Here is a 72,089-nt window from a genome sequence, read left to right as displayed (position 1 = left end):
CATGTTGGCTGGTGACAGTGGTGAGCCTCTTTGTCTGTCTGTATGTTTGCTGGGACTGTGTCGCTCCACATGTCGGCTAGGTGGGGAGGTGCTAGAGCTATTTGAGTGCAAGCTAGGTGGAGGAGCATGCAGCCTCTTTAGGGGGACTCTCATCGGACTTGAATCCAGATGAATCCTGGGCACTGGATAACAGAGGTTGTCAAAACCTTGAAGAAAGGGATGATTTGGTGGGGCTATGGGACCAGGCATATGAACCTCACTAAAAATAGGCTGGGGTATCATGTAATGTCCCTGGGGGCTGGAGCGTGTGTGTTTAAGAACAACATCTTCTCTATGCGATAGCCCCGTCTCTTTCGATACAGCCCCGCTCTGTACCTCCATATTTGCCTGAGGGTAGTAAAACATAGGGAGCTGTGGCAGCTGGCCATATTTGGATAGATGAGAATGGTCATGATAAACTTGGGAGGGGATCCCATGCTGTACAGAGGCCATATGCTCATATATGAGAGGATGGGAGGGATGCAGACTACGAGGGGTCTGTAAACTTTGGCTCTGCTCATTAAAAGGACCAAACAGTGTACGAGTTGGAGTGCAAGGGTAATTGCTATAGTTTGTCTCACTATAGACAGGCAAGGTCCTTGCCCTGCTGGGGCTTAAACCATGGTATTGCTCTTCGGTAATGTCTTTCAAAGCCAGTCTCTCCGCATTGTACTCAAGAGGAAGACCTTTCTTTTGCATTAATGTCTCTGGTGCCTTTGTCAGAATGGGAGATGGGAGGTGAGTATAGTGGGCACCAGTGCAGTCATAGAGCATGTTTGGCATTTTCTGTCGCCCATGCTCCAAACTATATCTCTGTCCTAACATATAAGCCATGTCATTACAGCAGGGGCTATGTCCATAATATGGTTTAGGAACAGTTAAATACGCAGAGTTTTCTGTTGGGGGTGATAGGCTCATGCCTCCAACTGTTTTATTTCTAACAACTAATGGTGGAGCTGCTGAGGGACTGCTTATTTCAGGACTTCTAGTGTAATATGCAAAACCATGTTTGCTTGGGGTGTGACGCACAGGGGAGGAAAGAGAAGGACCTTGTTCTGTAGAGATGTTGCTATTGTCTGGTCTGTAAACGATATGCTTTTGTTTCTCCATGCCAGGAAGATGGCTCATGGAACTTCTGCTTTCCAGTAAAGTGGTCTTTGGGTTGCTCCAAGCATAAGTAAAATCAGCTCCATCTTTTCCTCTGGGGTCACAACTATAGTAGGACCCACTATACTGCAGAGGCTTATTCTTGAGATAATCAGGCACATGTCCAGTCTTTGAGAGTCCTGTGGATGCTATGGTACTTTCAAATGATGGCATCTTGCTATGCGCTGCTGGGTCAATGAGACTGTGTCCACGTTGGCTGCTCATGCTGTGGTGACTAGGAAAAGATGATTCAACAGTTTTGCTCCAGACCTAAGAACACATGAGACATCTGTTAGTATTACTGCATTGCAAAGCACATTTACTATGTAACAAGTTGAAATGTCATTAATTGTCATAATTTGTCCTCCATAATAACTTTTAGAGAGCTGCAATATCTTACTTTGAAACAATAGATCCATATCTATTTTTTTTCTTTGTGTGACAACAGAAAATTTGGGTTGGGTTTGTTTGGGTTTACTCAGTACTTAGATTCACACTGCCTTGCGTGCGTGAATTTGTATTGACTATTTTGAAAGTCAGTCCCATTTTTCGTTGTATAACCCTGTCTTCTACTTTGAGCCATCCTAGGCTCGCAAAATGCTTCAAAAGCGAGTTTTAAATTGGTGTATTGTGCTCAAAATCAGACAATAATTTGCTACTTTATTGCCCGTGTGGCTTATATCTGCATGAAATAGAAATTCAATGTGGAATGCGAAATCTCTGCCAGGCGCCTTACCTAGCCTTACTTTAGCCCTGTTTTATACCTAGGCTATTTGAAAATAGTCGATCAACATGTCGCATCGCAATGCGTTGTGAGCTTGTATATCTGCTATTTTCAAACATTTTGTACTTTTACTTTTGGTACTTCAAGTACTTTTTGATGCCAATACTTTCATACTTGTAACAAGAGTATTTCTAGATTACAGTACTGATACTTTTACTTAAATGAATAATTTGAGTACTTTTTCCAACACTGCTTGCAAGACTACCAAACAGAAAGGTAGGGTTTTGCAGATATATACAGCAGAGTCCAGCACAAGTCCAATTTTGACAACCGGCACCCGCCCCGCCCGTAATCAGATCCGTGGACCAACTTGTTACCCGTCATTATATAAAAATCAAAACCGCCCGCTACCCGTGATTACATGCATTAATTCTGTTAGATAGCCTTTTAAACCACTCTGGCTATGATGAGAACATTGGCTAACGTGTAGTGCGTGCTGTGGTTGTCTGTGTGTGTTGTGTGTGTCCTGACTCCTGCTGGAAACAATGTTGTATGTATGCATGCCGCCGTTCTGTCCTGCTGTTCAATGTGTGTGACCCTGGGCGTACAATAAACTTTGAGCGCTTTGTGCCAAGATGTAGGTCAGATGTACTGTAGGCTACGCTTAAGAGCCCGGACAAAGCCAGATGTTGGAGCTTAGCTACTTCCAGGAGCACCGCTCAAAAAAACATAAAAGGTTGAAATATGGGAATACAAGGTTTCTGCCTGACAGCAACGATATTATGTGGCTTGCTGGAAGCTGTAGTCTGTTTAAAAGAAGTACTTCATCTGGAGGTGTCAGTGGGTATCATTTAGGTGTTATATAAGCTTTTAGAAATGAGAAAGTTCAGCCAGTGTTACATCGGATGAGTCTTTCATCATGGTATTCAATCATACAGTGTTTTGTTTAGCTCCAAGGTAAACCCTGAAAACCCCATAATACTGTGAGATATCCATTAGCCCATCTCTGCACCTACATTACCTTCAGCGGTCTTATCTGATTGTCTGCAAGGTGATAAATAAAATAAAAACATATTACATTTGCTAACCAAATAGACCCTAGCCTTCTTGTTCTGGGAGAGAACATTCAGCAAAAATAGCAGATTTACAAGCTCTAGGAAAAAGGATTTTTTTTTAATAATATAACATCAATATAAAAAAGTGTCTCTTCTCTATCTATCTCCTGACCATACAGTGTATATATATTAGAGCTGTCGACGCGTCGTTTTAAGCCCCCGGAATCGACGCCAATTGATTGAGTCGAGCCGTCGAAAATATATAGTTTTTTTATCACACCAGTTACTGTGGTGCGGTATGAGAGCGCTGGACTGTGACTGTCATGTACTTCTTATTGAGTTCATACTTCCTACTACTTGTAACTAGACTTAAAAATAAAATCAGTTCACGTGACTTGAAAGTTGCCTTGATCATATTACAGGGAGCTCTTATTTTGAAGTTAACCTCTTTGAGAGGAAATGCGTCGACGTGTTGTTATTCTACTTGCAGCTAGAGCTGGCCAAAGAAGCAGCAGCGCGACGCGCTTTCACTTTCACTGCCGTGGGTGTGTGGTGGTCTCAGGCTGAGGAATAGCGACAGGCGAACTGTTTTCTTTTTATTATCTCGCACCAGATCGGCAACATAGCTCTTTTGATACAGCAGCGCTGTGCTCTGAGAAAATACAACTTGTGGAAATAATAAACGACATGCTGTCAAAGAGATGCATTATTCTCGTCTCCGTCGTTCTAGCCTACTCTGCTCCACAATTCACAATTACGTACGGGTGGACGCAATCTTATTGTCATTAATGTCCACCGCTACCATGTCTCAATATGCACGGTAGAACAATGTTCATATTACTTTCTTTTCAAATCTTTTTTTATTAAAGCACAGTATCACATTGAGGCAGGTACATACATAAACAGTGATGACACCTCAAGTCCCATTCCCATCACAATAATCATTGGTACAAAATAGTACAAGATCTGAGGCCATCACGGTACGTATAAGTTCAGTATAAAAATAAGAAAAACCCTGCCAATAAAGGATAATAAAAGAAAACATTTTCTCCCTTTCATATTCCCAATTTAGTGCTAAGCCAATTCCCCCATTCCCATGCTCTTCGCTAGACCCATCCCTGCTAATCCCCACAGTAGTCATTGGGAGCATATTACTGTTTTATTGTATTATGTTGACGTGGTTTAGAGGCTTAAAGCACCACTTCTTTTTTTTTACATAAACGATTCGTCGACGCGTCGGATTAACCCCCGCGACTCGAGTCGACTTGATAAATCCTGAGTCGAGGACAGCCCTAATATATATATATATATATATAACGTCACAGGATGACACCTTGTCACCAAAGCATAATCAGTCCTCAGGCCAGTTAGTGAGACTGTCTGGCTTTCAGAAGTTGCCATAGGCAATCTAAAACTGGATTCATTTCTTACAGAACACATTCAAAATATCGGGTAACAGTTTGCCGTGACACATTGTTATGATGCTCAATTACATAGCTTTGGCAAAAACACTAAAAAGCAACCTAATTAAAAGCATCACTGTCTCCATTTGTTGAAGAGAGATACATTTTGCATAATGCTGAATTAGAGCTTCGGCTGACAAAGTAAGTACATTAACTAAAGAAATGAATAAAATAGCCTGTCATATGGTATTTTTCACTGTCCCATTTTAATTAAATAAATCCTAATCACAGCTTGTTTGATAATTTATTAAAAGAAATCTTATTTTTAAGTCCACTGACCGGAAGTTCAGCTTTATTTAGGCTCACTTGACGTTTTTAGGTCAACTGCGCACAAACTTTTTAACGTTTCCATATCTTGCAAGCAGTGGTGTAAAGTTAAGTACATTTACTCTAAGTACTGTACTTAGGTACAATTTTGAGGTATTTGCAATTACTTAAATAATTACATTGCAGGTATAAATTATAATACTTAAGTAAAAAATCAAACCAAGTTTGAAGTGAGCGGTGGTGCGTGTGTGTGTGTGTGGGGGGGGGGGGGGGGGGGGGGTGCATGGTGCATGCGTGAGAGACGCAACAGCGCCACTTGGTCACCAGCGGTATTGCAGCTCAGTGTGTGTGTGAGAGGGGAGTGTTTTTTGCAGGTCGTTTAGTCCGAGTGTATCAAAGGGTGCGTTCGGTAGTGAGTGCAGTAACCTCAGTAAAACTATGCCTAAACGTAACCCTAACCCCTAAACCTAACCTTAACCCTAACCTCAGTAAAACTATGCCTAAACCTAACCCCAACCTCAGTAACCGTGACGCGGGTGATTATCTAACACACCCGGTGCACATTTCCGAACGCAACCTTTGATACACTCGGACTGAACGACCTGCAAAAAATACTCTCTGTGTGAGAGAGACACTACAGCGCCACTTGGTCACCAGCGGTATTGCAGCTCATGATACGGAGGAACAAAGGAACATAAGGAGGGACATATATACAAATAGAGAACGGATAGCCCCACCCCCAGCTATTCATCTCAATGCAAGTGCTCAGTGGCATTTTGAAGCATGCGGAAGTAGCTGAATCCAGGTGCATTGTGGGGGAATTGGATCATCTGGATGATTCAATTTTTCAACGAACGTCTTACGTCACGACCGCCAACAACGTCAAACAACGTCCATTGAACCCCATAGCAGAACCTAGCAGACCCCAGCGACGTGCTTTTTTGCTCGTGCATGTATTTTTCACACCGCCTGCAGTTCCAGCTTTGGCCACCATGTCTAACCCTGGGTTCTGGGGGCTTGGGAGGGACACCAGTAAGACATATATAATACAAACAGTCCCTTTTATGCCCATATATGGAGATCCCTTTTATGCCCATATATGGAGATCCCTGCTCTAAGGATCTGACATCACTGTGATGTCACAGTGATGTGTCAGGGGAACCACAGTATCATGTGTTACAGACAGACAGAGATACGGTCATGGTGTGACGGTTCACATACTAAACTGCGACCTACAGTTGCAATAACGGACAAAGTCTCTCTGAGGAGCGGCTGACCACCACTCAAAAATGTTAGTAGGCTACTTTTTCCACAACTGCTTGCAAAATCACCAAACAAAAAGGTAGGCTGTTGCAGATATACTGTAGTTGCAGAGACATCGAGAAGAATACGGATTTGTCAAGCATTGATGTCAAGCACATCATGTCTGTCCAACATAACATTCTTCAAAATAATGTAAAAACAATGCAATAATACACTAAATAGTATCGATGCCTCCTCAAGCATTTAATGTTATTCACTCACAGAAAACCACCCTTTTATCTCTATGAAATCATCCATGCCACACTGTTTCGAGTTTTACTATCACACGATTTTAGTGACAAACCGCGGTCAATATATTAGTCAACTAATATGCATTTAAAAAAAGAAAAACAAAAGAAAAAAAATATGACGCCGTGCATGTGAGAAAATTAATAAAATATTGTTCTTACCTTTCTATCACGAACAGTGTATGAAATGTCTCCCAGGATTCCATGAAATGCAACATTAACGTTAGAAACGTTGACAACCGCAGTGGGATTTAGGGTGAAGATAAGCAGCCAGTTCTTGGAACGAGGTTCTGATGCATGCCGTGATGAACCAAACTTCTGTGTATCCGCCCTGCCGCTGCCAAATGTTTTCATTGGATTGCTCGAAGTCCACAGTGGGAGGGAGGAAGACAAGAGAGGGGTGGATCATTCATGGATGGTATTCTGATCAACAGGCGGAGTCAACGCTCAAATTTTGTAGACCATCTATACTATAATTTTGCGAATGTCTGTCTGTCTGTCTGTCTGTCTGTCTGTCTGTCTGTCTGTCTGTCTGTCTGTCCCAGCGTTTCTCCTCGGTGGCTGGAGCAATATGATCTGAAATCGCATCACCATCAGCATAACATAACTGTGAAGGCCATTTGTCACTTTCACAAATCGTATGCTGTATATTAGCATTTTTATGCTGTATCTACTATCTATTCTGCATCTAGGCACATCTATTCTGCATCTAGCTTGAGGCAAAATGTTTAACCAGCTCTGTGTGTGTGTGTGTGTGTGTGTGTGTGTGTGTGTGTGTGTGTGTGTGTGCAGGCAGGCGGGTGTGTGTGCAGGCGGGTGGGCGGGCGGGCTGGGGGGGGGGGGGGGAGGGGGGGGGGGACAGTATCTCTGTAGCCATTAAACGAAACGGGTTTCTTACATTGATGCTCCTACATCATGCAAGCACCAGTTAAAGTTACTTTCCATCCCTCATATACTGTGTGCACAGTGCACATCCCATAACCCACACACTGCACATCATTTTGGAGCTCATATCTTTGAACGGGTAAGGGCTAGTAATAATAATACATTAACTGCCCCCTCAAATTGCTTTCACCAATGCCCCACGTTTGAGTTTTTAATTAAAAAGACATCCAAATATAAGATATAGGCCCATTCCCACTGGGCCAGATAACAGATACAAAAATCTCTTTCTCCAGATATTTTTTCATTCAAAGTGGATGGTAGATAGAGATAAAAAAAAAAACTACCATATTAGACACAGATACTTTTATCTGTGGCAAATATTTTTTTTATCTGTATCTACCATCCACTTTGAACGGAAAAAAGAGATTTTTTTATCTGTTATCTGGCCCAGTGGGAATGGGCCTATATGTCTACATTCCAAATGAACAGTGGTGGAAAAAAAGTATGCCTAAATAATTTTTTACTATTACAATTTAGGCATTAAATCCATTAAATCCATATATATATATATATATATATATACATACATACATACATAGACCTATATATATATATATATATATATATATATATATATATAAATATATATATATATATTTATATATATATATATATATATATATATATATATATATATATATATATATATATATATATATATATATATATATATACTGCAAGTAAAAGTAAAAGTCCGGAATTCTACTTAAGTAAAAGTATTAAAGTGTTGGCGTAAAAATATACTTAGGCCTATAGCCTAGTACCAAAAGTAAAAGTAACCTAATGTTTAAAAATATTTCCCAAAAAGGTATAAAATAGGGCTAAAGTGGTTAATATAGCCTGTTTTGTATTACTAGCCCTTACCCGTTCAAAGATATGAGCTCCAAAATGATGTGCAGTGTGTGGGTTATGGGATGTGCACTGTGCACACAGTATATGAGGGATGGAAAGTAACTTTAACTGGTGCTTGCATGATGTAGGAGCATCAATGTAAGAAACCCGTTTCCTTTAATGGCTACAGAGATACTGTCCCCCCCCCCCCCCCCCCCCAGCCCGCCCGCCCACCCGCCTGCACACACACCCGCCCGCCTGCCTGCACACACACACACACACACACACACACTCCCCCCGTGTGTGTGTGTGTGTGTGTGTGTGTGTGTGTGTGTGTGTGTGTGTGTGTGTGTGTGTGGGGGTTTGTGTGTGATTGTGCATGGCCTGAACAACAGCGCCCCTCCCTTAACATGTGTGGTCACAAAAGGTACTGTAGGCTAAATAGATATAGATACACCATAAAAATGCAAATATACAGCATACGATTTGCGAAAGTGACAAACGGGCTTCACAGTTATGTCAGGTGTGTTCATATGCTTATGGTGATGCGATTTCAGATCAATTGCTCCAGCCACTGATGAGAAACGCGGTTTCAGACAGACAGACAGACACTCAGACAGACAGACATTCCGAAAATTATATGTTAGATAACTAATATCTGCAAAGTAACTAGTTTTCAAAAAGTTGAAATAAAAAGTAAAAGTAGGCTACAATATTTTGATCCAAGATAGATAGTGGAATAGAAGTAAAAGTATTATAAATTGGAAATACTCCAGTAAAGTAGGCCTACAAATACCTCAAAATTGTAGCCTATGTTGCATCTGACAGGGAAAAATGATGAAGGGATGTCCACACAACTTCTCAGATCTTGATGTTTTATTTTCAAAGTTCACAAGCATCTCTTTCCAAAAACAGCACAATCTTCTTCTTCAGTTGGAATCACAGCCGTTCTCCTGTCCTGGCGGACAGGGGGGTCTATCTCTGAGTCACGAGCGAGAAGACCACCGCACAATTGCGGGTGACTCCTTTTATATGATCATTAAAAGCAAGTACGTACAGAGAGAATTGAAGGGGCAGGTGCTTTATTGCTTAAATCTAAGAGGCATCATTAAAGTAATTCAAAAAGAGACAATGCTCACACGCCCTTTCCAATCTATCTCTGCACGTGCCTGGTCTTAACTAAGTGCCCCTTCATGAAATAGTGCCCAGCCAATGACACCACCATGACATGTCTTTGATGTATATGTGGCACAGTCAATGATGCTCTCTCAGCTGATTGCACATTGTTGTATGTCAAAGTACATATGACAATAACCTCCTTAAGTAAGTGCATGTTGCCAGATTTATGGTTAAATTCTAAGACAGCCTAGTAAGACAATCAATACATTGATTCACCAATCAATACATTAATTCACCAAATGCATTAAACCAGTAAAGTCACCCATTTGGTAATGGCTTTATGTCATTCTCTCTTCTGTGCGTTAGAGGAGACTTTGACCTTCAACAATTTAGGCCCACCAGCTGTAGAACATTGAGAACACAAAGGATCTATTTTATTCTTTTGTTACATTTTGGTACATCCTAGTATCACTAGATGCTACACCTACTCAAGTAATAAGTAAATGTATAGCCTTTTACACCATTGCAAATGAATGGAAACCTGTGGAAAGTGTGATCGTCTCTTGAGATGCCTAAAACAAACTCGACCCAAACTCGTTTCCCAACGGGTCTGTGGCCTTAAGCTAGATGCAGATTAGACTAAAATCAAATCTGTGCTTCTGGGGGTCCCTGGAACAAAAAGGTTTGCGATAGGGGTCCATCTGCGGAACAAAATATTTTGAGATGGGGGTCTACGGCCAAAAACACATTTTGGGGGTCCTTAACCACTGATAGGCACAATGTCTTCTAAATCATAACAATTTTCTGAAAAAAACTTATGTTGACATCAGTGTTTATTTTCAGTTTTTACTCCATGACCTTGTTAAAGATGAAGAATCTTCAGTAAAAGAGCCTATCTTACGTCACGATTCTGTCGTTCTTTCTATGGGGAATTGGAGTTTAGTTCGCTGTTGAGCTGAAGTTAAGAGCACACTTTAGTAGGAACAGCACAGTACGGTTAGTCGGTCACACCGCACTAATATTTCTACCTATAGCAGGGTTCCCCAATTAGTTTTCCCCAAGGGCCGAATTATGTCTAGGGTACCAAGCCGAGGGCCACAACATTGCAGGGGGCAACGGTGGTGTTCCCGCTACTCCAGCGACAGTTCAGATATCGTCGTTGTCGGGTGAAAATCTTGTATGTCCAAAACCGTTTGTTTTGCATTTATCATTTTTAAAAATGATTTAAACTAGTGAAAACAGCCGATCTACAAGCACACAACGCCTCGCATCACGAGCCGTTGTGTGCTTGTAGATCTGCTGTTTTCACTACTTTTGTGAGACGGCCTTGCATGATGAATCAGGGCTTTACTTTGCGAAAGAACGTACACATTTGGAGATAGGAGGTTTCCACCTGACAACGACGATATACTAGTGTTGTTGCTGCTCTTATACCACCATTATTACTGGGGTTGGTAGGGGCCTGACAGTAGCCCCCCGCGGGCCGCAAATGGCCCGCGGGACGCCTATTGGGGAACCCTGACCTTAGTATTAGTGCTCAGTCAGTGCAGTGGATTCTTCCAATATATTTCAATGGCAATGGAGCGGTTTGCTGCCAGTTGCGGATTTCTGCCAAAAAAAAAAAAATGGCAGAATCCACTCTAATAGGTAGGCCTACAATATTGTTCTGGTGTGACCGTGCCCTCAAAATCATTCTCCCGAGTCGACCCCAGTCCCCAGGTTTCTGATGAGGCACATTAACGGGGTGTGGAAGTTGTCACGGGTTTGTACATTGATCAAAGTACACTTTGACGACCTCAAAGCAAACAAAGTAAAAGCAACTACTTAACCATTCACTGGTATGCAAGATCTCTAGTCTGGATTTTACTCGCGTGTGACTGTGAGTGCCATAAAGCAATAAAGGTTCCAAGGAGTAGATTTAAGAAAGGATTGAGAAGTTGTTTGTTTGTTTTATTGATTGATTTATTGATTGGTCTGCTAGGTTGGTCTGGAGGCTTGAGGATTTGTTATTGCGACCAGTTTAGTAGCCTATGAGAAACGGCACACCGTCTGGACGTCTGTCTGTGTAGACCTACGCTTTTTAAGGTCAAAGCCTGGGTTTGCCGCTCTGATATCACGTGATGTCCACACTGACATAATCACTTTTATGCCCATAGGCCTATACGAGATCCCCGATGTCATCAATATTAAGCCCATATCTAACAGGACTTCGTATAATGGGAATGCCCATATATGGAGGCCACATCGACAGAATCCATATATGGCCCAGACAGATGGCCAAGACAGCCCATATCTTTGTGGCTGGTTCTACAGACAGGGATCTCCATATATGGGCATAAAGGGATTGTATGTATGATGTCAGATCTAATAGACATCATAGGACTTTCACATAACGAACTAGAAGCAGTGCTCTTCCGAGCACAGGTCTCCACCAGCCAGGTCAGGTGGCGCTAAATGTGAAAAGGGTGCCATGTCTTCTTTGGCCTTTAACGGTAATGTGACTGTAATGTGACGCTGCATGCATGATTTGAGGCATTATTATTGGTAAAAACACGAATCGGCCTGTTATAGTGCCACCATGAGGCTGATTTGAATTTTTTTAAGTGGCATTTATTCCTCCTGCCTATTGGGAATGTGCATGCACAATTTCACAAAAGTTGCACACTGCGTTCATGATTTCAGGCATTTTATTCAAAACGGACCAATCCTCCAAACTTCAGAAGACAGTTTTAGCCAATGTAGCATACTAGCATCTAGTGATACTATGATGTACCCAAAAATAAATAAAAACTTTTGTGTTTTCTTTTTTTTTTTTACTTTTTAATTTTAATTTTTGTATGTAATACTTGTGTGTTTTCAATGTTTTTCAGTTAATAGCCTGAGAAACAGGGCCTCAATGTCTCCTCTTCCAGAGGACAGGTTCACCTCTAACGCCCAGCAAGGATTGTTAGCCATTAATGGATTACCTCAAGCCATTACCAAAGTGATGACTTCATATAATGTACTGTTCTAATGTGTTTGGTGTATTAATGTATTGATTATCTCTCTAGCCTGTACTGAGAATCCAACCATAAATCTGGTACCAGGCGCTTAACTATATTACCTAACTAACTAGGTTTCTGTCACACTGTGCTTTGACAAACTACAATGTCTTTTAAGCGCATTGCACTAAAAGTGGGTGCCGTCATTTAATGTGGTACATGCATCAAGAATATGTCAAGATGTGGGCTTTTAACATGGTCCATGCATCAATGTTCTGACATGTTAGTTACAGTATAAAAGGGGTCTGTTTTAGCATCTCGCTGGTCTTGTGCTAACCGACTCCTGAAGACCCCTTCCGCCCGTCTTGCTAGGATGGGAGCTAAATTCCAATAATAGAAAATCACTCAATTAGGAGACTTGCTGTGATTTTCAACCTGAGAAGAAAACTGTGCTGTTGACTGAGAAGATACGCCCGTGAACTTTGAAAATAAACAAGACGATCTGTTGTAACTGAGAAGCCCTTTCATCCCTTTCATCATTTTTCTCGTCAGATGCAATAATAGTCATTTCGTTCAAAATGGACCAATCCTGCAAACTTTGGAAGGCACTGTTGGATGGAATATGAGCTATCGGACAGATACGTCTTGATCACATGACTAGAGATGTGTACTGATTTGCATGTTTGTTTGTTTTTTTTTATATATAAAAGCTCAAGCAATAATAGGAAAAATGTGTTTTACATAAGTCGGCCTCCTGGTGGCGCTATAAAAGGCAGATATGAAAGATGCAGGGCAAAGGTTTTTCCTTGGCCTCTAGGGAGTGCACATACAAAGTTGTACACTGATCAGTGGAGTTATTGGTAAAAACACAAATCGGCCTGTTATAGCGCCACCATGAGGCTGATTTGAACATTTTTAAGTGGCATTTATTCCTCTGCCTATTGGGTATGTGCATGCACAATTTCACCAAAATCGCACACTGCGTTCATGATTTCAGGCATTTTATTCAAAACGGACCAATCCTCCAAACTTTGGAAGACAGTTTTAGCCAATCAGGATGGAATATGGAAAATCGGACAGATCCATGTCGATCACATAACTGTAGAGATACTGTCTACCGATTTGTGTGATTTTAGGACAAAATCTGTAGGAATATTGGCAAAAGTTAGTTTTGCAAAAATCAGCCTCCTGGTGGCGCTAGAACAGGCCCATGTGAAAAATGTTTGGCAGCGACCGGGCCAACGGCGCCGGAGATTAGCTGGTAACGGACGCACGGATGGACGGACGGAGGCGAAAACATAGTCTCTCCCATGCCTTTCGGCTGGTGGAGACAATAACTGAGTAAGTATGTTTGGGGTCTCACAGCATATCTCCATACATGGATCTCCATATATGGGTACCTGGGGTCTGGTCTGATATACATCACTGGCTAGATGGCCAAGACATGGTGCGACCTTGAGGTCGCTAGTCGCCCTTAGGCGTTTTACTGGTGTTATAGACTATGTTATGTTTGTGTACCAGCAGCAGCGTTCAGGCAGTTGTGAATGGGAAAGAATTATCCATGCTGAACTGAAGACGGGCCACCTTCAGATATACTGTAGGACAGGTCTCACACTTACAATTGTCTGCAGATTAACATAAGATAAGACCTTTATAATTGATCCCGCGAGGGAAATTCAGTCACAAAGACAGAGTAGCCGACAGCAGATAGATAGACTACAACTGCATGATGGAAAGACAACAGTCAAAGCATTGCAACACAGTTGGCACAAATATATAGCCTACATAAAACATATACCGGTAGGCTAGAACTCGAAATACACCCTCAGCATGCATGCATAGTGCAAGACAAAGGGAATTTCAAGAGAAAGCACAGTAAGCATGATTAATCGTAGTATATTGGTATTTAACTATCCATATTAGGCTATAGAGCACACATGTCAGCCTGTAGCCCTGAATCAGGACAGGCTGACATGCTCTCTTTCTATTATATTATTATTATACCCTATTAGGCTATATTGGACACCATGCAGTGCCCCTGATTACTAAACAGAATTTCAGCTCTAGCCCTTTGTGAAGCCACTGGTAGGGTGGGGGGATAAATGGCCTAAAAAAATAAATGCAAAATGATTACGCCCATTACAGTGATGGTGCACTGGGTCATTTGGGAGATATTTTTTTATTGGGAGTTGGTATACCTTGGATGAAATTAACCCCCCATCCCACCCAAAAAAACTAAATCGGACATGTTTTTTCCCCCATTTTTAATTAAAAAATTAAATAAAATCTTAAGAGAGGACTTTGGTTCGCCTGTTAGATGCTGCAAAGTTCTAATGTAATAAAGTACATTTACATAATGCATTATGGCTCCTGGTTGACTGCAAGTGTAGCCCCCATAGTCAGTTCGTAACAGCCAGAAAACCAATTCTTCTGTGTTATTTTTCATTTTAAGAGGGACGAGGGATTATTTTCAAGTTACTTTGAGGTGTAACAGTTCTTCTATTCATAGTATTTATTAATTCCCAAATGGGGTTGAAAGTATTTATTCAACAGTATATAGGCAAACTGTAAAAATAGCTTGCATACCAGGTGGAATTGGCAGAAAATGACCCTTTTTGGGGTCTCTTTTTTATTTTCAAGGAGGGGGTACAGATACAGAGTTACTTTTGGTGTCAAAAGTCTTGTATTGATAGTGTTAATCACGTCCCAAATGGGTGTGTTCAAATTTTGAACTTGATGATTATTCCCCCCTCCCTACTCGCCTCTTCGAGTAAAGTGCAAAAAGGGATTGTCATCATCAGCCCAATTAGCTATACTGTATGTTTTCTTCATTTGACATATCCTAATCCTGGGAGTTTTATGAATGTTTGGCCAAATGTTATTGCCTTGATATACAGTGCTTTAAACAAGCATTGCTTTGCTATGTGTTTAGTTTGTAGACCATGCCAGTAAGAAATACTGAGATGGTCATCCTCAGACTGCAGGTTTTACACTGAATAAGTTAAATTCTTGGTACACTTGCATCATGCTCATCTTTCTTCTGCTGTTGAACTCTATCCAGTGGGACTGCAACAGTTTAGTCTAGACTAGTTTGTGGCTTCCATCAAGCTCTTGGTCTCCCAGGGAAAAGGTTTTCCTGCTATAAGGGATATCAAAGGAGGGCATTTCCCCACAGATTACCCCATGTGCCTCTTCCACTTCCAGTTACCATGGCATCAGAGCCCAAGGCTAACCAACACGCAGCATCAAGGGGGCCAGCAGTGTGCCACACTGTCACAGCAACTTGCCTTTGCTGTTCAGACAGACAAATGATGCATGGAGAGAATTTTTCTAAGTTGCCTGAAATTATCATATATTCAGATATATGAGGTGATACCTGTATGGTTCACTTTTAATGCACATGGTGAAACTTGCAGAGCGTCACCACATGCACAAAGCTTGCCAAAAAAGTGTGTGACTGATTGTGAATGATTGTACTTAATGGGAGAGAATGTCCAAGCCAGTTTCTTCTCCTTCAAAGTTCTTTATTGAGCATCCAATATGGACAGATCTCCAAACATGACCCATACAGAACACAGAACAGAACAGAATTACGGCGGGGTGCCAAGCCCCCAATATTTATAATGCTTTCTCAGGTCTTGATATATATACCACATAGATATGGGGTCACATAGACACTTCTTGACTGTTAATGTCAATACACAGATTACCTTGTTATTGTGTAGGCTGCTGACAACATTGCCATTGTGTATATACCAGTGCATGTACTGTAAGTGTGTGTTGCCCCTTCCCCAGAACTCAGAACTTGATTAGCTCTGGGAACGCGATCAGCTCACATTACCCAAAGGCTACTTGGCTCCCAAAATCAGTCTAGTCCTTCCCATCAATGATCTAATATGTTTATCTAAATGTTAATCGAAAATAAATACACTACACTTTTTCCACTTTAACTCATATGTGGTCTCAGCTTCCAGAGATACACATACAAACATGTAACTACGCCCATAATTATTACCTTTTGACATCTAGTTGTAGGCACACTTGCAAACAGTAAGTATTCATTCACCCATGGGCTACACATACATTTGTAAAATCTCATAAAGTAAACTGCAAGGGAATTTAAAGCAGGGCTTCACAGAAGATTATTGATTGGGTTATCTGCATTAAAAGTATTTAAAGCGATGCATATTGCAAGGACAACACATACCACAGAGGAAATGGTTAAGTGAAGTGGGAATTGTTGTGTTGACTGTTTCTGTTGGGTGAGAGGGACGCCTTACCCTTAGGCTTAGCAACTGTGACCAATCACCTTGTTTCTGATATCGTTTTTCATTCTTGGGTGCCTTGATAGCACGAGGACAATGGACACACACTGCTGTGAAAATAGTTTGATAGCTACATGTATTAGCATCTGACTGAGACAAATTCCATAAAATAACTTTTCAACCTACTCTTGTGGGAATCTGTGGACTGTTTATCACCTTTAAAGGATTGAGAGGTAATATTTGGTGAACAGGGGATAAAGCAGGTGATCTCTTAGGATGCCGTTTCTGATGAAACCGACACTCCCAAGGGCCAGGAGCGCTCTCTCTCTCACACACACACACACACACACACACACACACAGCGCACGTCACATGCCAAAGAAAGGGAGGGCCGGGGGCCATACTAGATCTTATCTGTTACCATTAGGTGGAATCCCCCAGTCAAAGATGTTGATCATTAATGTTGTTTGTGTGCTGGTGTGGTGTATTTGTGTATTTTTTTGTATTTATATTCCTTATAATAGTATATGTATTAGTCGCGTTTTGGATCTTGTACTCTTTTATTTTATATTACACCATCAGTTATATTTATATCATAACTGTGATTTTTGAAAGTTTACCACATGAGCACAAAAGTAACAGAAGAAACTGCTCACTTGTCACTACTGTATAAATGTTGTAATATGCCAGAAGATTGATGCACACCCCATATTCTTTTATATACTGTTACAGTAAGTTCTATACTTAGTCTTAAGCTGTGTAATCATGTTAGTGTTTCGTCTGTATGCTAACTAGTTTGTATGATATGCTTTTGACATCATGTTCTCTTTTCCTATTCCTATCCTATCTTGCCTACTTCTGTATCAGTTATGATTGTGCAAATATTTATATTCTCAGCCTGGAGCCACAGCCTGGAGCACATGCTTGCTTGCAGATGAGTAATTCAACTGACTATTCACCAGACCAGTCACGACTTACAGTATAATAGTGAAGATTTAGTATCACGATTATGTTATCTGATATTGCATAATGCACACCACAACAAATTAGACTTAAGAGTGCTGGGAGAACATGCAGTGCTTTAACACAGCGTAGCAAAATGCATTCGCGAGACTATGGTGCACGTTTCAGCGAGGATAACAAGCACGACAGAGATATATTTAGTTTTGGCTGCTGAACTTTGGATAATTTCACATTGCCTGTGAACTTGGACACCTGATCAAAGTTGTGAAGACACTGCATTTATCCCAACAGACTGCACACTCCTCAGTCCTCTCAAGGCCGTGATGTCACTCACTCCCCGTGGCTGCCTGATGCCTGATGTAATGTTTACACCATCCTTCGAGTCAATTCAACCAATGGCAGCAGGACAAGTTACAGCTCAGGGAGGGCAGGATGCTTTTGGAGAGCCAAACACAACGCAGCACATATGCATTGTAACCTAGTAATCTTTGCTATTTGCAAGTCAATAAGCCAATACCATGCAGGGAGACAAAAGATAAACCATGGCAGATAAAAACAAGATTTCATTATAAGCAACAGAATTCACACACAGTGGTGGACAAATACTCAACCCCAGTACTTGAGTCGAAGTTTAGATACTCCTGGGCAAATATTACTCAACTACAAGTGAAAGTTGCAGTACAGGCATAAATGCTTAAAAAAATGAACCAATAATTTAGTCTGGTCACCATATTTGATTAAAATAATTTATAATGTAGTCTATTCTTTTCTTTCCTAGAAATGTAGGAAATAGTTGTCTTTGAAATGTAGTGGAGTGAAAGTCAGTATCCTAAATAAAACAAAAGTACTTAAATACGCATTAAATGTACTTAGTTACTCTCCACCACAGCCCACAAGGCACCTGTTGGCAAAGTGTTTCAATCAAATGTTCAGACTTAACATTAATGTTAATGTGACCTATAGCATTTGGCAATGTTACGTAATGTTTTGCAATCTTGTTGTTCTGCAATCATAATGATGTCTTTGCTTGTTTAACGCAGAGTATGCTTCTTGACTTCTCATTCAGTGGACAATGCGCTTGTGTTTGCGAGGTGTCATGTCTACAAAATAATCCTCTATTAAAGGAAGTACACATCTTAGATTACCAAAAGAGAAGTTCTGTTTTTGAATCGCAACTGTTATCATGCCATGGTTCTTCCGCTAAAAGACACATTCCAGACTGGTTAGTTGTCTTCATCTAAAATAGTGGTTCAGAGATAAACATCCCCGACACTGGAAACGTGGGTTTCATCATGTTTGACCCTAGACACTTAAGAGTCATGGGAAAAAAAGCTGAAGCCGGCATCTGTTAAAGGCGTTGTAGAAATCATCAGAAATTCTTTTGCACAAATACCGTTTGCTCCTTATAAACACTACCTACATAAAGAATGAACCAATATTTATTCTACTAATTTGAATATTTATTTATGTCAATGAATACATCATTAATATACAATATTTGTATACACACATACTGTATATAACAATATACACACACACATACATATACTGAATTGATAGATGTTGAACAGTCAAAATGTTAGTTGACATAGAGGTGCTTTGGTTGACAGCTTTATTACAATGATGTGTGGCTGCAGTGAAACCAATCTGTCAAAGTTCCTTTGGGACAGGGAGAAGACTTTCCGCTATATAATTAACCCCTTAGACACTAGGGCAGCTCTTCTAAAGACTTGATACAGGACAAGTACAAGACACCTTAAGTGTGAGAAGCGATCACAGAGCGCGGGGAAACAACAGAATAAAAGCATAGTCAATGTAAATCTGGCAATGTACACAGATACACATTTGAATGTGGTATTGTTTATTCATGTTTGGTGTCTTATAATCCCGTAAGGGGTCTTTTTGACAAGACACAAAAATTAAAATTAATTCATTCATTCACACATACACAGAGACAAGGGCTGTCTTTGACTCTGGATGTAGCAAGTGAAAGTATATGCACCCAGGCAGCGGTCACAGCTGAGTGCAATGAGTGTGGAGCAACGCAAACTAGACAGATTGTGTGTGCGCGTGTGTGTGCAGTTACAGGCGAGCATTACAGGCAAGAGTAACAGTGTAACACAGCGTAACACAACTGCTCCCTGCGGTTGCAACAAATATTAATAGTACCTTCCGGTTCAGATGGTCATTTTTGTGAGGTTTATTGCCATATTGCTGTTTTTATGTTTACAGCACATATCTTTTACATATATATTGAGGAGTGCATGATTCACACAGAATGGGATACAGTAGTGAACTATTGAGGAGTCATCAGAAGGTATAACATTTATGGTTTTGAGGACCTCAGTTTTGAGGAATGTTCAGTTGATTTTATGGACCAGCTTGGACTAACATGTATCGTCTCATCTGCAATAAACCATTGTATATATTGAACTCCATTGGACTTGTTCAGATTTTTATTTCATTTCAAGTTTTTAAATAGTAATTGGTGTTAGAGAAATAGTGTTCGATAGGACCCAGGAACCGAACATCTGGCCCAGCCAGAGGTCTTTCTCCGACGGATGCTCACATGTTCTCTTCAGGTTTCTTAAGATGTTGTTTGACTGCATTAATGATGGTTGACACCTCTGCCATGGCCCCTTTACCTGCAATATAACAAACTATTACTAACAGATACCTGCTTTTGTAAGAGTCATTAATCAATTATTGGCATATTAATCTATGCATGGATTCACACAATATAACCATACACTATTTATTATGGATGACTAGAGACATACCATGAAAACATATTCATCATGATCTTCCCTACAACTAAGGGCTTTACTGAACTTTCCTAATAGGTACTAGGAACGCCTTACAAAAATAAAAAAAATAATGAATGAATGAAAAGTAGATATAATCAGGAATATAATATGGATGCCTCCTGGGCGCCTCCGTAAGGAGGTTTCCGGCATACGTCTTCCAGCTGGAATGAGGCCATAGGGCAGACCAAGGACCAGATAGGGGGAATTATAGCAACACACTGGACTTGGAACACCTCGGGCCACCTGTGGCCAGGAAAAGGGAAGTCTGGGGTTCTGTTACCTCCGTGACCCAGCTCCTGATAAGCAGTAGTAGATGGATGGATGGCTATAATCATTAATTAGATGGATTCCTTTACATGGTGCCTCCTTTTGTTATTTCTAGAACAACACCAAATTGTAGTCGAAATCACCTATGACCAGCAGTTGGAAATATATCACATATATGTGGCGGAGAGAGTCACAGCCCTAGCCTGAAGCCTCAAAAGTCTATTATCTCCCTCATTCCATAGGGATATTCCTTTGGAGTAATGGTTAAGATATTGGACTTTCTCGCAGGAGGCCCGGGTTCAAAGCCCAGGTGGGGAGGTTCGCATCACCTTCGTTACATATAGCCTATATACATCATTACAGGAATGATGTTAGATAGGAGTGTGGGGGGAAGTGATCCAGGAGTCCCGAGTTTGTGTTGGCTAGACCACTCGCATGGCAATTCAGCATTTATACTGCAAAGCTCATCAAAAATAATAGATTTCTCAACACAATCACATACAAGATGTTAAATCATCACCATAGCAGTCAACTCAGATACAAACACAATAATAATTATATTCATAAGATTCATAATATTTGTAACTCCAAGAACCCAAAAAGAGACCAAAAAAAGCCGGGGAGCCACTGTGCCAAAATGAGAGAAGACCTGTGATGTCATGACATACTCCAAATTTTTGTTTTTCTTATTAATTTGGTCAATAAGGTACACAGAATGAGAGGCCTGCTCTGCCGGAAACACTGCGAAAAAAAGTTTCCCATTGACTTCACTATACTGGAAACAAACACACCAAAAAAAGTAGCATGTGAGGGGTCAAACTAAGGGTTCTTCATGATTCTGAATCCATTGCAAGCATTTGTTTTGCATGAAAAACATTCCTTGGGCTAGATTTCAGCCTCTCAAACCTGTGAAAAGTGATGAGTCATCACTTTTCACCGTTATTTTGCTCTGTTTTCTAGCCCAAGGAATGTTTTTCATGCAAAACAAATGCTTGCAATGGATTCAGAATCATCAAGAACCCCTAGTTTGACCCCTCACATGCTACTTAAAGCATATTTTTTTGGTGTGTTTCTTTCCTGTATATTGAAGTCGATGGAGTGAATATACAAATGGCCATAACTTTTTTTCGCAGAGTTTCCGGCAGAGCAGGCCTCTCATTCTGTGTACCTTAATGACCAAATGAATAGAAAAAACAAAAATAAAAAGTATGTCATGACGTCACAGGTAAAACCCTATTCTTTGAGCTTTTGGGCCTGTGGCTCCCCGGCTACTACTAAAAATATTCCAACCTATCTGGAACGTAGCAATTTGACTAATTCACAATTATGTGTAGTATTAGAAACCTTCTCTTCATTATTTATATCATTCTGCAATCACTGAGGTTTAAAGCAACGATGTGCCAAACAGAATATGCAACTATGCGCTGCAACACCCTTCGCTGGAACGGATCACAAGGCAAGATGAATATTAATACAATTCTCATGCAACAGGTTCACACACACACACACACACACACACACACACACACACACACACACACACACACACACACACACACACACACACACACACACACACACACACACACACACACACACACACACACACACACACACACACACACACAGTCCCACCTTAGATACACCCCTAAAGAGTTCTCTGTGATCCCTTGTTTGGTTAAGCTGATAAGCAAGGTTATACACTACTCTCTGGTTACCCCTGTCCCTGCATCGACCCTGTCAGGACATGTACAGATTTTATGTTTAGAGTGCACAACTGATGAGTTATCACTTATGGACAATAAGGCCTTTCTGTCTATCTCTGGCAACATATCAGGGTCTTTTTTTTACAGGATACAGTATATGTGAGGGTCAGTCAAGGACTTAATATCTGTATATATAAGCCTATTCACTACTTTAACTTGGCCTGTCCACAACTCCAACTTGGCATATACTCAATATTAGTAAGACTGTGACCGCTTCCAACTGTACTAACACACACACACACACACACACACGCACACGCACACACACACACACACACACACACACACACACACACACACACACACATTACTAACAGAGCGTGTCCAAAGCATCCATTCAAATGGCCAAATATAGTAATATCTCAGCACCTCTATCCCAGCATAATGAGTTATATTAAACAGACCACTATGTCGATAGCTAACATTTGGTCAAGGGACACTTTGCTTGCAATATTGAGCTAACAAACGTGATGATTAAGGATATGATAGATATAATAAACTCAGAGATTTGTAAGTGCAGCCTTTGATACTTTACACTTTTACAGCCTCTAAGTAACATCACACAAGATTACATAAGATTATCTTACTGTACGGGAGAGTGTTTTTTGCAGGTCTTTCAGTCTGAGTGTATCAAAAAAGCAACTGGGTTAAGGCAGCGGAAGCTTGTGGTTGGCTGCACGGAGGTGCCGAAAGTTTGGGGACGGAGATAAACCTAACCTTAACCCTAACCTCAGTAAAAAACGCTGGTGAATGCTAACCTGGCGAAATGCTAACCTGCCGACGCTGGTGAATGCTACGCTGGTGAATGTTAAACTGGTCGGACCAACGGTGCTTAACCCAGTTGCTTTTTTGATACACTCGGACAGAAAGACCTGCAAAAAACACTCCCTTACTGTTTACATCTCAGAAGATGATGTATTGAATGTATTTCTTCCCTCAGGTACAAATATATCTCTATATTCCGCTGTACCTGGCATATCAGTCATAGTTAGTTCAATAGCTAATTATGGATATGACTTTTGTACAACCATTTATAAGAACCTGAAAGTGAACTGAAAAGGGAACTATATCAGGGACCAGTATGTAAATGATGTGCATGCACACTCATGATTGGTTACTTTGTTTACAATGGCCAAAAAACTGAATTAACAAAATTCGGTTTTCAAGACAACACCACAAAATATGGTGGTTGAGTTGAGTCCACAGATGGCGAGGGGATTGTATACATTTTAAGACAGACACCCAGCTTCTTCTGAACAGGTAACAAACTGTTATTTTGCTATAGTATCAAGTTATTAAATTGTAACATTATAAATATATAGTACGTAGTTTGATAGAAATACTGGAGCCAGCAATAATGGAATGTTGTTTTAGTTTGGCTGGTCAGCCTTTGCAAACTACAGTGATCATCCAAACAAGATCTGTGCCTGTGTATACTGGGGCTCGTAGGCTCCTCTATACCCATACACACACATGCACGCACACGTCATCCATGCAAATTGTCTTGATGACAGTGCCAGATGTTTTTGTGTGGATGGATACAGTCCAATATCATGAGGACGAGAAACTTACAATCAAATATATTCATATTTTATTTTATTGAGCAAGGTGTGTGTTAATATAGTGGAGTAAAACTAAAATAATCTTATTTTAAATTATTACATTAAAAGTAAAACTTGTGATAATTTAAACTCAAGTATAGATCATCCCAAAACAACTTAAATATTAAACACACACACACACACACACACACACACACACACACACACACACACACACACACACACACACACACACACACACACACCATCAATTTAAACATTTCTACTCTTTACTACTTAGTATTATAACTTTTATTATCTACTATTTATCTTACTTGTATTATACCTCATTTTTATTACAGTAGACATTGTTTTCAAGGCCTGCCACAGTTCAGAAGTGCGCACACCAGTACTATTGAGGTGCCGGACAACAGTAAAGACACTAAAAACATAGTTACCGATGCCACGTTTACTAAGGACAAGATAAAAAAAAGTAAGTCTGACTCTACACCAATGATTATTGGACAGCGATGCTGCCTTCTTCAGGGTGTGGAGCCTGCCACACAACATTTCATTGCACATACCGTACTTTTAAGTACGAGCTTTGTGACCGATATGATCTTGAATCATCACACTTGTGACTCCTTGCTGTCTGCCTGCCAATTTCAATTTCTCTATCCACAGGGATCGTTTTCACACTCATCAAAGTCCACCAGCCTTTGTTCTTAAGCCATTAAAACAGGGAAAGCATACGTTTTTTAGAAAACTCTTGGGATTTAGAACATTGGTCACTTTGTGCTGCGCTGCAAGATTGTATATCTGCTATTTTTGAACATTTATGCATTTATGGACAATCTTGAAATGCTTGAAACATTTTGAATAATTAAAGATCCTTAACACAAATCTTCTCTTCTGGGGGTCCCTAGCAAAAAACATTTTCAGATGGGGGTTTGCAGCCAAATACTGTACATATCGTTTTGGGTGTCCTTGGCACAAAAAAAGTTTGAGAACTACTGATTTAGAAGGAATTCGTAGAATCAGCCTAAGGTCTTAATGGGTGAATGTAGGCTATCTAAAGCCGGGGTGGGCAAGCCTGACCTTTTAAACATTGATCCTGAAGGACCGGAAGGAAGTGGACTAAGAAAGGGGAGGAGACAAAATTAGTTCTTTTTTTCTTTTTCTTTTTACACAAAAAAGAAGGTGGTGCCCCAGATGCCATTATGTAATGGATTCTCAGATTGCATCAGCAACAACTGATGCAGTGAGGGTGAAGAAAGGAAGCTTGAAAAGATACTTAAGTCTTTTTGACAAACACAAATCACCTGACACAGAGACTGAGTGAGCTGAGAGAAAGGAGGAGGAAGGAACTGAAATCTATACTGAAATGTATACAGTATACAATATACAGTATACTTTTTCCAGTTCCACCGTACATGAAACTGGATCAAATGCTGTTATAATTATTTTAAATACTTTTGCATAACTGTGCTTAACAATCTAGGCAGAATGTATCTTATATCTCATGTATTCTGTGTTAGTTGTCTCCACCAGCCGAAGGCAGGGGGAGAGTATGTTTTCGCCCCTGTCCGTGCGTGCGTCCGTGCGTCCGTCCGTCCGTCCGTCCATCCTCTGAGTTTGTTACCAGCTAATCTCCCGCGCCGTTGGCCCGGTCGCTGTCAAAATGAGCACACACACTCCCTGGATGCCAATTCAGAACCTCTGCCCCACATTTTTTAAATGGCCCTGTTCTAGCGCCACCATGAGGCCGATGTTTGCAAAACACATTTCTGTACACTACTCCTACAGATTGTGTCCAAAAATCACGCAAATCGGTAGACAGTATCTCTACAGTCATGTGATCGACATGGATCTGTCTGATTGTCCATATTCCATTCTGATTGGCTGAGATTGGCTTTCAAAGTTTGTAAGATTGGTTCATTTTGGACAAAATGCCTCAAATCACAAACGCAGAGTGCTATTAACATGAAATCGCTAGGCCGGGGAAGAAATGCCACTTCAAATTTTTGAAATCAGCCTCATGGTGGCGCTATAACAGGCCGTGGTTTTACCTATAACTCCACCCATCAGTTTCAAACTTTGGAAGCGCACTCCCGATAGGCCAAGGAAAAACACTTTCCTTGCATTTTTCACATCAGCCTTTTATAGCGCCACCAGGAGGCCGACTTATGTAAGACACATTTTTGGATATTACTCCTTCAGATTTTACGAATCAGTACACAGTATCTCTACAGTCATATGATCAAGACAGATCTGCCCCATATTAAATATTCCATCCTGATTGGCTAAGATTGGCCTCCAAACTTTGCAGGATTGATCCATTTCAAACAAAATGCCTCAAATCAAACACAGCTTGCAATTGTAATGAAATTGTGCACGCACATTCGCAAAAGGCCAAGGAAGACATTACACTACAAAATGTTCAAATCAGCCTCATGGTGGCGCCATGAAAGGTCTAAGATTGGTGAAGAACACATGCCACCCTTTTTACACTGGCCTATTATAGCACCACCAGGACACGTGGCCTGGTGGAGACATGTGCTCGTTTTCATTGTATTTTATCAAATAATGGGGCACTTGTTCAGTATCGAGATATAATTTGCTCAGGTGACTTCACCATGACTCACTCTCACTCAGTCAGGTGAGAAGAAGTGGCTGGTGATTCCACATGTACAGGAGGAGTCACTTGGTATTCAACTCAACAACACACACATATCAGGCAAACAGTCGTTGGGCATAATCTCTGTCGACTCCATGTTTTGACAGCTGTCATACAGCATAGAAGGTTTTAGACTAGAGGTTCTAAAATCTAGATGTATATCTAATAATGAACCTGGTCAGAGTATCAGTTTGTTTCATTTGTAGATGGAGAAAAGTTAAAGCAAGAAAATGTGTGTCACTTCATCATTGTAGAGATAATGTAGTAGAACTGTATGTACGTATGAACCTTTCTGCTTACTATTATAACTATATACTTCACTATTATAACCCGAGGACAGCCCAGAGCCAGCATGTATGCGTGCCCAGTAGCCTACCACCTCATAGCAGACCAGTTCAATTGCCTTCAAACTTCACACAAAAATCGCTCATGGCTCTGACATCTGAACGGCTTGGCTTACTTTCCCACTTTTACATGTCTCCACAATAATCACTAAATGTTTGCCATTTCCCCCACAGTTTGCCCTGTAGATGGCCGCTCTCTCACCCTCTTTCTCTCTACCTCGCTCTCCCTCAGATGGGTCAAATGAGGCCTTCGTCCATTTAACCTTACAAGTATTTGCCTACGCAAATCAATACTTGATAATGCCCCCCTCTACCTAAAACAACTCCTACTCGCACAAATTCTCACACAGACAGACCATTCACCTCACACGACACGACAGCTGACTGAATTCATGTTTCCCAGCTCATTCTGTCACGGTGGGTGAGTGCATGCTTAGCACTCAGTCACCGTGACAGAGCTGGGAAACAGTATGTGGGAAACATACTTTATTCCATATTATAGTAGGCACTGGCTATTCTCAAATAGACGAATTTGCATTTGGTACAAGTACAACGAAATTGCAAGGCGATTATTTTTAAATTTAAATACAAAAAAATCAAACCCAGTTTGAAGTGAGCGGTGCATTTGAGCAGTCCATTTCATTAAGCTATACCCTATGTGTGTGTGTGTAGCAGTTCATTTCATTAATCCAGGGGTTCTCAAACTGTCTTATAGTGTGTGTGTGTGTGTGTGTGTGTGTGTGTGTGTGTGTGTGTGTGTGTGTCGGCTACTCAAGCGACCTTTGCAACGCTCGCCATGGCCCCGCTAGAAGCCCCGCCCAGCAGGGGAGGGGAAAAGGGGTTGAGGCTTCCCGCCCCCATCAGAAGCCCTTGCAGGATGATTTCAACCAACACCCGGGCCCCTCTGGGCTGGCTATCGAATCCATGTCATGATGATATGATTTTATACGCTTATGTAATATGATAATCATTGTCAACTAGAAGCAGTGCTCTTCCGAGCACAGGTCTCCACCAGGCCACACAAATCGGCCTGTTATAGCGCCACCATGAGGCTGATTTAAAAAATGTGGGGCAGAGGTTCTGAATTAGCATCCAGGGAGTGTGTGTGCTCAGTTTGGCAGCGATCGGGGCAACGGCGCCGGAGATTAGCTGGTAACAACCAGGCCACACAAATCGGCCTGTTATAGCGCCACCATGAGGCTGATTTGAAAAATGTGGGGCAGAGGTTCTAGATTGGCATCCAGGGAGTGTGTGTGCTCAGTTTGGCAGCGATCGGGCCAACGGTGACTGAGATTAGCTGTTCACAAACTGCGAGGACGCACGGACGCACGGACGGACGCACGGACGGACGGACGGACGGACGGAGGGGAAAACATACTCTCCCTCAGCCTTCGGCTGGTGGAGACAATAAACAGTTTGACAATATACTGTATGTTGTACTCTTCTCTCTTATGCTAGGACACATGTTTTAAGAGAATTGAAACACATACAATAAGTGCACGGATTATACTGACTGTAACAGATATATTGGGTTACCAGTTACAAGATAATATACTGTACATAGTAATTAAATAAATACACTCAGACTCAACATTCAGCAAATGTACAAATATTAGGCGTTAAATGTCATTAAAAATTATAATGTATTTGTTCCCCATTTATAAAATAAAGGTACATTTAAAAAAATAAAAATTAAAACTTTTGTGGATTTCAGTCAACTGCAATATTGCTATGGAAGACAATGGAACAATTTTCAAATGCAACTTTTGTACAATATTTTACTTTTAAGCTTGCCCTCAGAGTTGAAGGTCATGGAAAAGTATATATAGTGGGAGAAATATGTGAAAAAGGTGTTCACTTCCGGCAGAAAGCGTGAAAATTTGCACCTAGGGGTATTTTTGTGCGCTGAATTCAAAAATTGACGGTCCCAAGCACTTTTCTCAAATTCACTTTTTTCTAATTCACTTACCATAGGGTTAGGGTTAGGAAAAAAAGACCCCGAAAAAATCTTCTTTAAATAGCATGTGAGGGGTCTATCTAGGGGGTTTTCATGATTCTGAATCCATTCCAAGCATTTGTTTTGCACAAAAACATTCCTTGGGCAAGAAATGGACCCCGCAAAACTATGGTTTAGTGATGAGTCATCACTTTTCACAGTTGTGTAGGGTCCATTTCTTGCCCAAGGAATGTTTTTTTTCGTGCAAAACAAATGCTTGCAATGGATTCAGAATCATGAAAACTCCCTAGATAGACCCCTCACATGCTATTTAAAGAAGATCTTTTGGGGGGTCTTTTTTCCCTAGAATGGTAAGTGAATTAGAGCCACCTGACCCCATGGGAAAAGTGCTTGGGACCGTACATTTTTTAATTCGGCACACAAAAATACCCCTAGGTGCAAATTTTCACGCTTTCTGCCAGAAGTGAACACATTAGCCTATTTGTGTTACATATTTCTTCCACTAATATGTCAGTAGTTAATTGGCTCAGTCATCACCTCATGAAATCTTGGCATTGAAACTAATGATCTTATCGCCTGCTCTGTCAAAAATAGAATGCTCCATTGTTGCTTACTGGCATTGTTGGAATGCTTGAAACACCGCATAATGAGCTGTGTCATTGCAGTTGATTACGTACTCAGAAACTACTACTTTATTACACACTCAGAGTTAAACCAACACTTTTCTGTACATACGGGTTTGAGAACATATACATGGCTTTGATGGTCCTGAGGATTCAGTTGATTTGACAGGCCGTTTAAGCCGGTTCTTGAATAAACAACATACCTTCATCGCCACACACTAGTTTCTTGGCAATGCAGGGGATCTCGACATATCCAAATTCTTTGAGGCTGTCAACCTGTCGTGCCGTTATGGGGTGCTGCCACATGGCTGTGTTCATAGCAGGACAGAACAGCAGAGGTCGCCTGATGTCCCAGGCTCTTACCACACATGTCTGTCGATAAGAAAATAAAGATCAGCCCCCAAGTAGCGTTTCGGCAATTCATTTGAGAAATATTCCATGTGTGTAGTGTACTGTAATCATTTGGGCGGCGGGACATCAAGCTTTGTTGAGCCTGCTCTCACCAATAGATTGTCGCAGATGCCACTGGCGATCTTGCCCAGGGTGTTAGCATCTAGTGGGGCGATGACAAATACATCTGCCCAGCGCCTCAGCTCGATGTGCAGGACCGGGTCAGAGCGCTTTGTCCACAGCTAGAACAGTGTAGTGTCATCAGGCATGGGAATTATGAAACATACTGTATGTATCAGTGCGGCAATAACGTAGGTAAACAATAAAGGCATTTGAGAAATATGTCATTAGGCTACCTCCCACTCATCCTTGTCACTGTAGATTTTCACAGTAACCTCAGCAGGGTCATAGAAGTGGCATGCATGCTCTGTGGTGACCACTCGTACATCCACCTAGGGCGTATAGGCAAAACAAAGAGACACATTTGTACATTAAATTAAATGTGGTAGCTGGTAGGTACCAAACCTTTCCTTCTTCTTTTCCCCCCAAAACATCCTATGACTGTGAACCTATTATCCTATGAATAAAAAGTATAGACCATCATAAACATCACATCTACTCAAAGTTACAAAATATTTCTTAGCAGGTACTATTATCGTTGTTGTCGTTCCTGCCAATGTTAGGATCAGTCATTCAGAATATGTACACTCTAACTGAATTAAGAATACATTTCCCCAATAGACAGTGCTCTATTATTGTCTAAATTGTCTTGAGCGTTTATCTTCCTCAGCACTGCAGTACTATGTACTGTATGTATGTGTGTAAACCCCGGTGGCGTAAGCAAGTATTAGTGTGCAGTATTACGTAGTGCAAAAAAGTCAACATCGTCATCTAGTGGTTAGAGTTTGTATGTTTATTAGGAAATAATAGGACACGCATGAACATAAAACTAGTTTGTATAGAGCAGTTTTCAGGTCGAGACCCAAAAGAGAGATTAGACGTTTGCCCGGTACCCAAACTATAGTGACACACAGCATAGGCAGTAGGCACAGGTCAGACCAACAAATAAACATATCCAGATACTAGTGAATGGAGCAGGCAGCTCTGCTCACCCCAGGCACTTCAAGAAGCTGGGAGACCAACAGAGGCAGCTTCAGCGCTGCGACACTACCCGTCACGCCGACAAGGACTCGAAATTTACCACAGGAATTCAACAAATCAAATTTCGCTTGGGTAACATTACAGTCGTTCTGCATAGCAATAATAAATAACAATAATACTAAAGAAGACGCCGTGTGTGTGTGTGTGTGTGTGTGTGTGTGTGTGTGTGTGTTTTAAGTTCAGCGCATTGAGCAACGCGCCACCTTCCTCAGTCGTCGCTTCCGTAAACAGTGACCGTCCAACCGTGCGTGAACGAGCACGCTGCTACGCTCAGCTGACGGACGACGAGGACGCGCACGTTCGCAGAATATTCTGGTTAATCCACTTCTACTAGCCTCCGTATCGTTAGCATACAGTTCGATGGATGGCTGATGGCTCCCCTGGTCTTGTACGTGTATTATTAGCAACTAAACCCCGTTTAAAGAACCCTCCTCCAGTTCCAAATGGCCCTCCTCACGCCCCACGTTTTCTGGGCCCAGCGTCATGAAGAACTGTACCTGCGCATTGAGCTCATAGACGCACAGGTGAGCTGGACAGTGTTGTTTTTTTTTGTTTGTTTGTTTTTTACAGCAGATTTTGATTTAGTTTTAGTCTTTTTAATAAAATGTAATTTAGTTTTAGTCATAATTTAGTCACCAGAAAAGTATTAGTTTTAATAGTCTAATTTTAGTTGACTTAAGGCCCATTCCCACTGGGCCAGATAACAGATATCTGGAGATATTTCTCCAGATATTTTTCCATGCAAAGTGGATGGTAGATACAGATAAAAAAATATTTGCCACAGATAAAAGAATCTGTGGCAAATATCTGTGGTAGACTTTTATCTGTATCTACCATCCACTTTGCATGGAAAAATATCTGGAGAAATATCTCCAGATATCTGTTATCTGGCCCAGTGGGAATGGGCCTTAAATATCATAAGATTTTAGTCGACTAAATCTACAGTTGATTTAGTCAACTGAAATGTATTCTTGCAGGCCTTGATGGCATCGTAATGACTTGGTTGTGTGCTGAAAATAGCAGATCTACAAGCTCACAACATGCGCTACATGTTGTGAGCTTGTAGATCTGCTATTTTGTAGATGTGCTATTTTCAGCACGCAACACCTGAGAACAACCAAACATAAAATGACTCTTCTCCACTAGTCCCTCCCTAACGTTTTAGTCTAGTTTTTATTTTGATGACGAAATTGTCAATATAGTCTTGGGTTTAGTCATCACAGCTTTATTTAGTTTTCGTCATAGTTTTAGTCGACGAAAACAACACTGGAGGTGGAGGCTGACTGAGGCTGTGTAACTTTGAACTTTCCTTTTGTGTGAGACTTATGATTTAATGACTGTCACAGTGAGTGGTCACGAACTGTGGTAAGAGCTATTTGGAAATCTCAGTCACGCCGTATGCATTCTGTGTCATTTGTGACACAAATCGTCCACAAATGTTGTGTATGAATGAATAATGTCTGACCCTGGTCCCTGACTGACCCTGTCCGAATAATGTCTTGTTTAGACAGCTGGCATAGGCCTACTGACACTGTACCCATCTTATTTGGAAGTGACTTTGAATACAGTAACCCTATCACATCTACAGCTGCATGCCGATGAGTATCTCTGCATTTCATGCAAATGTTTGTCTTTAGTCAACAAAGATACCTAGGTCTCTGTCGTTATTTTAATAATAACGACAGTCACTCTGTCGTTTTTATTAAAATAGTGTGCTATCACGCAGGTGCTGGGGTTGACACTCCTGAAGTGTGTGGAGGTTGTGGGGTGCAGTAGTTAACACAAGTAGTAAGTTAGTTGATAAATAAGTAGTACGACTGTTGTTTGGTAGATAGAATTATTTGATTGCCTATTTTAACTACAGTATGCGTAAGTGATTCATCCATTTGCATTAATTGCATTCTCGTTGAAAAATATTATGGTCAAAAACTTTGCCTAATATAGTCTAGACAAATATATGCTTAAGTATAACCAACTGCTTATTTCTAATCTCTTGTAGAATATTGACGTCCAAGTACATGAAAATTTGCTTAAATTCAGAGGTGAGTTATTTCCTCAACTGTACTGTTACATTTTAGAAATTACATTCATGACAATAACATATTCCTTTGTGTTTTCAGCCCAAGGACATGGCGCTAAAGGAGACAATGAGTACGAGTTCAGCCTAACATTTTTTAAGCCAGTGAAACCAGAGGTGTGTGCCTGCCTGCTTTGCACCAGGTTTATAGATTTTGCAGCCCATTGCTGACTCATGCAAGTCATTTGTCCAGTGTTATTTTTGTATTGATAGTGGCTTATGAATTAATTTGTGTGTGTGTTCAGGTGACGCATAAATCAACTGAGCGTCAGGTGAATATCACAGTGAAGAAGGAGCAGAGTGGGTGGTGGGACAGGCTGACCATGCAGGAGCGTAAACCAGTCTTTCTGGCACCAGACTTTGACCGCTGGCTGGACGAGTCAGACGCTGAGATGGAAATACGTGAAAAGGTGAGAGATCCATTTTACTTTCAGTATGTCGTCACTGCTCACTGTTTACTGTTTACCAAGATTTGGCGCCCCCCCTGCATTGACTTGGACAGCCTAAATTGAAGTAATACATTTTAAACAATGTATATTTCATGCTCTCAGTAATGTCAATGGTGATGATACTGTAGGAAGCTGCTATATTATTGGGTTTTAATAAAGTCAAACACAAAAGGTACCAGACGTTTTCAAAACATGCATAAAACATTGTTTTGTTTTTCTTCTGACAGGAGGAGAGGAAAAACAGACTGAAGACCTCCAAAGCCCCAAAGGAATGTACGTACAAACGTTTTGATCTATATTAATAAGGCTTCTAAAGGCTTCTGTTTCAATTGAAACAATCAAATAGCAATCCCAATATTATATTAAATGTCGTACAGTAAAAACTTTACCCACTTAATTGAAAGGACAAAATGCATAGTACAAAATAGTACAATCTTGTAAGATGTGGAATCACATTTATACCATGTCATTTACTTGTGCAGTAAGATAACTGCACTGACCTAATTCTCATTATTTCTTATTTTTATCATCCTTTTGTGTGATGAGAAGACTGGTAGCCGTTTCGGAATACAGCGCTTTTCATGATGCTGATAACGTAGCTCGCACTGCCAACAAAACACAATCATTTTTAAAGCATAAATAGATGAAGCCAACAGTGAGCCGACTTCATGAGATATCAGCCATGTTAGACATGCATTATATCAAAGTCAACATACAAAGCTGTATCATACAAAACCCTGAACTATATCATACTCGACGCATTCTTGTCATAAATGTTAATTTGACCAAACATATACAGTAGTACTGGCGCAATCATTGATATAATTCTTAACCACTTAAACCCTATACCTGGGGTCCCGCATGGGTCTTGGCCCCCTACTTCGTTCCTGTTACACTAAATGTATTTGCTGACATTAGCCGATCTAACATGTATTGTGAGCTTGTAGAATGTAGATCTTGTAGATTTTTGTCAGATTATTATCACCTATTTTTGCAGAATGTTTGACTATTAAAGTCCAGGAATTTTATGGAAAAATGGGGGTCAATTTCCCACAAATTGCATCAAAACCAAACTCATCCATATGTCCTGAATGATAGACAAAAAGTCGCAAGGAATTATATGAAGGGAAAGTTTAGAAAATGGCCCAAGTATGACCCTACCAAAAAAGCTTTTTATCTCTTCGTCTGGGCAGAATTTCAGAAAATCTGTCTTATTTAAAGTGCTGAAGGAAAATTGTGCTAATTTAGGTCATACCAGTACATGCCGGGAACACATTTTGCTGTTTGGGAGGGGCTTACAGTACATGTACAGTATGTAGCAACATATTTGTTTTGTAGGCTAATTTCTGATTTAGCCCTATTCTATAGGTTAGGCCTAAATGGGTTAATGCCTCAACATTGACCATTTAAAGATGGCGGCCACCACTATACTGAACCATATTAAAACATATAGGGGACATACCGTGAATATCAGGGCTTGTACAGAGACGTAATATTTCACACATTTCACAAAATCTGAAATGTGAATATAATAAATATTACCACAAACAACTAACGTCACTGTACGTAATGTGATTTCTTACCGGTGAGTCAATAAATGTCCAGCAACAGTCATTAAAACCCAGAAACGATAAGCAATGTCCAAGTGGGTTGCTTAAAATTACAACAAAGATATATATTTATTATGAAAACCAATTACAACCAAATGCAAGGATATAGCTCAAATGGTCAAGCAAACTAAGCAGCGAACGTAATCTTATGTGTGAAATTCAATCTGGCTTATTCAATTTCACACATTCTAAAGCAGTGAAGTCGGGCAGTGGGTGTCATTTAATAATTGGAACATCCTGACCTGTACCCATAATTTTCCAATGCTACTGGGTGTCAGGCAGTAGTCGTCCCAAATCCTTTTAGCAGGACACGTGCACGGACATGCATCGATGTAGAGCGCACATGGTCTTACCAACATAATATTTGCTGCATGGGCAGTACATTACATAGATAACACCCTTTGTGTTACAGGAACTAATACCCATAATGGGAATCTTTTTCCCTGAATGGGGATGTTGGAAAGAAATGCATTTAAAGGTGGTATTGCATTGCGCACAAGCACCACATTTATAGTTCCCATCTAGGATTGGACTACATTGCACATTCAATTTCACACATTCTAAAGCTGCGAAGTCGGGCAGTGGGTGTCTATAGAACATCCTGTGCCCATCATTTTCCAATGCTAGGGGTGTCTGTCAGGCAGGGTTGTATTGGTTGTGTCACACGCGTACACTTTATCCTTCCCTCAGTGGTGGAAAAAGTACTCACATTTCTTACTTAAGTAAAAGTATCATTACTGCAATGTAGAAATACTCTGTAGTAAAAGTCTGGAATGTCTGGAATGGAAAGAGTAAAAGTACAAAAGTGTTGGACTGTTGGTATCCAAATGTACTTAAAAGTACCAAAAGTAGAAAGTACTCATTATGCAGAATGTCCCATATGAGTGGCACTGGACACCCAACAGCCAGTTGTGCGTCGGGCACCAAAATGGGTTGCAGCCACGTGGCGTTCTGTCTCTCTCTCGTGCCAATTGAACAACAGACTGAGGCCCATCCACCACACAAATCTTTATTATTTATTTTGTATTTAATTAAGCCAGCCCTTTACAATACCCCTTGGCTCGTGAAGGGGGGCCCAAACTAGCAGAAAAAGACAACCTACAAGTTCACAACACGTTGCTATCTGAAAAGTTGTGAGATTGTAGATCAGCTATTTTCACAACAAAGTATGTCATACATTGAAAATAACTACTCTCAAAAAAGTATTTCATTTTATCAAATATTTTAAATGTAATTTAAATAAAGTCAGCATGAGACTGCACTGTTATATTACACACATGTTTTGAGAGATCACAATGAAACTGTCTTCAAAGTGATCATGTACAATATAATCAATCTTTTACCAATTATAATAATGCCTTTCTTCACCAATGTGTCCAAAGGTGTCTTCTAACACCTTTCAATTAAATTCAACCTCTCCAACTGATCTCCTCTGGTAAACTTAGTGGGAGCCCATTAAAGTAGAAAATGACTCATTTCCGTCTTTCAGCGGGTAAGGGCTAAATTGGGAAGGCAGCTACCCACGTTGCCCAGTGCTGACGCTTCCGCTGGAGGAATCTTCGTGGGAGCCAATCAAACCTGATGTGAAACACAGAGGGAATATTAATAATTGGCTCTGGGCAACTATTGTGCTTTTGGCTCTGGGCTGCAATATAAATTTTAACTTAACAAATCATCATCATACATTGACTATGAACGTCGCTTCGGTTCGGTGTCTGTCTCTCTTTCTCTCTCTCACCCTGAACCCTACAAATGGATTTAACACTAGGGTATTGCCATGGCAACACTGTAGGCCCAAATGACGCCCCTGGATTGTATCATGATGTTCCATCCAACATTTTTTTTACTTTAGTGACGCTTACCACAGCAGATCAAATAGCTCACAAGAGGCCATTAGCACTTAGCGAGATACACATTCTAAAAGAACATGGCAGTTCAATAGCCTAGAGGACAACATAATTGGTTTCACAACAACCGGACATATTTAACTGAGTTCCACCACAAGCTGAGAAAATGATGTCGTTTAAATAGCCAACCGCCAGGTCGACAGCCGTGCCACATTGATTGATTGATTGAAGACTTTATTAGAAGTTTTAATGCAGCTCCACTTCCGGTTCTCGTCTTATCACGCTTAGCACTCTCTCTCTCTGACTCTCTGGTGTTGTGTGTCAAGCACTGATCCGAGATGTAGCGGAGTAAAAGTAAAGTACTGGAAATTGGAAATACTCCAGTAAAGTAGAAATGCCTCAAAATTGTTCGTAAGTACAGTACCGTTGAGTAAATGTTCTTACTTACTTTACACCACTGATTGTAGTAAGTTTTAGAGATGTTAAATGTTAAGATGAGCAGGCCATGAAGAAAACCGCTTAAGAACCACGCATCCAAACAAGTTCAAACTGGATACTGCATTTCTATGGGTCCCCAGCAACAGGGAAATCTCGATGTTCCTATGTCCCATTTGTCCGACTAAGGGTTAGGTTTAGGCATAGTTTTACTGAGGTTAGGGTTAGGCATAGTTTTACCGAGGTTAGGGATAGGGTTCAGTCACCAGCGTCGGACTAATGGGACGTTGTGCGTGCCTGCCTGCCTGCCTGCCTGCCTGGTGTGTGAACTTCGTTTGAATCGTTATAACTTCTGCGCGGATTGGATAATGACGTCACTTGAAAAAACGGGCTGCGGCACGAATTGGTTATTCGTTAAACCCACCCCCACCCCCTGCGCTCATTGGAGGAGCCACAGTTTTTGGCTTGCTAAACTGCCGATTCATGTACTCGGCTCCAGACCAGAGAAACAGTCCACTCTGAGAGTGGGCGGGGTCTATGGGCTGGAACCAGGCTATACCTTCATTCAATTCCTTGCAACTTTTTTCCTCTCATTCAGGACATATTTAGGACACAAAATCGGATGAGTTTGTTTTTATTGCAATTAGTGGGAGGTCAAGTGACATTATTACTGGACTATTATGACATGCCCAGATGGAGGCACTAGGTTAATTGGTTAATGGACATGTATTTCTTTTACCTGATCTATTTTGTTTTGTTTACACTTGACCAGACTGCATCTGCTGTTTCATAATGTAATTATTTTAATCTATCTCCTTTCAGCATTTAGCAGTGTGAAAACTGGGTTTTTGTTCATCTATAACCTCGTGCAGTTCCTGGGCTTTTCCTGGATCTTTGTTAACATGACTGTACGTCTTTTTATTTTTGGTCAAGGTGAGGATTAATTATTTTGTTCTTACAATGATGTCACTGTGTGAATCAAGCTAAACCTTTGAGATTCTCTCACTAACACGTAATGCTTTTCCCTTTTTTAAGATTCTCTCTATGACACATTTCACACTATATCGGACGTCATGTTCTTCTGTCAGATACTGGCATCAGTCGAGGTGCTCAATGCTGCTTTCGGTGTAGTGAGAACTGGAGTCGTACCAGTTTTTATACAGGTACTGTATTTTCATTTTCCACACTTTTAATAATGTCATACCAGTATTGGCCACCTTATAAACTTGTCAGCTATGTAACACCAATTACTTTTTCTTTGGCTGTGTCCTTCTGATGCCTATTATTGTGTGGGTGTTATGGCATGTTTTTCTGCTGTTCTCTCCAGGTGATTGGAAGAAACTTTATCCTCTTCATAATCTTTGGCAGCTTGGATGAAATGCATAACAAGCCAGTTGTATTTTTCGTTTTCTATCTTTGGAGTGCCATCGAGATTTTTCGGTGAGTGCTCATAGTGAATTTCACGCACGCTGGATTCCTAACATTTCCGATAACCCTTTCAGTAGGGATATATTTTAACAATGTTTGTGTGAATGGTTTCCTGCATGGAGGCAGGATTTTCAAAGAATTATGATTGTCTGCACAAAGTCTTTCTCCCGCTGATGGATGCATGGCCATTTTACCACATATCGAGTCTGCTTTGTTGCTTAGTACTTACTTCTGGACTACTATCCATTTATAGGTATCCATTTTACATGCTGGCCTGTTTTGACACAGAGTGGAAAACCCTCACTTGGCTGAGGTACACCATCTGGATACCACTATACCCACTGGGGGTTTTAGCTGAAGGTTAGGTTGCTCTCACTTCTTTCAGTAGAAGGCAATCAACTGCATTTCAGTGTTAATAAAATAAAAACAGGAATAAAACGTCTTCTAATCCCACCAGCTGTCGCTGTGATCCAGTCCATTCCCATCTTTGATGAGACAAAACTCTTCAGCATTGTTCTGCCCAAAGCCATTGGCAAGTCTATTGGCTTCTCCTATGTCCTGCACGTCTATCTCATTCTCATGTTTCTTGGTGAGTCTGTGTGTTTAAACACTCTGGTCAAATTGTTCGGATTGTTAATGCTGTGTTGTAAGTAACGTTAATCTTATGCACAGGACTGTTTATCAACTTCCGGCATCTCTACAAGCAGAGGAAGAGGCGGTACCGCACCAAGAAGAGGAAAGCAAACTGACATTCAACACTGACAGAACACCTTTGCTGCCTGTTTACTGCTGGGACCGTAATTTATCCTCTGTTTATCTGAAGTTATTTTCTTTCCTCAGCCAGTCTAACCTAAATTATGTAATTTTCAGACCACTGTCAGCATTCCAGGAGTGCAAGACTTTACACTTAGTACAATGAGGAAGCCATCTCCAGCTCATCACAGGGGTTTTTCAAGTAGAATTGTTATTTCTTTATACATCGATATGCTGTAGTTCTGAACACTGAGTCATTAGGTGTAGGGTGTGTTCACACTGTAAGCCTATTCTGAAGAAAAAGTGCTGCCTATTTCAGTGTGAACATGCCCTTAAATTAGTTTATTTTTCTTTCTTTGATGGTAGAGTATTTTTTACTGTACTGTAAATGTTAAGTGTTGTAGGCTACTATTTTACTAGATTCTGAAAGGATTATCCCAGGAACCAGGAATGAATACTGTTGGGTCATTTCACAAAGCTTCATGAAGTAAGCAATGACTGAAGTCTGAAATGTATCCTGCTTTGTGAAATGCCACACATCTCAGGGTAAAACTATATACAGCTAGGCAACAGTGGAAATAAAGGCTACACCAAAGAAGTCTTAGAAATATTCAATATGCGAACAGAACAGCTAAAGTATGCCCTGTGGTTTGATGCATGGGCATTCAAGCAGCATAACTTTGTTTCACTTTAAAATTGATATGTATTCATCTGCATTTAACAGCTAAGCTATGGCAAATGATGTATGCCACAATTACAGCAACTTTACATATTTCTATTCCTCATTTATTTGGACATACCCTTACTTTTGACACTATTCTGAATATCATGAAATACCCAGTATTTGAAATGTGGCAGTTTGATACAGAATAAAGGTTCTCAATAGTCAAGCAGTCATGAAAAAGAATATATTCGGAACAGTGTTACAAAATCTATATACAGTACACCAACAATACAACATCGACCTTCTGTTATTGAGCAGGTTTTGCCATTTTGGGAGGCAAAATGTTACCTAATTTAATTTCAAACATTATTGGGCCTGTAATATTCAACTGCTGAAAAATCCATAATTGGGGATGGCCCGGCCTGAGTTCAAATTCAAGTAGCATCGTCACAATTTCGCCTCATTTGCTCTCAACTTCCTATTGTCGTTTTATGAGCTGGTATAGGAAGGGGGACATTGGGATTGTAATGTGTCACATTGATTTTAACATAAACAAGTCAAAAAGAAAAAAGCTCAATAAAAAGATTAAAATAAAAATATGAAAGTGTGCTAATTCAGTCCATTGTTCCAGACTCAGCTTGAGAAGTCTGTATGCATGGGAGCGATGTTGTGGTCGAAAGCGGCATACTGGGAGTCACCAGTGCTGGCCAGTTTGAGCTGCTGGGCGGCGTGGGACAACTGGAAGGCTGCATCTGGGTGTGCCGAGTCTGGCAGCAGTGTGCACTCCCGCTCCAGCAGCTCACCCACTCCCTTCAACAGCTCCCAGAAACCAAAGGCCAAGGCAGCCTTCCGCAGACGATTCAGCTCCTGGTGCATTTGCAGAAAAACAACCAGTGAACAACGGGCTAAAAAGCAAATCCGCTTCTTTTTTTTTTATCTGCTTTGGTAGTTATTCCCTTACATAACATAATTATACAGTATAGGTTTCAAAATGTACAAAAATGGCCATAAATATATTAGAGAAATTAGACCAGGAATCTATAATGTTTGTGTAAAAAAGAAAAAACCTTATAGAATGTTTGAGTCTTCTCTGGCAGTTTCCTGGCATTCCTCAGTATCTTCTGCACGTCAGTCTGTGGAGCAATAGTATTCATATCAGTGAATGAAAACGTACTGTAGATATTATGCATCTATATTTTATGCAGGGCTCTAAGTATGGGTGGGTGGGTTGAGCCTTCTGACACTTTGGTCTCAAATAACATCTCAACAACAAATGATTGCTATGACCATTTCTGTACGACTATCAACACCAGAGAATGAACCTTACTGACTGGCATGAGGGTTGCCAATATCACCCAATTAGGAGAGAGTACCCATTTATCAGCTTCAATTTTATAGTGTTACGGTCATATTTGGGGCAGGCATAGCTGAATGGTTAGTTAGCCTGCCTGGGGAGCCAGAGGCCCTGGTTGTTGGACCCAGGCCCTCTGGGTCCCAGGAACAATTCCTGGCCAGGACAGCAATGTGTATAAGTGTCCCTCAGCAAGACCGTCCCCTAACTGCTCCCCCTACCTTTGTGGGAAACTGAAAGCAGGTCTAAATTATTAGCATACATTATCATCATTATTTACAGACAACAGAACTTTGTCTGTTCATTTATTTGTATCATCACTTCCAATTTCACTTATTTATCCTGTATCCTGTATGAGTTCTCCCTCCTGATTGGATACAATAGGTATCCTGGCCTATAAATGCTTTTTCTGTGTACTAAAGAGCAGGAGAGACTGAACAAACGCTCTATAGCAGTGATTAGTACTGAATATAGAGCTATAAAAATAAATAATGGCCATTAAAAATCAACTTTTGCATTACTGAAATAGTTTACCAGTGAAAGAAAAAAATAACAAACGCAAAAGGCACAATTACATCATCCGGCAATAGCGGTAAAGTTGAAGACCAAACAATAAAGGTGGTGTTGACTTATGTGATGTAGACAACATAGTACAGCAGGCAACATACCTGAAGCCCACTGGCCTTAATCCAAACAGTTACATTCTGGGCGTAGCTGCGTTTAATCGACGGCTGTACAGGGAATGGACTTTTACTATCATCTTCTCCATAGGGATTTTCAGCAGCCTCTGAAACAAGAATCATCTCATGTTAAATGGGAATCAAGCCAAACTATCACAGGCACACAGGAAGCCGATGTAAATATTTAACTCATTGATGATAACTGATAATGTACACAACAGCCTTTGAACTCAACTGGACCCAAGTGTCATCAGTAGAAATAAAACTAGTCTAACAATGTTTATTTTGTGTAATAATGATGACGCCAGCAGGTAAAACACTTTTGGCAATGTGTTCTTTTATTTAACTAGACCAGGTCAACCTGGTTGTGCCAGACCCCCTGTCTGTCATCATCATTTATGACATCATGCCTTTTGTAGGCATGTCATCATCATGTCATCATCATATATACCCTTTATATAGAAGAAGAACAGACCGACATTTGCTTATGTAGGCCTACCCATTTCATGGGTCTGGCAAACAGAGGGGCATAAAAGACTGGTGTAGCCAAGTGTCAGCTGTCAGTCTAATCCACCAATGGCAGGTGCCATTTACTGGTCTGCCCACAAGGGGCTTGCTAAAAAGTATGCAGAGAGGTTACTAGCCACTTTTTCGACATGTGTGTGCTGGTGAGAACCTTGATTTCTATTAACGTTGTGTGTCAGCATAGTGGGAACAGGAGGTTACCTGAGATTGGTCCCAGCTGGCAGACTTTGCCCAGCCAGGGTAAAGGCTCTGGACCAGGCTCAAACAGTGACATCATCAGGTTAGACTTCTTCTTACTGTCTGCCTGGGAGTACAGCATACCGTACCAGTCTGGCCTGCAGACACATTATTAGTAGGCTACCCTAGTAACATTTAAGCATTTCAAATGATCTACATGAATATTTCAAATTGTTGCTGTTGGGCACATGTTTTTACACAAATGTATTTTATTTACTATTTTATAGTATATACTTCATCTAATGACAGTGTCATGCAAAAGTAAGACAAGAAAATAGCCTACATAACACAAATAGCCTACATAACACAATGCTATTTTCTCTATTTATGGAAACATAAAAGAAAAAAAAGGAAAGGCCCAAAATAAGGAGGACACCAAGTTGAAAGTGGATAAGTATGTTTGTGGGTTAATGAACCTTTGGAATGATGGGCAGTCCACACATATTTAACCAATAAAAAGTATTATCAAGGGCTTGTGTCCAAAGATTAACTACACTGGATTCATTGGTGCACAGGTTCTTTTTTCCATTTCCTGAAAAGTACTGTTTTTGGACATACAAGGTTTCTGCCCGACAGCGATGAAACGTGTTCACGTTTTTTTGCTCACCCCAGTTGTACCAGCGCCACCATGCCCTCCACCTTCAGACTGCCATGTAGAAGGACACAGAAATTAGGGCTTTTCCCTGCCATCTGACTGGCCGAGACCTCCTCCTCTGGTTCGTCTGTGGCTCCTGTGCCAACTTCATCCACCTCTGTAATAAAATAAAGCCCATAAACCACTTGAATCCTAGCATCCATATTCTGGGCATGTCATAATAATAGGTGAAGATTCTATAAAATAGATGAACATTTGTCAAAGCTTCTCCGAGTATTAAGCGAAAGTAGTAGATCTACAAGCTCACATTGTGAGACAATTTGTAATAAAAGGTAACATGCCTCAGAAAATGTTGAGCCACTAACCTTTGTTTACAGCAATGGGTAGCACTAGATGTCTGGATATGACAGGGGGACTGGAGATGTCGCCGATCTCAATGAAGCCCACTATCTCCAAATCTGCAACAAATACATCAAATGATATAATAAACACTTATATAATAAAGCCTCTATTGTAGGAACTGCATTGAGGAGCTTTGCTAAATGGTTACCTGAATTCACAGTTCTGGGAATGGGGTCTACCTCCTCATCCACTACTACAGGCTCTGGCCGAGGGAAGACCTGTACATCTGAGGACAGGTTGCCACAGTGGAGCACAGCATGGAAGGGGGAGTATGCATAGTCAATCAGTCTCCTGGAGGAAATGGAGCAGATAAGAGTAGTGCGTCACAAAAATACATTTCATAATAATACCCATCGTGTGCTGTGTTTTCTCAGCTGGAAGGCTTGTTTGTTGTGTCGTAGAGGTGTGCTTTCCCAGAACTACTCTGAACTATCTTATTGACATTATTGCATGTTCTTTACTGGCCGTTCTACGTTAAACGCAAACAGTGTGGAGTGTCCATGACAATGCTTTGTTATTTTCAGTTGCATGAAGGGCCTGGAAGTCTCTAAAGACTGTAATATGTTTGCTTTTCATATCTGACCATTTTATTATCTTTCGTGATTCTAATTTGGCTTATTATATAAAGAACAAGTACAATTAATATTTTGTAATTTAATATACTGATATCTACCATTGACACACCAAGTGATGCTTGGGGCAAATAAAAGTCAAACGAAGCAACATCAGTATATGACTGAACCGACTGTATGAAATGATTTTTTCTTTTTTATTTGAAACAACAGCGGTGGCACTAGAGCCCGCTGTGAGTATGTGTTACCGTGACCAAAGTTATTCCAAAACAGTCGTCAAAATGTTTCGTTCACGTGATAACCTATTCCTTCCACCATGAGCAGTGCATCACCCTCCTGACGTTTCCAGCATAGCGTAAATACAGAGCGCTCCCATTGAAAACATAGTATAGCTCATGAAGAATAAAAACGTGTCGGTGCACAGACCATATAGCCACAGGCCTGCATTGTAAACACAGACATACAGTACCCAAACATGGCCTGTGCACTCTTCAAGCACAGCGGTCCCTCCATGGTGAAGATCTGTCCGTCTCCTCCACTGAGATTAAGTAGTTCCTCCAAGTTGTCCATAGTGTCAGTCATCTGCAGCTGGAGTTACAAAACAGAGAGAGAGTGATTTATAACAACCAAGACACAACTAGAATGTATAAAACCAGAATCAAAAAGCTTTGTAAATGAAGAAACAACATTCATAGTAACCTTATTTTCCGTACAAGCACAAGTGACATGATTTGCAGTTACAAAATATAGAATAAAGTTAAAGATAAATAGAAAAGAGACAAGATAAAATATATTATACAAGTATAAAAATAATAAAATTCCATATACAGTAAATTGTGGGTTAATAATTTGCCTAAATATATACTATATCTTTTTTACAATCAATGGTAAAAGTTAATCGGTTCTTTCAAAGGCCCATGACCAACTTTACCAACAACATTTTGTGCACAACTTTGGACATAGGCCTGGCCTATCCTATTATCATTATTATTAAAATGACCCGCACAGCGCACACCGTCTACAACCTTATTTAAGCAACGTTTTGGCCTTCTTCAGGCATCTGACATATCCTATTAAAATCAGTCATCCAAGGACCAAAACAATACCTCTTTCTTTTTGGTAACTAGACTAAACCAAACCAAACCCACTCACTGGTGAATTATTAGGTTTTCACAAACTCCTCTAGGTGGCAGCATCACCCCACCCTAGGTGAAATGCAAACCATACTTAGCCTAGTAAACTGACTCCTCCCATCTTCTGTTCGAATCTTGCATTCGAATGAAGGCAGGAAGAGACTGGTTTACGAGGCTAAACCATACTGCCCAAGGAATACATTTTCTCAGTATTCAGTATATTCTTAGTTCTTACACAAAAAACTAATATTGCAAGGAAGGGAAAAACATGTCTTACACTTAAGCCCATTGTATACTACACTAAAACAGGGTTAGGGTTCGGTTTGTTCGGTTGGCCCAAAACTACAATATGACATTCAGAGCTTCGGGTAGGCAGTCTCAGAACAGAAGAGAAGAAAAGTAGGTCCGCACACTGTCTTAATGCTCCCAAAATAATGTATTAACAGAGCGGTAAAAAGATGTTTCATCCTCTAGGGCCTTTGTCAGGTATACTGAACAATGTGTCACAAATGCAGGTATACAGTACATAGGGAAAGGTGGGCAGAGCTCACATTAGTTTCTTGAATGAATGAGATCAGCCAGGGACTCTGCCCACAATTTGAGGTTGAACTTGAGACTAATCACTGATCAGACAGTCTGCTGTCTGACTCTGAATAGACAGAGACATAAGCCATTGTTTCTATATGGCCATCAGGAGCATAATTAATTAATTAATTACGGTATAAACCCACATACCCACAGACAAAGTATCTGTGCAACATACCTGTTAAACTAGACCAGGTCAACCTGGTTGTGCCAGACCCCCTGTCTGTCATCATCATTTATGACATCATGCCTTTTGTAGGCATGTCATCATCATGTCATCATCATATATACCCTTTATATAGAAAACCCGGACAGACATTTGCTTATGTAGGCCTACCCATTTCATGGGTCTGGCAAAAAGCCTAATATCTCTCCTGGCTAGGGGGACATTTCCCTTTAGGCTGTCATCATTACAAATTTATGTTGACGATTAATTGTTACACAAATAATTGCAATTAATGATTTAATTGGCATTGGCATTTTTGGCATAGAACATTGGAACATGTAAATAAAACAGTAATTTCTGTTTGCCTTCTCGGCTTCATAATAAAGAAAAGCACAAGGCAGATATGAAGAATAACTTAAAACAAAAGTAAAACATTGCAGAAATAGCAGATCAACAAACTTAAGTGACTTGTAAGCTTGTTGTGTTGCGTTTGTTTGAAAACGTATGACGGTTTTTCCACATGGAAACGATTATGATGATTATGCAAAATAATTTGCATAGGTGATTATGTAATAATTGTGACATGCCTTTGGATAAGAGGTGGGCTTTCCACACTGGAGGCCTGAGTTAGAATCCTGGCCGTTACACTTGCTATTCAGCAATTCATACGATTAAAAAAATACAATAAAAAAAGATAGTAAGATGACTCAAAATACCTCCTCTGCATTGGCGACACACATGATGTATAGCTTGGCAGGAAAAGGAAAGGGGAGTGGGAACTTCTTGTCCTCTGCGCGTTGCTTCAGTGTCTGCAGGGAATGACGCAAGGAGCCCTTTCCAATACCAAGAGATCCATCTGTCACCAGCACCAGCTACCGGAAAAACAAAGGCTAATGTGGATGAGAAGACAATCTCCATTGTTGTTGCTTTACATCATTCTATTTCAAATGAACCAGTGATCAAGGTGGAAAGACTTTACACAATACCTGACAGGGACAGGAACTGCCCCACTCCTGCTGCACTATGTTGCTGACTCCGTTAAGAGCTGCTTCTAGACACGTTTTGTCATAGTCTTCCAGATTGCTTAGAGCCTCCTGTACAGGATTGATAATTGACAGATAACTGACACTAGTCCCACACACAGTCCAACTGAGGAATATTAGTTCCAGTGTCAACAGTCACAAAACAAAAAAACAGGAATATGATCATTATACACACACGCACACCCACTTATGTTATTTTGGTCTCCGCTATACAGCTCTGAGATTTGTCCGGCGATAGTTCACCACGTTTTCCCGATTCTTACCTTCACCAAACATCATATCCAAAAAGTAAAGGTCCCCTACCCGTCTCTCAGATGTCTGATCTGATATCTGAAAATGAGCAATTTAAAAGTATTGTTCCAACACATCGCTTGGATTTCCCCCACCGCTAAAAAAGTAGACTTCTGAGAGACGGGTATGGGGCCTTTACTTTTTGTATACAATGTTTGGTGAAGGTAGGATAGGAATAGGGAAAACGTGGCGAACTATCGCCGGAAAAATCTCATATGGGCATGTAATGACCAGGAACCTAATCTTGGAGATGTATAGCGGAGAGAGAGGTTCCGAAAGGGAATACATGAAAGGTCAACCTAAAACAAAGTCGACCCAAACTCGACCCAAAAAATGTCTTCTAAATCCTAACAGTTTTCCTGAAAAAACGTATGTTGCTATCAATGTTTCTCAAACTTTGTCATGTCAAGGACCCCCATAATGATACGTATTTGGCCATGGAGCCCCATCGCAAAACATTTTGTTCCAGGGACCCCCAGAAGCAAAGATTAGATTTGTGTCTATTCTGCATCTAGCTTAAGGCCACAGACACGTTGGGAAACGAGTTTGGGTTGACTTTGTTTTAGGTCGGCTTTTCCTGTTACCCGGAAAGAATAGTCGAGTACTAACACTGTGCAGAACAAATGTGGCTTTACCTGTAATGTGTTGTAATCTCTGGTGAAAGGCACCAAAAGCTCATAGAGGGAAGAGAAAGCCACCAGTGATGTGAACTCTAAACGGTAATTTACAGCCATGTGTTCAAACAACATAGTGAGTCCATGAACAGCCAAGTTCTTCCTCTGAAGCTCTTCGTTGCCTTCCAATGACACAGGCCGTGTCATGGACAAAGACACGTCCATCAGCACCACGGTCGGCATGGCCCCTTTCTACAATGACTTCTTAAAGCAGACTGGAGTTATGGCAACATGTAACGTGTTCCGGCTGTATGGAAAACAGAAAACACAGGTAGATTATTAGTGTCTGACTGTCTCAGTTGTTCAGTTAACAGACGGTTAGCTATAGCTGCTCAGAAATGACAAAAGGGCATACCAATTGCGTTGTTAAAACTAACTGAACGTTCATGTTTGTTTATTTGGAGTAAAAAGAAACTCCACATTCTTCAGAAGTGTAATTTAACTGTTGTATTTTCATACATTTAATGACAGACGACATTAAAGACAGCTTTTGTCTACCATTTTGTTTGCCTTTTTTATTATTCATGAATTTAGTAGCCATAAATTATAACTCTTGTAGAACACTATTATTTTGAAGACGTTTTCTCAAAACGTCTTCAAAGAAATTAAGTGGCTCTACAAGAGTTATAATTCATGGCTATGAATTGAGTACAAAAAGACCCCAACATTGCAAACAAGCCATCAGTCAAGGTCAAGCCATTGTGTTTTCTTGTGGTTTAAATCCTTTTAGTAGACGTTGTATCTGAACTGTACTGTACTTTTCCTATGCGAACTTCTAATTCAATCAATCAATCAAACCAGCTAACGCAACATTAGCATTGTTGTAACCTTCGCTTGTATCAAAGAAAAACATATCCCAATACTGACTGGCGTCGTTTCGTTAAATTAAATGCATGTGTGAATACTGTGGAAAGGCACACAAATGTACATGGAATGCAAACTGTAATGTAAACAAAGAAAGCAAAATAATCCTACATGCCTGCTGTAAACGTTTCAATCGCCATGAAAAGGTTTGTGTTGTGTACGACGACTACTCTGTCCGGGCTGAAGCTGCGACCAATGCATTAATAGTTCCTACCTAGGTAGGGTTTAAAAAGAAAGCGTTGTCAAGATATATCTTGCTTAATATGTTAATATAATAAGCCACAGTTTCACTATAAATTCCATGTGCACAATTAACATTTAGATATATTCTACAATAGTTGTTTGGTTCATGTCAAGATAGTGTATGTAGCCTATAAACCAATTATAGTTATGTTGTCAGTTAGGCCTATTTATTTTAACACTAGTTGGCTTCATAAAACTTTAAACAAAGACTGACCAGATACAACCCAATAACATCGTGATTATAATAACGTTTATTGATTTAATTATTTAATTATTATTTAACATTTTAAATGAATGAATGGTCTAAGCTTATGACAATAAAGTGAGAGTGAGACAATGCACATAATCCTCTTAAGACTTCAGGTAGCCTATCAGGTTTTATGCTGATCCATTGTGAAGACTTGTCCTGCGGTGTGTCCTACTTGACCCTCTGGTCATTGCCCACAATCTGGACTCTCCACAGTTTGTGCCAGTGAACCCAGCTGTGGATTTAATCTTTTCTTGGAGATTCTGCGTCCCTAATTTCAGAAATTGTCCCGCCACAACAAGCCTGCGTCCGTAAGTGCTGCTAGTTTTTGAAAATGTAGCCTATATAGGCCTATTTATATTGTTTTCTTAGATGTAATAATGAGCAAAACTTTTAGTTCACATCTTAGTTCATTTCATTTGTTTATTTAATCATAATAATAATTATATTTATTATTGTTTGAGCCTTAGACATCTGATTTGGGCTGTAGGCCTACCTGTTGTTGTTTGTTTTTTTTAGGTGTACAGTAAATTATCATTAATCTAAAGAAAACCTAGTCTACTTAAGTTGGTGTGGAGTTTGCCTACAGGTACTCCTTGTTAGTGTTTTATCTCAAATGCATTGCCTAATTAAAACAAATGTGTATACCATCTGTTGGTTAGTCATCTTTTAACTTTCAATTTTTTAACTTTCATGTTTTCCAGGTTGGGCTTTCTGTAGAAGTTAAAAGATGACATGAGTCATACGTCTGCAAACCTAAAATCTATCACCCCATGGTGTTCTGGGGAGAACGCTGGATCTACCCTTTTTCCACTGCTCATTTCATGCAGTGTAATTCCCCATAGCCAATACCACTGCTGCTTTGGGGAGGATGTATTGTACGCGGAGAAGGCGACTACAGCTGAGCCGGGTTGTGTTCCTTCTCTCTGGGGTCTTCCTCTGTACCCTCTACCAGCTGAGCATCAGTGCCAGGCTGTCAGAGCCATGGCTGCTGCCTCAGATTGGCGAGGGCTCTGGAGAGGGTTCAGCAGAAGGGGTGGAGGAGGTTACTGTGGAGACTCTGGCACTAGAAGAACCCATCACTGCCACTCAGGAGTGGGAGCCAACGGACCAAACCACACCAGAAATGGGTGTGGTTCGTCACACAACGGAAACTTTAGATTCGACAACACCCCCCACCACAGAAGAGCCTTTGTCATTAACAACAAATCGGACTGTTGTCCACTGTATCTACGTGGCCCCTGCACCTCCACAGGAGACACCCACGCCACGACCAGCACCACCACCAACGCCTCCTGAGCCCACAACCAAGCCTGCCTCACCGGAAGAAGATCTACACCTGAAGGGTGAATACCCCCAGGACTACTTCTCTGTGGAAGAACGCAGACAAGGCTGGGTGGCCCTCCACATTTTTGGGATGATGTACATGTTTGTTTCCCTGGCACTTGTGTGCGATGAGTACTTTGTTCCTGCTCTGGGAGTAATCACAGAGAAGCTGGCCATCTCCGATGACGTTGCGGGGGCCACTTTCATGGCTGCTGGAGGTTCGGCCCCTGAACTCTTCACTTCCCTCATAGGCACCTTCATCTCCCACAGCAACGTAGGAATTGGCACCATTGTGGGCTCTGCAGTGTTCAACATTCTGTTTGTGATTGGAATGTGTGCTTTGTTTTCCCGGGAGATGCTCCATTTGACCTGGTGGCCACTCTTCAGAGACGTGTCCTTCTACATCCTGGACCTCATCATGCTTATCGTTTTCTTCCTGGACAATATCATCCAGTGGTGGGAGAGCGTGATGCTGTTGGGGGGTTACACCCTCTATGTGATCTGCATGAAATACAACGTGCAGATAGAGCGGGCCTTCAAAACCCAGCTCTACAAACACAAGAGCATTGTGAAAGCCATTGCTCTGGAGGTAGAGGAGGATCATGAAAAGGTATGTGTAGTGAAAAATGATAATGATTCATGGGGGCCAAGGCTACATGGGGGCCATAGTATTAATGTCATCAGTACATTTCTTAAAGGGCCTGCCCTGTAGTGATACCTTTTCATAGAGCCCCAAATTCCTGGCTAGGGCCCTGGGTAGTGCCCAAAACAGGTATGTCTGAGCTATTTCTAGTAGTTGTCAAAAGGCATTCCCCGTTCACCGGTGTGCAATACATTTCCAAAAAGAAAAACATTCGGGAGGAATAAGGTGTATGCAATGTGACTGCGTTGTTATCCACAAGGACAATCATCTTGTTTACTATTTACCGGTAACTGTTTATATTGCTTCATTATGTTTGTAGTAAACCTTTGTCAGATTAGTTATTTGTCCCAGACTGAAGTTGCCCAAATGCATAAGTCCATTCTGTACACATGTGTTACAGCACTGGATATGGGTTACATAGAATGATGAAAGATTTGTGCCCCATACTGTAGGTGTGTATATATATCACTGGACTGGGTTATCTTACCCCAAATCCTCCCTGATATTCCTTCTCCCATCTATGATTTCTATGTGAACATCATGGCATGGTTGATACACTCTATAGGCCTGTAGGAGACATTACAGAACTGCACAAACTGTAGTATCAACATATACAGCAGTCATTGTGATTTTTTCGAGTAACACAATGCGCCATAGTATTTCGAGATTCATTTATAATCTTAACTGAAATGAATGAATTAATGTATAAAGATAACTGATGAAATTGATAACCATGTTCCTTCTGAATGGTTTTCATTGGAAAATGTATTGCACACAGGTGAATGAGGAAGGTGAAGAAAATGCTGCCAATGCCAGTGAGGACAACCAACATTTAAAGGTAAATAACAAATAACAACCAATTGAGAAATTATTATTAAAAAATAACTACTATACATGTTTGATCTGGTTATTCTCATGATGACATACATGTATAAGTGATTCCCAAACTTTTTAGCATTCAAGACCCAAAAGAGAAATGATACCCCAGCTTGTGAAAATAGCAGATCTACAAGCGTTGTGAGCTTATAGATCGTCTATTTTCACTACTTCTTAAACATTTGTTTTCTAATTTCTTCGATTTTTCTTCGATTTCTTCATGAAATTAATGGGAAAAAATAATAATTTATATTGAATTCATGGAAATGTTTGCTTTTTTTGGGGGAATGTTTTTTGAAAATGTTTTGAAAAAAGAATTAAAAACTAAAATGTAGGAAATAAAAAATTAAGGGACCCATAAAAAGATGTCCGCGACCCACAAATGGGTCCTGACCCAGTGTTTGGGAAACAGTGCTGTAATAAACGTCATCACTTCTGTTGCACATCTAATTTCTAGTTTGACCACCCGCCTTTTGGAGGGTGGTGTATGTAGCATCTGTACAGTACTGTATGTATCTGGAATCTGGATGGATGTATGTTACATCTCTTTCTCCTAGCAACCACCATCCCTCCTTCAGCGAGGGAAGAGTACAGCCTCCTTACACAACAGCACGTTGAGAAACTCCCTTTTCCAACTCGTGACCCACACACTGGAACCTATTGGAGGAGGTAAATACATTCCATGTCACCAATGATACATTCTCTGGCAAAAAGTATGCTTTGCATGCCTTTAGAAGTGTTGTTAAACTGAGTGCCTCTGTCCTTTTCTGTGTAACATGGATTAGCAAGATGCTCCATGTGTGGCACTAAGTCCAGATTGATACTAAGTAGATAAATACCTACCTCAGTCTATGGAGTGATTCATTTGTACAGTGGAGATATGAAAAGGCTTGTTAGACACAATGAACTCAACTGTGGCTGTAGTCACAGTCACTACAAAGCTTTTATTTCAACACATCAAAAATGTTAAAGGAAAAGTTAGAAATGTTGTGTTGGACAGCAAATGTTATCTTATATATCATAGCTAGCTGTCGGACAGAAACCTCATATCTCCACATTTCAACTTTTTGTGTTGTTTTCCCCTGTAAATGAATGCCCTACTCTGTTACTACAGTGTAACACAAAAGTAGAAAAGAAATTGCCAATCTACAAGCTCACAATGTGTTGCATCGCGATGCGTTGGACAGGTTTCCGCCCAACAGTCACAATATTAATAATGATACAATACTGGACATGTACCTGTTTATTGTTTATTTATTTATTAGTTACCTCCCAATAGTTCATTATAGAGTGGTCAGCTTTACTATTAATTGTATTATGATGGTAACCTTGCCACCCCAGCATATTTCTCTTCTCCAGCTCCTTGTTTATTTGGCTCTCAGTCCACCAAGCAGCAAGACAATGCTCTACTCTAGTTCAGTAATCAGATTTTGATTGAGCTTATAAACCTGGAGCACAGCCAGCATTCCCAACTGTACCAATCAAATCCCCCTATCTCGACACAGCTATCATTCATTCAAGCCCATGGAGACCACAGGTCATATGGGGACACAGCAAAGCCACAATGACAAATGCGTACTTACTTTTTAAAATAGAGTCACATTAAAAGAAACACAGATTAGGACGAATATTATGGCCTCACTTTGTGATAAAATGAAGATAAAGAAATAGTAGTATCCATCTGATATGTCTATTAAATGGAGACTATAGCACATGAAGCACATTGAGTTTACGCTTGCTGTATGTAAGTGCTATAAATACATTTGACTTGACTTGACTTGAATATAATGGCAAGTCTGGCAACAAGATCTTAGTCAGAACCGTTTGTGCTCATGTTAATGTGTTGTGATGAGCTCATCATTGCTGAGGCCAACAGCTGCATTGGCTGTCATGATATTGTTGTATTGTATGCCTGTAATAATTGAATTGGTTGCTTGCTGTAACAGTAATAATTTAGACTTGATTCCACTGTGTACCTGTTAAGTTTTTTATGTGATGAATACTGCCTTTATTGTAAATTACTGGGTTTAAACAGGTGGTCCGTGGACCACTTGTGGTCCATGAAGGTATTGCATGTGGTCCCTGACCTGACCATGCATTTAGTGAAGTAGGAAGGTCAATATTTTTTGTTAGTTTGTATGTTCTTTTTGTGCTCTGTTCCATGGGAACAGTGCACTAAATGACCTGGAGACCTATGATGACGTGTCAATGTTGTCAGTTACTGAGGAACTCAGAGGTTATAAGAAATTCCACAGTAAAAGGGAGTTAGAATCTCAAGAAGGGGAAGTGTGCCGGATTGCCTGATCGAGTCATCATTATTATTAGGAAATGTGCCCATATAATCAGATTAATCACATGTGTCTGCTCACACATACATACTGATATACTGTATATCAGTTAACATGAGTTTAGTGGAAGGTTGGAAAGTAAATAAGAAAGTAAAGTGGGGCGGCAGTGGCTCAGGGGTAGAGAAACCGTCTTTGAACACGGAGGTTTCCCGAAGGGTTCCCAGTTCGATCCCAAGTTAGTGTCGAAGAGTCCTTGAGCAAGACTTTGAACCCCTAGTTGCTCCCGGTGAGCAGGTTGGTGCCTTGCTTGGTTTCCTCCGCCATCGGTGTATGAATGTGCGTGTGAATGGGTGAATGTAATGCACAATCTCTGTAAAGCGCCTTGGATAAAATTGACCATTTAAGCGAATGGAATAAGGGTAACCATGGGATAGGAATAGATCGGTGGTTATAAACCTTTTGTTTTAGCTCTGGACCACTCGCATATTTCATTAAATAATGCCTGGGATTGATATATTTTGTTTATTTGTTTACAAATGATCAAGCCCTTAACAGTCATTATTTAATTTCAAGCTTTTTCTCCCATACCACACCTATTAATTCAAATATTTTTCTTACATTTGATTTGAACTATTTTAATACATTTAACAAAGGTATCTTACATCTTACATCTTACATCTTACATCTTACATCTTACATATAGTAATTGGAGAAGGGCTCCATGGAGTCACAATGGCTTATGCTCCCTATTCCCAGCAAACCACTAATGCTAGAGGTTCCACGCTTGGCATATGTACTGATCAGTACTCTGGCAACGTTATAGGCACATTTGCCACCATGCTATGTACTTACATCGTATACAATTAATATAAAACATCATTTTTTATACAGGCATATATTTTAGCCACCTCTTGCTAGGACCACCTTTTCTGCCACTAGAGGGCGGAAAAGGACTGTGCAGCCAGGGGCCATTCAGGTCAACGCAAGCCCAGAACATCACGCACGCACGCACGCACGCACGCACACACACACACACACACACACACACACACACACACACACACACACACACACACACACACACACACACACACAGTCCATGTTTGCATATTTTCTCTTTGTCATTTAAATATTATAGTGACTGTGACAGTGGTGTCAAGTGAATCTAACAGTTTATTTGACATTTATTATTTACATCACATTTTAATTTTATTTATTTTATACAAAATGGCAAAATAGATTTTTATGCCTGTTGACAGGCAAGGTTGATTCTATAGGCTATTTAGGTGTATTATATATCTTAGACCTATATAGGCTAAGGCTAATAGCCTACATATCTATTTTGTATAGCCTAATGTTAAAACAATATAGGCCTACAATAGTGTTCATTTTACAATACTGTTCAATACTGCACCAAAGAATGTAGTATCGGGACATAGATTAATTAATTATTTGGGCACACCTGATTCCAATAGCTCTGTATTTATGTGATTACTATGGAGTGCATAGGATAGCCGTGTGTAGGTTTGACATGTACTGTAACACCACTGTCACAGTCACTATAATATTTAAATGACAAAGAGATAATATGCAAACATGGACAGTCTGACAGCAGAATTGAGGGTAGGTGAAATGGCTCAGACAGGTAGGTGAAAAGACTCTCCTCCAAGGCGAAAATGCCAGGCGAAAGGACCAAATGCGTGTAGGCGAATATGTTATAGGCGAATATGCCTGACACCCTAAAAAAGACTAACTCACTTTCAGAAAGCCCAGACCGGGTGGGGAGGTGGGGCCACGGCCGCTTAAGGGACTGGAGGAGGTTGTGTTATTATTTAGGTGGCGTAGAAAATTACTGTTACTATATATATATATTTTACCATTAGTGTCCATGTGTGCCTTTTTGTTAATGATAAATCTTGGATATTATCTCACTACCTTAATCAGAATACGTACCAACCAGTCTGTCCGCATTTCTGCTAACTCTGCGTCCGACTGTCCGTTGTTCAATTGTGTAAAAAACATAATACAAAAATGCCTCGCTGATCATCTACTTTTCCTGTGGCTGGGCAGGTGGCGCAGGGCTGGCCCTAGGTGGCTGTCTGGGGCCCAACGCAGTCAGGGCCGTGTTTGGTTGTAGGCCATTCCCTTTAACTGGCCAATAGGGATATGTGGGCACTTGGAGAGGTGGCCACCTACACAACTGGGCACTATGGACATAAAGGGGAGCACACACTGAACGCGGGCAGCTGCGCAGCGTCGCATCGCGGTATCGACGCACGTGAAGACTGGCCAATAGGGATATGTGGGCACTTGGAGAGGTGGCCACCTACACAACTGGGCACTAGGGACATAAAGGGGAGCACACACTGAACGCGGGCAGCTGCGCAGCGTCGCATCGCGGTATCGACGCACGTGAAGTGCCGCGCGGTAACCCCAACTGGATGCGGCGCGCTGCCACACAGCACATCCATTTCCCCCGGTGGGGAGAAGCATGGGAGAACATGTTCAACGCTCGGCAACGCTGGACAAATAGAACAGTGGCGTATCGGCACGGCAGACGAGGCGTTCCGCGCCGCCTCCGCTTCCAGCGTGTGTCCCCCTTAAGCCCCCGCAGGGGGCTTTTTTCTAGTTTTATTTATGCATTTACATTTAAAAACATTTCCCCATGGACCACCTGCAGGCCTAATTATGCCATGGACCACTAGTAGTCCATGGACTACTAGTTGGTTGAGAAACAGTGGCGTGCATAGCATGTGTTACCAAAGCACTAATTAATATTAGCCCATATCCCCACCTATTGATTCTTAGTCAGGTGGTCCCTGGTTCACACACTCAGTTGACATGTTGCTTCATGTGCAGGGCCATGTGGCTCCTGTCTGTGTATGTGTGTCTGTGGATGATGTGTGGTGGATCAACCTTGGTGTAAATCAGTTGGCTGCCCCAAAGAGATAACTGTCTTACACAACTCAACAACTACAGGGCTTCGAGGCTAATGTGTAGGCCAGACAAAACTCTGGATTATTCAAATAACTCTGTACTGTAAACAACACATTTTACAGATATTCAGACGGAACAGAGAAGGAATTTAGGAAAACATATAGAGCTGTTTCTGACTGCTGTCGAGGAGAAATTAGTCGATGTGCTTACAGGTTTCCAGTGCGGAGGCGACATGCATGCTACAAGACACAGAAAAACAGTGCCCTTTGGCACAGATTAAGAAGCTGACTGCAAAGCTAGTTGAAAAAGCGGACACCGGACAGGGATAGATGTGTGCATTTACTGATTTATGGTTTTCAACTAGAGCAGTCCGAGTACAAAGACGCCATCATTTTAATGACTTTCCTGGACCCCTGGATTTAGAGTGCACTCACACGTTGGAAACCAGAGATGTGCACTGGAAGGGACATTAAGTAAACTTCTAGGATTTCTAGACCACCCAAGATCATTACGATACCTTATAATCCAGATAGTACAATTCTTTTTTTTGCATGTACCATGCAAGTGATGTTTTTACTTCCACAAACATTTATAGTAGGATAGCTATAAATGTGCATAATAGTCTGAGTGTCTGTGTGCGTGCGTATCTGTAGTTCCTGATGTGCGCTGAGTTTGTTGTTGGAACTCGGCGCACATCAGGACCTGAGGGAGTGTGGTGCTCTGTGTCAATCGTACTGATGACATTAGGGACCTGCTTAGGGGGTGGCCATTGCCGAATGTTTAGTGAGCCCACCTAGGAGTAGGGCACCACTCTAAAGTTCAAGTAAAGGTAGTGTCTGCCTGTCTGTTGCAGATTTGGACTGACATCAGGCATGTATCTGCAACGGATATGCCCATATATGGACATGCCTGATGTCAGTGCAAATCTTCATATGATATACCCATATATGGTCTGGACATGCCCGAACATATTGCCGTTGTTATCAGCTCACATCGCTGTTGTTAGTCAACGGTGTAGAGCTCGATCAGCGAGAGAGACAGAGGTAGAGAAAAACAGAGGGAGGTAGAGAGGAAGAGAGGGAGAAAGGGAGGGGGAGATAGAAGGAGAGCTTGATCTGTGGAAGACAGAAGGATAGAGAGACAGCCAGACTGTTGCCTCCCACAGTTTTCAAATGCTTCCGTCACACAGTCTGGAGCATGGAAGCTCTGACAATGATCCGGGTATAAACGGATGTGACGCCTCTTCCCCACTTACGTTTCGTCTTTACCGTCGTGCAAATCTTTTCTAATATTAATCAAAATAATAGATTTGATTTACAGTAGGACACATTTACACAACTGCAAAGATTCCGCGATCCGCCGGCCACAGCGTTTGGTATCCCAACCCAGTCACAATGACATTACTTATATCATTTATCATTTGTTCTTGTATTTTACAGTCTATGATTTCTTAATGGTTTATGTTTTTGACTGTGTGTGTAACACTCAGTCTTATATATACACAAGTCAAGAAAGGGGAGTTCCCAATGCATGAAAGGGGAGTTCCCTTCCCTCCATATACTGTAGCAAGGTAGGCTGTAAAAAATAGGAAAATCAGGGCTTTAATGCAAATTGTGGTCGTGGGAGAGAGAAGGTGAGAGAGACAGAGAGGTGCATGAGGTCAGTGGTGTCACAGTGTTGCACAGGCACCTCATGCTAAACTTAAAGTGCTCCCACTTCTAAGTTCCACTTTATTTTCCATCCTCAATGACTAGCCTTTTGGCTATATATGTAAGCCAATGTTCAGAGTCATTGTCAGTAACCCCCCCCCTCCCCCCAGGAGCCAACACTGTACGAGTGTACGATGATACCAAGTCACATGTAATCTGTGTCATGCACAACACATACAGTCGGTATATCAAATTAATTCTTGTTTTGTTTTGGGGAGTGCTATTTTAGGTATCCCGGCTGCCTCCTTGTTGAGGTGACTATAGCTCCAAATACAGTATGTCCATTATTCAACACATGACTGATCTCATTTCTGTCAATGCCAGGGGTCTAAATATCCTGCATGCATTTTCTAAAATGTTATAGAATTTGTTCGTGAGAAAGGGGTTGATTTTGCCATGGTCCAGAAATCACATATACTTTGGAAAGATGCCGGTCACTTTCAGTGTTGCCAGATGTACGATAATTATCGTATTTGTACGATAATTTGACCCTCTGTACGATGTACGATCAATAATTCCAAAAATGCCCAAATGTACGATAATTTCGACATATCACCAAAAAGAGCGTGAATTCACTATTTTCCCTGGCTGCTGATCTGGGATCTGGTTTGGCTTCTCAAAATAAGCCAGGAAATCAGTCAATCTGACACTAGATCTGTACTTGGAGGCATTAAAAACACCGGTTGCATCTTTCCAGACCAGTTTCAGGCTTTTATTTGTGTAAGCTCCAGGAAGTTGCCTGCCTCCACGCAACATATCTGATGCGTTTTATCACACAGGAGTCTCAAACAAGGTCGTTTCTTACACTAAAGACGCATTCTTTGGTGAAATTACGTTTTTACGCGAGTGATTTCTCTTTTTTTTTGGCTGTGTACGATAGTTTCATGTCAAATACGATAATTCTGAGCCTCCGGTACGATAATTCAACATTTCCCATCTGGTAACACTGGTCACTTTGTAAATAAGATTAATCACCCTCTTGCATTTTTCTCTGCTCCTATGAGAGCCAAAGGCATGATTCACGCTAGTTTGATTTAATTGATTCTTGGGTGGGTTCAGATGGGCGGATTGCCATCGCTAAGATTCAGTCAGATCAGATGGGCAGAACATTGCATTGATTTCTGCCTATATGCTCCTAATAATATTGATGCTGAACTATTAACCAAAACTCTTTTGGCTCTCACAGGCCTTCGTCTGGTTCTGGGAGTTAGTATTATTGCTAAAATGGGCGAGGCAGAGAATAGTGACCAACGCCTTGCTTCGGCAGCCGACACAGGTATGATTGGCATCTCGCACGTAATGAACCCTTCCGTAAAACATTATAATCTTTTCTCGTGACATGGCGTTTTAACTCCTCGCTGCTGTGTGATGAAGCATAAGTTCAATTAAATTCATTTCTGGAGTTCGATAGGGGTTCATTTTCTGATTCTGTGGGAGGCAATGAAGGGCTTTGTTAAAAGTAACGCCACACTGTAGTGTACGGTGTACGCGATAAGGAACGTGCTGGCAAACTAGAAGCAGAAGTATGCTGCTCTCGGCGCTATTTTACAACATGGTTCGAGTGACTGTTTCTCTCAAAAAAGTGATGGTTAAAAGGGAAATTGCCGGTAATTATATTAACAGGCCGTTTACGAATTTTAGACGTATTACTTCCACTCCGATAGATCTAATTATAATTTTTTCAATATTTTGGTACTGTGATAACAGATCCAAGAGTGTGAACTCAACCTTTGCCGCTTTTCATACGTAACCATAGAGCTTGACGTCTGGCTTTTGTGAGTCTGCATAATAAAAACTATTTGGATGATATCAATTGGAGCATCTTTCTGATAGTGAATTGTAAACATGGAACTATTACCAGGCCCGGTGGCATGACTCTGTGAGCTTAAGGTTGTGACCATTATGCAAATGTGTATTTCAAGTAAGTCGCCTTTGTTTTCAAGTATTTGCAACTCAGTAAAACCAGTTTCAATGATGCGCAGGGGGCAAGGTGGTCCGTGTGAGGGGGCCTGGCCCCCATTTGCACCCTCGAGCCGCCGGGCCTGACTATTACACTACATGAAATTTAGAAAGCGGCGAGGAAAATCCAGTCCTAGGTGGAATTCCACCTGACCTTTACCTTGCCTTTTGGCCCTTGTTCGGTCTGTTCTTGTAGATATGATACAGTTTTGCAATTAAGGAGGGTTCATTCTTGAGAGATGTTACATTTCCTTTCCTCCTTTTGTCTTTTCAAGAAGTTCAATGCAAGGTTGTTCCCTAATTCCATTTCTGTTTGCACTTTCTCTTGAACCATTGGCCTATATGTATTTGAGATAAACCAGTAGAATTTGGAAACCAATGTATGTCTTGGTTTGCAGAATTGTATGAAGTGGGTGAGAGAATTGTGCTCCTTTAGAGCTATTAACTGTAAATAAAATAAAATGTGTAAAATAAAAAAATAATTCCATAAATCCTGGAGGGAACACAACCTCTTGTCTCCATAAATACCCCCAATACATGAACAACTTTCTCTCTCCAATGAGAGAACTGGATGGCCACCAATCAACAACAATCTTTCATTTAACTATAGTGGAGCATTCAAAGAGAAAGCCACCGTTTTTCCTGTGAATTTGCAAAACAATGTGACCAGACCTACAATGACAGTGAGCAATGGGCATATTAGAATACAGAAGTGATCTTGAAGGGAGTAAGGACAGCATAGACTATGTTCCATAGCCTGCCATACCCGATTGCAGCAGGCTAAAGCCAAGTCAATAATGGCGTAAGCTTAAAGGCCCAGTAATAATGTTTAACATTTGGAACAGACAAAGCACCAGCCTGTCTATGCATTGTAGTCTATACATGGCCCCGCTTACCCCTCCATATACAGTAGGCCTACATACCTACGTCACAACTGATGAAGTTTACTGACCTAAATAAATTAACTCTGGGTATAATGTTCATCTCATATATTGAACTCGGCTTTGTATAGAATTCGGCAGCAAGAACCATCTATTAATTAAAAAGAAGAAAAAAAAAGTCCTGTGCCCGGTGGCCATGCACACTCACAGTCACAGTATATGAGGGATTGAATGTAGGTGTCTCAGAAGTAATGTTGGAGAACCCAGACTGGTGCCAGTTGTGCAGAACACTCACCATTGACGTCCAGTTGTGCAATACCCGTTGTATCAGTCTGCGATGTCAGCACTATGACGTCAGAGTATATGACGTCAGCATGCAGACAGACAGCCATGGTGGCGACACTGTTTATTATCATTATTTTGTCAGCAAAATATGATTATGTGTTCCATTCATAGAAATTGAGGATAACGCAAGAGATTGACAGATGGTTTGTGACAATGGTTCAAGACAAAGGACAAACAGGAATGTACGTAAGGGATAATCCTGCCTTTCAGGAGGAGACAACATTCTTGATTATGTGCACCACACCTAAAAGGTAAAGGGTGCATCATTTATATAGCTTTACATTCACAACACACAGTTGGTGGAGGAAACCATGCAAGGCACCAATCTGCTCATCGGGAGTTAGGGGTTCAGTGTCTTGATCAAGGACACTAACTGAGATCGAACCGGGAACCTTCCGTTTCCCAAGCGCCCGCTCTGAAAAATGTCTACTCTTTATGCGCACCCTTTCTCCCTTGGTAACATTGTTTTCTCTCTGTAAGGAGGATGGCAGAGAAACGGTGTGGCTGCCCCTTTGCATGGAAACCATGCTTGTTCTGAATATTTAATTCATATATTTGAGGGATATAAATGGAGACGAGTACTTGCGTTCCAGGATCTATGTACAGAATATGATTGACCACATTCCTCCTCTTTCCTTTATTTACAGTTAAGATCGTCTCCAAGCGATAATGGTGTTCCATGGCAAAATTATCTCACAATACATCCACTTCATACATTTCTGCTTACAACTAGAGGCACAAATGGCCTAGTCTACTGTGACCTTACTTATTTATATCTCAAAGCATGCATATAGACCCCCTGGCATTAGATGCTTAATGGAGGGACAATATTCTGGACCTGTATCCAGCATTTAGTTGGAACAAAGTGTCTCTCTCAGGGCTATTGAGAGAGAGAGTTATGACACTCCCATAGACTTCGTTGTAAACAAAAGAACAACAACAACGAGAACAAGAAGTATGCAGAGGTAACACTTGGAATCGGGTGACCAATAATTCCAGACACTAGGCCTGCTGTATCAATCCAAACATTGAATCCTCTTAATGAGCATAGAGGATACTTCCATGTGATCACATCACAGTGAGTGTCATATCTCTCTCTTTCAACAGGTCTGGGACTGGGTTCAACATATTGCTGGCCTCCAGAAATCCTTTCCTGATCATCAGCAAATTCATTATCATTTTACTACAAGTTAACTTGACATCCAGTCATGTTAAATGGAAACGATTGATGGCCCTATTTGCACCCTGTTTTACCTCTCTTTACCTCTCTGAGATGTTTAAGATTACAATGCCTCATTGTCCCATTACACTCTACATTCTAAATGCACTTAAGTGGGATGGGAATGGGATAGTCATTTTCATTTGAGCACTGTGTGCATTGTGTTGTCATGTCTCAGGAAAAGGGTGACTTAGAAAGATACGGTGAGAGGTAGATAAGATAGAGACTTGGTAGAGATGAGGTTTGACGTGTTGGATTCTGTGGTTTGATGTGTTGGATTCTGTTTTTGTTTTGTTTATAGGTAAATCTAAGGAACACTCAGAAACCTCAAACAATGTGGCCAGTGGGAATCCAGGGAGCAAGACTGAATCCAAAGGTAGAATCACTGCATGTGATGGTTACTGTCTAAAGCGTCATTCCCTCCGGGCACGATAAAGAGAACTATAACGATGTGTCGGCATTCACATCAATTATGTCTGCGTTATCGTTGTGGAGTGGACGCTACAAGCTTGAGTTTTTAAACCTGACCTCAGTGGCTGCTGTGTTGTTGGGGTATCTTTTGTCACTGTAGGTATGTTTGCACAGTAAGATCAAACAAATAGTCTGAAGAGAACATTGTATTAAGTATATTGATATAGAGTATTGATATTATTTTGTACTGGACGCTACCAGATACACAATTTTACTGTGTAGTACGGCCTTGTTGTCAGCCTGGGCTAATTGTCCTCTGACACAATACACTCCACACTGTCCCAGATTTTGTCTACATGGCAGAGCAGTGATTTCACCTCCAAATACAAATATACAACCATTATACTCCAGACCTTGGGGTTAATTGGAGTTGCAGAAAAGTGGTTGCAGAAAAATCTGAACATCTCTTGGAAACACATGTTACAGTCCATTGGTTGAATGTCTAATAAGCCTGTGGAGGTGTGCTGGTTTTGCTCAAGACCCACTTTTGACTTTTCCATGAAGTCACGATAATCCAGGGATCCCTTATCTGAATAATGTAAGTTGTTCTTAGCCCATGACCCCCTGATCTCATGAGTCCACAACTGTCAGGCTGGGAAACAATATTATAAGCCAGGGCTTATTTATCTGGAAAATCTAGCTGACTAGGTAAAACACAGTAACAGCAGACACGATATACGGTATATCATGTATGTACCGGTATGTGTTTTTTCGTTTGCACAGATGGGGCAGATAAAACTGAACAGACCAAAGAGCCAGAGGCTGCCCCAGAAACAGAACCAGAGAAGAAGGAAGAGGAAGAAGAAGAAGACAAGAAGGTACTCGCTATCTATGTCCTGCAGGTTCACAACAAGCAGAGAAGTGAATCATTGATAGCTCTTTATGTAAGGGTCAAAGTGAAATTACAACTTACAACTTTAGGCAACACATGTGTTTAATTTGTGTATTGTGTAATGAATCAGCTATTCATCACCACTTAGTTTTTTGTCTATCATCCACCATGCACTCTTTGTCCCCATTGCTCTAAACACCTGTCTGATAGGAAGATGAGCCTGCAGGAGAGGCCGGGGAAGCTGAGCCAGCAGCAGGAGAGGCAGAGGAGGATAAGCCTGCAGAAGAGGCCGTGGAAGATAAGTCTGCAGAAGAGGCCATGGAGGAGAAGCCTGCAGAAGAGGCCGTGGAAGAAAAGCCTGCAGGAGAGGCCGTGGAGGAGAAGCCTGCAGAAGAGGCCGTGGAAGATGAGACTGCAGAAGAGGCCGTGGAGGATAAGCCTGCAGAAGAGGCCAGGGAAGCTGAGCCAGCAGCAGGAGAGGCAGAGGAAGATAAGCCTGCAGAAGAGGCTGTGGAAGATAAGCCTGCAGGAGAGGCCGTGGAAGATGAGCCTGCAGGAGAGGCTGGGCCAGGGAATTCAAAAGACTCTGACGGGGATGAGGATGACAGTGACGAGGACAGTGATGATGATGATGACGATGATGATGAGGAGGAGGAGGATGAGGATGAGGATGATGACAAGGGGGATGACAAGGCTAAGGAAGAAAAGGTAGAAGAAGAGAAAGACGAGAAAGACGAGAGCGATGAGAGCGATGAGCCGCTGTCCTTGGAGTGGCCGCACACACGACGCAAACAAGCCACCTATCTGTTCCTGCTACCTATAGTGTTGCCTCTGTGGCTCACCATCCCTGATGTCCGCAACCCTGTAAGTCAAAGACACTAGATTCAGAATAACCAGTAAGACTCCCTAATCGGGAGATAAGCGACCGTAGGTCACATGTATACACAAAGAGGGCTGTAACTGCCATTGGTTCCTAGTTGTGTGGGCAATGTGTAGACATACTGTGTACCGATGTGCGTGATTTTAGGGCAAAATCTGTAGGAGCAGTGTCCAAAAATGTGTTTTGCAAGAATCGGCCTCATGGTGGCGCTAGAAGAGGGCCATGTGAGAAATGAGGGGTGGGGTCTCCGCGTTGCCTTGGCGGACGAATAGGTACCGGCCCCGGCTCTCCCGGACGCTCCTAGCCCGAGTTACGGCATTTTATGTGAGCTGCAGTGGAGGGGGTCCTCCACTGGGGGCGCCACCACTTTGGCATCCGTTCTGGAGCACCAGGAGTCGGTGGTCCCCGGGAATTCCCCGTGAGCAGCCCCGTTGGGGTGGTCATTTGGTCATTTTTGCACATTTGGTCATTTTTTACATCTGGGGGTCCCCCAGGGACCTGGGGGTCCCTGGAGCTGGGGGGGTCCTTGGAGGTTGTAGTTTGGCAGGCAAGGAGTGTGTGTGCAAAATTTGTTGCGGAGATATGAGCAGGGCAATAGTGTGACGTGTGAGGTGTGACAGACAGACGGACAGACTGACTGACTGACTGACTGACGGACTCACTCACAGTTTGTGCAGGTTTTGATAGTAAGTGCGACCTACGGTCGCAATAAACCTGTGAGCAGTGGCTGCTCCATGTCTCACTCTTTGCATGCTGACGCATTCTTATTTGTTGTCCTGCAGAAATCCAAAAGGTTCTTTGCGATGACCTTCCTGGGCTCCATTCTGTGGATTGCTGTCTTCTCCTACCTCATGGTGTGGTGGGCCCATCAGGTTTGTTAAGGAGGGAGTTGCAGTGTTTATTAGTGAAAATCACGGTTTGAGTGTTCAAATGCACAATGCTTAAAAATTAATCCTTGGAATGCATTTCACAAAACGTACTTGCTTTCTATTCATTGTACTGTACATACTGGCAAAGTAGGCTGTGTTTAGTTTTTTTTATATGGTTTCCAAAAGATTGATACTGACATGTTTGTGTCAAAGCAACAACAAATTTGTCTTCTTGACTGAATGAGTGAGTGCATACTGAAATACAACTTTAACTTTACCTAACAAGAGGTAGCCTATAAGCTTCATGCTGTCATTTTCAACCGTTTGTGCTGCTAGTATTCTCAATCTGAAGAAAATGTCACATGTTTCCAGGTGGGTGAGACCATTGGTATCTCAGAGGAGATTATGGGCCTGACCATCTTGGCTGCAGGGACCTCTATTCCTGACCTCATCACCAGTGTGATTGTAGCGCGTAAAGGTCGGGGGGACATGGCTGTCTCCAGCTCCGTGGGCAGCAACATATTTGATATTACTGTAGGGTGAGTTTGTATATTGCAAAAAGAAACACAAAAAATACACGACCAACAATCTAAACGTTATTCATAGAGCACGTTTCATCCAACGTGGAGTTCAATGGGCTTTACATGGTGCAACAACAATAACAGAAGAGAAACATAAATATCCAGTAGAATCCAATAGTTAAAACTGACTTACTCACCACATCCCCTAACCCTCCCCATGGATTCCTGTATATGTTTTTGTTTTTGTTGCATTCCTAAGCCAATAATTTGAGGAGACTCCTTAGCCCCTTTTCGACTGCAACTTTAGCACCACACCACACCACACCACACCACACCGCACCGCACCACATAAAATATCTACATTTTCCATTACACAAAAGTGCCCCTATCGGTAAGAAACAGATTGACCCTTTTGCTGTGATTATAATACAATATACATTTGTATTACAACTATCCTAAATTATAATACACTATAATGTATTATAACTGTGATTATAATACACTATAAAGTATTAATGTATTACTATTATAATTATAATACACTAAATAGATTATAATAGTGGTTATAACACAATATAATCTATTGTCATGTATAACAACTATATCCTGGTGGTCTAAATGAAAAGTCAGTGAGTGATTATGTAGTGTTTGGCCCTGTTTGGCCTAGCTCAGACCTACTCTAGATTGGATACTTTTTAGTACCACGTTTAGTACCACTTTCACACCACTCTATCCAGGTCCTTGTAGTGGAAAACCTGGCACAAGTGGGCGGTGTGGTGTGGAGTGGTGTGGTGTTGGGCCTGTGGAAATTGTCCACAGGCCCAACACCAGGCCCAACACCACCCATAGGGAACCACTGTTGGTCATCAAATTATTGTCTTAGGAATGTGACAAAAACAAAAGAATATCCATGAATTCAAGTCCCCATGGGGTGAGTAATTGATAGAAAATAAAAGACCATGATGTTTCAGATTTGAAGTATTCCACACGTTTCTTTTAAGTGATGCTGCAGCTATGATATGGCTTGATATTATTCGTTTGACAGCACTATCATCACATTCAGGCTGCATTTTTATAAATGTTTTTACTATCACACAAAAATGTGTCTGTTCCCCTGTAGTAGCTCTGAGGCTCCCTTGGGTTCCAAACGCCCTTTTGCAGACCCACGCCCTACACTCAAAAAGCTCAACTGGAGAAATAATGGGACTTGCTGTTGCAAAATTCTTTAGATCAGTGGTTCTCAACCTTTTCAGGCCGCGACCCCCAAAATAATCATATTTTAACTGGGGACCCCTCACTCTGACGAGCAATAAGCATTGAGGCATTACATTTTGTATAACACGGTTCTATTGTGAAAATAGCAGATCTACATGCTCACAACGCCTCGCGTTGCGAGGCGTTGTGCGCAGCTATGTGAGTGGCTATTTTCACAATTTCTGCCTCTAATATTTGACCATTTGGCCAATGCTTAATTTGTCATTATAGAGGTATTAAAATATCCTTAAATTGTCACTTTAGAAAATTGCATATACCCTCTATACACTTAAATGTTGTATTGGTTTGTTCACTGTTGAGTGAGAAAACAATATTTCACATTAAGTTAATCATCTGGGGACCCCCCAAAATAATTTGGGGACCCCCCTGGGGGTCCCGACCCACAGGTTGAGAACCACTGCTTTAGATGATAGAATGCAGTTTTAGTTTCATTGTGGAGTTGCTCAAAGGTTTTCTGCCTCTGTTTTTCTCTCCCCATCCCTCTCTCTGTGCCTCTGTTGTTCTCGTTCTTGACACCAGCTTGCCATTTCCATGGCTCATGTACTCTGCATTAAACGGCATGGCCCCGGTACCGGTCAGCAGCAACGGGCTCTTCTGCGCCATCGTCCTGCTCTTCCTCATGCTCCTCTTCGTCATCATCTCCATCGCCTGCTGTAAATGGAAGATGAACAAGGCGCTGGGCTTCACCATGTTCTTGCTCTACCTTGTCTTCCTGGTGCTCAGTGTGATGCTGGAGGACCGGATCATCATCTGCCCCGTGTCCATCTGAGCGTTGGAATGAGACTCACCTTTCTCTTTGACTGGCTGTTCCCTACAGTTGAACAGCAACGGCACTGTGCACCAGCGAATACATGGATGTTTCAAGTCAGGGTCTCCATGTCTGTGGAGACCCAGGCAGATACCTGCTGTAGTCGCACTGCACTGGTGCCCATCGCAGCAGTATGCCAGCAGCAACACACACACACGCACACACACACACACACACACACACACACACACACACACACACACACACACACACACACACACACACACACACACACACACACACACACACACACACGTACACACACACACACACACACACAAGCACGCACGCACACACACACAGACACACGCGCGTGCACACACACGCACGCACGCACACGCACACACACACACACACACACACACACACACACACACACACACACATACAGCACAGTCAAATTGGCAGCTTTAAATGGACATGTCCACCACACCACCATTCCAGAACAACTGTTTTTTTTTTTCTTTTCTTTTTTAAAGAAGAAGTGAGGGTTATTTTATGGATTTGCAGGTTATACGTAAGTGCATATTTATATTGATTTAATCGATTCTAATGATTGTGAATTCTGTATATAAATACTTCCATTCTCCTACTGATTTTGTTTTTTTAATGTTCAGACTAGCAACCCAAAAAGACTTACAGTATTAGGTGAATGAAAAAGGTTAGACGTAGCCTACAAATAGAAAACCAAATTATTTTCTCTCACAATGAACTTCCATAGAATAAGTGTGTTTATTCATTCAAGAAAACAATCTATAGATCAAGTCAGGCAGAAAACTAATTTATTTTATTTAAAAATCATACAAATTAGTATCCATGTTACAAAGCATAAATAATACTCCAGAACATTGTGGAAATTGACTAAGGGTGTAAACAACATATAAACATCAAATATTGTTTTGGTCAGTGTGTTGTAGCTGTTGGTTACAAACCGGTGGTCACATCACAAAATGCAATTTGCAGTGGTGGAACGTAACTAAGTACATGTACTCTTAATTACTGTGCTTAAGTAAAATGTTTGAGGTACTTTTACTTTACATGAGTTATATCCATCGTAATACTTTATACTTCTATTTCACTACATCTAAAAGGCAAATATAGTACTTTTTACTCCACTACAATAATTTGAACTTTAGTGACAAGTTACTGGGCAGGTCCAAGCTGTTGTTCAATTTACTGTAGCACCCTTGATAAAAAACAACTTAAGAATGACGTCATGTCCTAGTGCAGAAAAACATCTGTGTCTTAAGATGTATCAATTTAAAGTGAATAATTGCTTGTGATAAGCTGTAACCCTTAACCATTTTGAGTAATGAGTTTTATAATGTGACATTTGTGATATTCTGTGGTAAACTGTTGGTGAACTGGGTTTGTGGGTTCAATGGAAATTTACACTGTACAACAAAGATATTAATGAAAGTATCAAATACCCTGTAGGCCTACAGTACGTCTTTTCTTGCCCCAGCCTGTCAATAAATGAATTTCTTTATGAAAATACTGTATTGATTAAACCTATAGAAAACATTAATCTTCACTTTGTTTCCAACGTATCTGCCGTTGGTACGATTGTACTGTTTAAGAGGAGATCTATCCACAGTGGTCCCTTACAACACATCTGTTACAACATCCATCATTTTATAAAAGATTTAGCTTTAAAAAAAAAAGTCAGCAAATCATACCAATAACATTAATACCGTGTAACTTCCTTTTGGGCAAGTTATTTTGGTTCACCAATTCATGGTTTGTACAAAAGACGAAACAAAAACAAACAAAGTTGTGAACATTGTTTAACTGAGTATTCTCTTTTTAAATCAAGGAGGAGAACACGGTTAGACCGCTTTCATAGATTTACCCCTTTTTAGTTCATTCTGGCATGTGTGCCAGCTTTACAGGGCACTGGTGAGGACAAATCACTTTGTCATTATTTACTGCATGTACAAGTGAACTGACCAAAAACATATGTGAAGGGGTGCCCCAGGTGATAAGCGTGTACCACATAAATAAGGCTATAAGTCCTTTCCGCCGTTGGTACAGGTTTGAATCCAACTCGAGGCTTTTTGTTGCATGTCGTACCCCGCACCTACTGAGGAGTGTCCAGAATCCATTTCTGTCCATTTCTTTGTACATCGATGTCTCTTTGTCTATAGAGATCAGCCAGTGTCCACTGCAAGTACTACACTGCCTGCAGCTGCTGACAAAATGCTGTGCTTGATTGAACCCCAGTATACCTCAACGTAATAATAAGTGACAAGCACTGCCTAGAGGTCACCTTGTCAAAGTGCTGTGTAAAACATAGACATATTTTAAAGCAAGTAAATTCTGTACACAATCAACTACACCACTAACATGGTCTGGTCACCTGGACCACTGCTGTATTCAGACGACATCATCGCGTGATAGCTGTGTTTTACTCACTCACAGCTTTAACTGAATCATAAAATAGATTGTGTAATAACTGTACACGTACTAGAGTCATATCATACAGATAATACAGAGGA

General features: G+C 41.1%; 4 protein-coding genes across 4 annotated transcripts; 2 read left to right on the top strand and 2 right to left on the bottom strand.

The window, feature by feature from the left end:
- Positions 1-18,947: 18,947 nt before the first annotated feature.
- Positions 18,948-31,019, bottom strand: ppcdc (phosphopantothenoylcysteine decarboxylase). Its single transcript, XM_080737339.1, has 5 exons — positions 30,833-31,019; positions 30,077-30,172; positions 29,834-29,962; positions 29,534-29,702; positions 18,948-19,993 (listed from the first exon to the last, which is right to left on the bottom strand). Exons 1-5 carry the CDS (start codon positions 30,974-30,976, stop codon positions 19,914-19,916), a joined length of 618 nt encoding a protein of 205 aa, XP_080593465.1. The 5' UTR covers positions 30,977-31,019; the 3' UTR covers positions 18,948-19,913.
- Positions 31,020-31,207: 188 nt separating this feature from the next.
- On the top strand, positions 31,208-40,236 carry hacd3 (3-hydroxyacyl-CoA dehydratase 3). Its single transcript, XM_080736441.1, has 11 exons — positions 31,208-31,405; positions 32,881-32,923; positions 33,002-33,075; positions 33,204-33,368; positions 33,635-33,680; positions 38,122-38,232; positions 38,335-38,462; positions 38,627-38,739; positions 38,981-39,087; positions 39,185-39,316; positions 39,400-40,236. The coding sequence occupies exons 1-11, from the start codon at positions 31,325-31,327 to the stop codon at positions 39,474-39,476; spliced, it is 1,077 nt and encodes a 358-aa protein (XP_080592567.1). The 5' UTR covers positions 31,208-31,324; the 3' UTR covers positions 39,477-40,236.
- A 136-nt stretch (positions 40,237-40,372) lies between these two features.
- ints14 (integrator complex subunit 14) lies at positions 40,373-48,622 on the bottom strand. The gene is made up of 11 exons (XM_080736440.1): positions 48,360-48,622; positions 47,377-47,484; positions 47,107-47,262; positions 44,976-45,094; positions 44,083-44,225; positions 43,898-43,990; positions 43,545-43,689; positions 42,902-43,035; positions 42,164-42,282; positions 41,212-41,277; positions 40,373-41,011 (listed from the first exon to the last, which is right to left on the bottom strand). Exons 1-11 carry the CDS (start codon positions 48,579-48,581, stop codon positions 40,778-40,780), a joined length of 1,539 nt encoding a protein of 512 aa, XP_080592566.1. The 5' UTR covers positions 48,582-48,622; the 3' UTR covers positions 40,373-40,777.
- A 2,001-nt stretch (positions 48,623-50,623) lies between these two features.
- slc24a1 (solute carrier family 24 member 1) lies at positions 50,624-69,552 on the top strand (the record flags this gene model as incomplete). The annotated part of the gene is made up of 8 exons (XM_080736910.1): positions 50,624-51,688; positions 53,155-53,266; positions 64,237-64,311; positions 65,130-65,224; positions 65,779-66,102; positions 66,901-66,990; positions 67,360-67,526; positions 69,303-69,552. 8 exons carry the CDS (start codon positions 50,624-50,626, stop codon positions 69,550-69,552), a joined length of 2,178 nt encoding a protein of 725 aa, XP_080593036.1.
- Between the last annotated feature and the right edge of the window lie 2,537 nt (positions 69,553-72,089).

Source organism: Nannobrachium achirus, assembly GCF_963921795.1.
Source record: "Nannobrachium achirus genome assembly, chromosome: 11".
Taxonomy (NCBI): Eukaryota; Metazoa; Chordata; class Actinopteri; order Myctophiformes; family Myctophidae; genus Nannobrachium; species Nannobrachium achirus.
This window is presented reverse-complemented; position numbering and strand designations above follow the sequence as displayed.

What these genes read in the sequence shown, in the direction of transcription:
- ppcdc (XM_080737339.1), bottom strand. Translation starts at nt 30,976, where the DNA reads ATGCAGAACGACTGTAATGTTACCCAAGCGAAATTTGATTTGTTGAAT. An exon ending in AGCTTCTTGAAGTGCCTGGG is followed by an intron (nt 30,173 to 30,832) that starts GTGAGCAGAGCT and finishes TATACGCCCTAG; the next exon opens with GTGGATGTACGAGTGGTCAC. An exon ending in GCATCTGCGACAATCTATTG is followed by an intron (nt 29,703 to 29,833) that starts GTGAGAGCAGGC and finishes TCTTATCGACAG; the next exon opens with ACATGTGTGGTAAGAGCCTG.
- hacd3 (XM_080736441.1), top strand. Translation starts at nt 31,325, where the DNA reads ATGGCCCTCCTCACGCCCCACGTTTTCTGGGCCCAGCGTCATGAAGAA. An exon ending in TCTTTTTATTTTTGGTCAAG is followed by an intron (nt 38,233 to 38,334) that starts GTGAGGATTAAT and finishes CCCTTTTTTAAG; the next exon opens with ATTCTCTCTATGACACATTT. An exon ending in TCTCATTCTCATGTTTCTTG is followed by an intron (nt 39,317 to 39,399) that starts GTGAGTCTGTGT and finishes TCTTATGCACAG; the next exon opens with GACTGTTTATCAACTTCCGG.
- ints14 (XM_080736440.1), bottom strand. Translation starts at nt 48,581, where the DNA reads ATGCCGACCGTGGTGCTGATGGACGTGTCTTTGTCCATGACACGGCCT. An exon ending in GCAGTTCCTGTCCCTGTCAG is followed by an intron (nt 47,263 to 47,376) that starts GTATTGTGTAAA and finishes TTTTTCCGGTAG; the next exon opens with CTGGTGCTGGTGACAGATGG. An exon ending in GTGGCGCTGGTACAACTGGG is followed by an intron (nt 43,036 to 43,544) that starts GTGAGCAAAAAA and finishes ATGTGTCTGCAG; the next exon opens with GCCAGACTGGTACGGTATGC.